This window comes from Solanum verrucosum, unplaced genomic scaffold (genome assembly GCF_900185275.1).
Source record: "Solanum verrucosum unplaced genomic scaffold, falcon-dt-bn FXZP01000060.1, whole genome shotgun sequence".
Lineage (NCBI taxonomy): Eukaryota > Viridiplantae > Streptophyta > Magnoliopsida > Solanales > Solanaceae > Solanum > Solanum verrucosum.
In genome coordinates, this window is record NW_026020129.1 from 7219934 (window position 1) to 7290546 (window position 70613).

Sequence of the window (70613 nt, forward strand, 5' to 3'; positions counted from 1 at the left end):
AATTATTTATCGTTTACAACAGTGACATATAATTAACATTATTGTCCTTTCTCTTTCGATATATGTCAATTTCATTAATTTCCTTAAGGTTCTATCAATACAAATTATTGGTTGTGTCAAGGATTAATAAAACATACCAACACTACTAAATTGATTTGCATTGATAACAGATAGTCAGATATAAACCAATATAGATTGTGAGGTAAGCTAGCAATTATATAATTTATACTAATGGTACAAAGAAAAGTATTGAAAATATCCTAAATTTGGTATGAATTGTTAGTTTTATCTCTAAATTATTGACAGTCTTAAAAATATTCGTTAAATACACTCATGATCTTGTAACATGAGTGAAATACACCCTTAACTATTTCTCGTCAAGTTTAGGGGTATTTTCAACACTTCTCTCGATTTTTTATTAAGAGTCGCATACTCCTACAAACATTTAAGATTATTTGTTATGTCATGTTGTATATCGGAGGTGTATCTAAGTTTAATTAGTCAAATAGAGGGATATTTTTAAAACTATCAATAATTCAAAAATAAAACTAATAATTCACGTTAAATTCAAGATTGTTTTCAATACTTCTCTCCTGTGTAAAATAAAAAATTAAACTAAGGTGGGCCGATGGCTTGCAACAGAAGAGAAGAGCGAGTGTGATGCTATAAAGTGATATAAGTAGCAATAAGAGACCAATCTTTGTCTTTCTTTATGACTTTTGAGTTGGAAACCCAGTCTCATTTAGTGCTTTTTTTCCTTAATCATTGAGATCTTCTTTTGCTTTTCATGCATTTTTACCACTTTGTCTTGTTTTTCATTTTTACCCCCACCCAACATACACCAAACTCCCCACATTATATACCTTAATAAGTAACTTTATTCTTACAGATGTCATGTAGTGGATGCGATTGTTCTTTTCTTAATCAGAGGTTTTGAGTTTACATTTTGGATATACATGAAAAACGTTCTTAGTATGGATTGTTTTCCCTCAAAGAGCCCTACACAGCGTGAATATGAAATAGTCGAACTCTAATATGGATACAGAACATCTGATGGAAAATCACAAGAAAAAAAATGTAACTTTAGTCTTAAAACCATCAACTAATCGTAGTTCATGAAGCGGGTGAAAATTATTTGTTATTTTTTCTAATGGTGGTGTTTTGGATCATTGAGTATCTATTACCTTTCATCAAAATAGATATCAAGTAACTTTGTTGTTAATATTAGGCAAATATAAAAAGAAATTAATTAAAATGTTTGTCTTTATTAGACGTTGAACGCAAATTTCAAGTTCTGCACTCATTCATTGATCACTAAATCACGTCATTATATTAGGCGTAAAGCAAAGTGAAAATCATAAAAGATCAAAATTAATTAAAATCATATCAGAGATTAAAAGATTTAAAATAGTCTGACACACAAAACATTGCACATTATTTCCACAACCTGGGGTAAGGTCACACTCTAAGGCAGTGTAATATAATTTGTTTACTCTAACGCAAGTGTCATCGATGCCGACTAATTTCACGGCTCAAATCATAATTTATAGTTCACAGAGATATAAATTTATCATTGCTTCAAAACGTCCTTCAAATCTTAACAAAGTAAGGGAAAAAAAGAAGGAATTGATACATCTTATCTACCTAAGTTTTGATGGGCAAAATAGAATTACTCCCTCCGTCTTAATTTATGTAGCATTTTTTAAATTTTGAGATTCAAACAAGTCTATCTTTGACCGTAAATTTATCATATATCTTTTAATTATTTTAATTGTTAATTATTGTAACTTATAGTACTTTTTACATAATTTACAAATAAATAAATTTCATTTTAAAAAATTTGAAGATTACATGCGCAAATTTCCGATCAAACTTAAATTGTTTGACTTTCAAAAAATGAAAAGTGTTATATAAATTGAGTCGGAGGAATTGTGAAAAGTAAAACTAGTTGTGCCCAGTGGAGTAGTTGAGGTGTTAGTCAGTAAAAAAAAAAAGAAGGTAAGATCCAAAGAGATGGTAATTCCTTGAAGTCAAGACATTATCCAACTTTATGCTATATTAAATCATTGTAAACTAAAACATAATTATTATTTTTTTACTCGGTGTTCGATTTTCATATTAAAACTTGATTATTTGAAATCGTATTGTGTAGGATCCCATATGGGGAACACTTTCTAACAAAGATTTCTATATCTAGGACTTAAATTCAAAACTTTTAATTAAGAAAAGAACAGTCTCATCTGCTGATATTCTGGTAAAATAATATCCTTGATAGGACTTGTTCCCCTCTAAGATCCAACCACATATTTACAGTTCTCAAATTTGACCAAAGTTCTTCATAATTATGATAACAAATATTTCATTCATCTTAATTAATTGTCAAGTGCTGTAACATCCAAAAAAAAAAAAACATAACAATATATTGTCAGAAAATAAGTTTAACTTTCATGATTAGTTTCTTAATTATTCTCTCTCTTTTTTTTCTTTTCCTTTTTGTGGGTTCATGTTAATTAGCAATTAGAGTTTGTCCATATTAATAAAATCAAATGTGCTTTTCATGGTTGAAATAAAATATAGTATCTTTACGTTAATTTAAGTAATAAATCAAAGACCCTCCAAATAGGGAAAACGTTTATGAATTTGTCTAATTAATATAACTAGAACAAGTCACCTTTACACATCCTTGTGACGTGGTTAATGCATAATTGATTTTTTTTTTATGATAGGAAAAACTCCTACTCAATCACTATCATTCGGGTGCGCATAGAGTAAATTCGTTCTGGTGTAATAATTCGTAAACCAGGAACTAGATAAGCCTTATGTGATAATCCTTGACCCAAAAAAACATGCATACAAAGAGTTTCAAATATATATGAGACCTTCCATTTGAGAAGACATCCCTGCTCAATTAACTCGATCACCATTGTGAGTTTAATGCATAATTGCATATCATAGATGTTTACTTATACAATCACATGTTTAATTAATAATTAAATTAAAGGGGTCACTTTGCCAAATTAGTAAAGAAAAAAAAGATTGTGATGTAGGAGGAATAAAGCTATACTCTGCAAAGTGATTAAGTGAAAATAAAGATATTCAAAAAATCTAAAGTGTTTTATTTTTATTTTTAAAAAATTAAATCTAAAGTGTCAAGACCATATTACAAGCATTTTTTTAATGAAAATTATAAGAAATTAAAGGAAAAGGGTGAGTTCAATTTGACTATTCTTTGAGGCTAAACGTACAAAAGAATATGATAATTAATTAATTAAAATAATCCAAAGTAGGACTAGAGTAATTTACACATCCAGGAACACACATATCTTTGTAAATTTAAAAATCAATTAACTTAAATTTTTTATTTCGTTTTTAATGAAGTTTTTATAATCACACAACTAGATGCGAAATCAAAAATTTTAATGTACGAATTATAATTGTTCTTACTCACTAGGCTTTGAATATATTATGTATACTTGTTAAACGATTTTATTCAACACAAATACAGTGTTTGAGTCTAAATTATTGAGTTTTGTCAAACTCACAATTACAATGTTGGCTCCACCCCTACGCACCAATGTTACAGCATGTTCAAAATGACAAGTTCTAAAGTCTCATAGTTCACAAATATTATGCATATTTATAATTAAAAAATTTAACTAATTAAACTATGTTATAAATTGAAATGGAGAATATAAAAAATAGGATAAATAAAAGCATGCAGATCATTTGGTGGGTTATTTGTTTAGTGCTGCAAAAAGAAAGAGAATGATTTAGGTCAATGAACAAACACTTGGATGACAAGTTAGAACCATATATATTTTAAATTAAAAATTATGATTTTGTCTCTAATTATTCTTTAAAAAATGTAAAGCATTTTTTAAGGTATATATACACAACATTTGTGTATTTACATTATTACGTTACTTTCACCGCTTCACGTATTATAATAGGTAATATATCTTATTAAAATAACAATTCCACATTTTAAGGATTATTACTGACCTACAAATATCTTTTTAACCACTAAATTAATAATCTAATAAAAAATTACATTGAAGATGCATACAACTAAAACTCTCTTCTATAAAATATCAAATTAAATTGATTGTAAGTACATCAAGAAAATCATATATTTACGGTATTACTTTACAACTATAATATGATCTCAATAGAAGATATGGCATGTGTATATGTATTTTTTTCTTTCATCGTGCATACTATATAAACTAAAGTTTATATTGATTTCAAGAAATTATAAATTGGTGATCAATTTTGATGATTCAAAGAAAACTTATCACAACAAAAATGAAGATGTCCGAGCATGATAATGAAATGTCTGTAAAATCTATAACAACATTGAATTCAATATCAATTTACTAACATCAATAAGACTTTAACATTCTTTATTAATAATAGGTATATTTATTGTCGTTAAAATTGTTATTGTTATGGTGTATTTGAGTGTACATAAAGATTATTTGCAAGGAAAAGTAGAGAATAGATTCTTTATGACACTCCAAAGAGTGGTATAGCTAGCTAAGTGTCACAATCAATTGGAGTAATAGTAACACTTTAATTTTCACCAATGAGGCAATGACAAATCAATTTGTCCTAAGGCTTATCCATATAAGTGGTGGTACAAAAAACGTCATAATTGATGTTTTATACTTGGTTTTCCCCACTTTATGGAACATGCTACTGCCCAACTATGTTGACACCACCATTGGACACTTTTGGCTTCTTGTCAATTGCACAATCCACAAGTTCAGATAAATATCTAACCAAAGGTACTATTTTTATTTTATATGAACAGTATTTGACCTAACATAGTACTCCGTATTTAGAAAGAAAAAAAATTAAAACTTGTCATCTAAAATAATTATTATAGTACATATTTATGTGATGGTAAATTATTTCATCAAAAAAGTAAAAGAAAAAATTTAAGTTATATTATTTCTAATTATAATAAATATTTTAAGGAAGCTGATAGAAAAAATGTCGCATAAAATAGGAAGGGGGAAGTACTATGGATGCCTACAAGTTACAATAGTAAGAAAAAAAAACGCATGGTTGCTAAATTGAAAGTGTAACCCTCTTTAGCACATCCTAGCTAGTACTCGATGATGTAACAATATGAGTTGTGGTGTAGTGATGGACTGTTCTGTTTTTAATTAGAGATTTTTAATTTGTGTTTTAGGTATGAAGAAAATTCCGTTGAAAGCATATGATGATGTCATGTGCAATGATAAAAAAATCTTTTGACCTAATACATCAATTTCCCTTAAATATATTAGTAAATTTTATTTAGATATTTAAATTATGGCATATTCTGTTTGAACATCTAAATATATGATATAGTTCATATTAGGTGTTTGTGCATCAAATTTTGAAAGAACTTATGTGTTTACTCAAACATCCATTACATAATCATATAATATATGTCACGTTCTTTAATTGAATACAACAACATGAGTTGGAACATGCATATTGTGATTTATTGAGGTTAATGCATATAATTTTAAAATGTCACATTTTCAAATGATTAATTTATATACGTAGTGGACACTTGAAAAATACACACATAAACTTTTTCAAAATTTAGTTGAAAGGTCTAATAAGAACACTTTATCAAGTGTTAGGTGCTCAATCAAAACCAACCACAGTTCAAGCGTTTAAAATGAAATTTATTGGAAAGTTTAAAGGTTGTGTATGTACATATTATGTGGCCTAATTACTAACTCATATTTAGTATCATGTAAGATTCGTTAAAAATGAAGCACTTTCAATCATGATCTTTTTTCATTTCAAGAGCTTCAATTCGAGACATCTGTTAATTTTATGACTATAATTATTCACTCTTAGCATATAATTTCCCCCCAACAACCTTCTAGTTTGCCACAAGACGTATTGACCAACTTAAGAAAACTAGCCATGGTAATGAATTGGACCACCCCTTATAGTACTAGACTACTAGGGGAGAAATACTATTTTTGCGTGCCTTACAAGGAGTAAAATTAGCGTGCTCTTTACATTTACTTGCTTCACACACTCTCTCTCTCCCTTCCTGTTCCAATCGTCTCGTATTTGCTCTTGATTATAACGGAGATTCAACATTTAGAGGGTCCAAATTCACCTCTCAATGTTTAATTTGACTATGTCATTTTGAATTACGCTTCACGTTGGAACTCTATTAAGGTCAAGTAAGACGATTTGCTAATGGTAATGATATGAATGACCTTAAAATATAACGAAAGATAAACTTAAAATATTTCATATAACAGAGGTTGGTTCAATACTAGGTAACCATACTGACTAACAAACCATTAGTCTAAACAGACACCACATAGAAATGAAAAGAGTGGCAATGGTTTTAATTATTGTTCATTTTAAGCATGCAGTGCCCGTGCCCGTCCTATTCAAGGTCTCTTTTTATGTTAAAAAAAAAGAATATTTACACCTTCATTGAGACCCAATATTACAAAGTTTTAATCCCTCAAACGGCTAACTCCTTCATTCTTTTTGGAACAGAGGATGCGACCATTCTAATAAAGGAAATTTTGAAAAATAAACATACGGTCGAACATAAATATTATGTGACATAACTCTTCGGGGTGGCCAGTGGTTTGGGCTTGAGACTTTCATGTTGGAGGTCTCAAGTTTGAAACCCCTTGTCAGCGAAAGAAATGGATTTTACCTTCTGAGTCGAACTCGTCGCACCGAGCTTGTCTAGTGCGGGTTACTTCTCCTATGTGGTTTGCGAGTTGAGCGGAGATTTTACCCTGTGCGCACCCAAATGATAGCAACTGGCGGTTTCCCTTGTCATAAAAAATAATAATATTATGTGACATAACCTAATATGCAATATTATAAGTACTACTGCATCTGTCCCAATTATTGTGACTTATTTTCTTTTTTAGTCAGTCCAAAAAAGAATGACACATTTCTATATTAAGCAACAATTTAACTATAAAATGTTTATTTTACCCTTAATGAAATGATTTACAGCCACACAAATTTCTATCATTTATTTTGGACCACAAGTTTTAAAAATCTTTATTTCTTTCTTAAACTATGTGGTGAGTCAAACTACCTCACATAAAATGAAACGAAAGGAGTAATTTATATTAGATTATGTGGCATAAATGTTTGGGAAAAGGCTCAAATATGCCATCGAACTTTCAGAAAAGGCTCATTTATGTCATCCGTTAAAAGTTTGGCTCATCTATGTCATTACCGTTTAAGAAAAGGCGAATTCATGCCATTATTTTTAACGGTGGTTTTGCAAAACCATTTTTTACACGTGGCCAATTATAATTCAGCCACATCATTATTATTTTTATAATAAAAAATTAAAATTCTGAACAAACATTGAATTAAAATAACACACTCAAGTAAAGACCCACCCAAATTTTAAAAACTCCCTATAACCCATTAGTAACCCAATTTTTCAATCCAAAAAGCCCTAAGATCCTTCTCAACCCTATTTCACTTCTTGGGCGATTGGATGAGTTCTAACACATTCCCTAACCCCAAACTTAATTCTTCCATTATCATCCCTTTCTCCCTTTGCCTAAGCTTGTGATTAGTATGACAATAATAATTATGATTAGAGTTTAAATGGTACTTAGATCCCTTAATCCTCATTAGATAACCCATTTTTTTCCATAAACAACGCCTTCTTATTCTTGGTGATGATAATCCAGTCACGTGACTCACGTGCCCCTTACTCTTCGTCCTTTTTACCGTTAATCCCCGTACTTCCGGTGGCCGGTAAGTTCTGATCAACGGTCATTTTATTCCGGCAAAGAATGGGTGACGTTTAATATCCGTTGCAGCCCTGGTGCATCCTAGCCTCCTCCTTGGATCCTTAACTAATAATGGAAGAATTAAGTTTGAGGGTTAGGGAATGTGTTAGAACTCATCCAATCGCCCAAGAAGTGAAAGAGGGTCGAGAAGGATTTTAGGGCCTTTTGGATTGAAAAATTGGGTTACTGATGGGTTATATGGATTTTTTAAAATTTGGGTGGGTCTTTACTTGGGTGAATTATTTTAATTCAATGTTTGTTCAAAATTTTAATTTTTTATTATAAAAATAATAATGACGTGGTCGAATTATAATTGGCCACGTATAAAAAATGATTTTGCAAAACCACCGTTAAAAAATAATAGCATGAATAAGCCTTTTCTTAAACGATAATGGTATAGATGAGCAAAACTTTTAACGGATAATATAAATGAGTCTTTTCTAAAAGTTTAATGACATATTTAAGCCTTTTCCCTAAATATTTTTTCCTCGTAGACTGGAGCATAATTTTACGTTAAAATAATCCCACATCCAAACACCTATTTTCTGGGGATGACAAAATTCAATCATTAAAGGACGAAAGAGTACAAGGCATACGTGTATGAGGTCCAAACAGATAATTTGCGTGTGCATATGATTAGTTTGAACTTTTATCATCAGTCATCACTCATCACCATTGTGTAAGTGCTTTTGGGTCCTATTACGACTCGAAATTCTATGTACTACATTGTTCTGGTGGGGAACTCCTCCTTTGATGCCCCTTATACACTTTTTCCTTGCACTTGGAGCCAAAAAAAAAGGCGAAAATTTTATAATTGACATTTATAGGATTAATAATTATAAATTATGATATTATTCTTCATCTTTTAAGTTTTAACAATAAATAATTACAGGTTATAACATTTTATTAAATTAAAAAACGTTAAATACCAATTTGTTAAAAAACAAAAATTTAAGTAACAGAAAATTTGAAAATATTAATGATAATAAATAGTAGACATAAAATTAAGAGAGATAACAAATTGGTATTTAACGTTTGTGTTACTTTCTTATTGTGGGTGGAAGATGTTGTCCATTTGGTTAGCAAATTACTTTCTTATCTTCATTTTAGCTTGGACTGAATTCTCTCCTCTTTATTTAACTAGGATGAGGAGAATCTCGATGTTGATCAGATGGAGACTTGGCAGACATTGAAGCACTTAATTATGATCATCTAGATAATGTTTCCAAGAGAGATGAAATATTCTTTTGTTATGTCTCTCTTAATTTTATGTCTACTATTAATTATCATTAATATTTTCATCAGTAAAATGTTATAACCTATAATTATTTAATGTTAAAACTTGAAAGATAAAGAATAATGTCATAACTTATAATTATTAGTCCTATAGATGTCAATTATAAAAATTTCATGTAATATAATTACAGTTGATTCTCTTTATTAATGTTATTTATCTTACCTATTAATTAAAATATAAATAGAAAATGATTTGTTGTAACTTACAATTAAAATATTAAAAGTAGTACTAATATTTAAAAAGTAGATCTAAAACATGTAATATTACCTCTTAAATAGATGTGTAAGGTGATTTTTCCAAAAAAATATAGTTACACTTGTTAGGATGAGGAACAAAGAGGTGCAACTTTTTCGATTTTTCAATTACTAGCCAAACATGACAATCATTTGGACACAAGAGTATTAGAAGTCTAGTTAACTTTGATGTACATATATGCTACGTCTGATGTATCAAACGATTAGCATAGTGTTTCTTCTATCAAAAACATGATCAAGAAAAACAAATGTTTGCATTTTACTAGAGTCTTACTGCACTGAATCGGGAAGAACCTGGACATTGGTGCCCACTAGGTCTGGTTCATGTTCTCTTAATCTTAGAAAACGTTCCAGTATCCGAGAAATAGGTGCTCTGGGTTCCACTGCCGAGCTGATTTGCAAGCGCCTGAGGATTTGATAGCTCGATTCCCTGACATTAACGTTAGCATCAGGATAACCAACACAAAAGACAGAAGTACTCAAAAGAAAAGGGGAGTTTGGGGGAGGGGTAGGCGAATAAAAGGATTGACTGAATTAGACCTATCCGACTTATCCCGGACGACAGTGAACCAAGACATGAAGAAGTGCAATGCAAAAGAAACACAATCTTAAGAAAATAACCAAATCAGAGAAACTGGCATTACAAGTGTAAAGGGGCAACCTTAAAATTTAAAAGTACATATGTAGACATGCTTATCCCCATCCACCTACATTAGATATTATTTGGCAAAAACTCAGTGGAACCACAAATTACATTGTGATTCCTGCTGCGCCTTCACGAAGATTTGGACTACGTAAATACTTTTTCCTTTAATAACAATGAAAAAAGTGTTCATGTCGTCCCAAATCATTTTGCTATTGCATAGCAAACATATTCCCGAAGAATTAAGAATTAGACTGTTGCCTAAACTGAGTACATAGTCCCGTTTGTTGTGAGGTGCCTCATACTTCTATACAGAATGGTGTTTCATAATGCGTCTTAAAACATGACATGAAACATAGGAGTGAACAACTCCGTCTTCTGACTCCACATGCATTACCTTAGAGAATCTCGTGTATGATAGTTGCGTGATAAGAATGAAACACCAATAAGTAATTAAACAACAAAAGAGAGCTTACTTGCACAGGAGTAAAGGCCAAACTTGAAGTCAAGCCTGATGTAGCACCACTGCTTCCATAACTCTTCTCCTTGAATCTGGAAAATTGTCAAGCAATAAGAAACAGTATGTGCAAAATTCACTGGTCATCAATGTTTCACAAGTGAGGCCCCTTTGCTGGGAAAAGAGAAGAGAAGAGAGACATACTTCTTTGCTACTTTGGCAGCAAGCTTGCTCTGACCAACTGATACACGCAATTTACCACTTCCAGCTTGACCAAGCATGCCATAGCCCTCTCCTAGTCCATCCCCTAGTTTCCAGGAAGATCAAATATGAAGTGAAGAACAACATCAGTCCTGATTTACACTTATAAAAGAAAATCTGAAAACAAAATCCTAAGAATCACAAAGAGTTGACCATCTCAGATTAGATTTGAGTTCTCTCATCTCACAAAATTGTGAATACTCGCAAGAAATTGTAACATGTACTAACAGACATTATATAGCTCATCATTTCACATGCATGAGTACTCGCATCAAAGATTTCATACAATATGTGTCAGCAAACAACATGGCCATCAATCAAGCATTTAATCCAAGTACAATTTTAACCAAACTTTTTCCATTTTCACTTTTTGCTCTTCTTTCTGGAACTACTATTTAATTTAGAAGGTGAGGGGTTGCATTGAGCTGGTTGGTATTACCTAAGGAGCTTTCTTCAGGTATTCCAAACTGCATCCTATTTGCTAGTTTCCGCATGTCTGTGATAGCATATCTGATGAAATACAACAAAAACATTTATGTAAATCAAAAAACATGTGCTTCACCATATATAACTCTGGAAACTGTAGTTCATATGAGATGAAGTGGAAACATCCATACCTTTCTTTCATCTTCCTCAGCCGACGGCCACCTCTCTTTTTCTTAGGCTCGGAATCAGGAACTGGAAGAGGCCTTGGCTGCTTTGCAGGAGGTGGCTCTTGCCACTTCTCTATCTTTTTACGAATCTCTTCCCTAAGAGATCTTCCAGTTTTTCCAACCGGGTCTCCATTGATCGAGTCAACACGTGCAGCTAAAGTAGATTTTGCTGCCAGCAGTCTACAGGCTCGCATCCTTAAGGAAGGAGGTGTACTCTGAAATAATTCTGTTTGCTCAATATAACCCACATGAAATTGGGATGTTGCTGTGGAGAACCCTGCTAAATTCTTCCTTTTGGCACCAAGAAGCTGGACATTACAAGCAGGCATTTTTGCCAACGATGAGAGACCACCAGCAGTACCCATAAGTTTTGCAGCAACTGCACTCCCAACTACAGCAGAAAGATTGGGAGCAATATACCCCATTCGACTCTCAACAAAATCAAGAACCTTTTTCTTTGCTGAATCAAGAGCAAGGGCTCTATCACATGCTTCCACCGTCTTCTGTAAAACATCTTCTGGCAATGGCTTGCCACTGGTAGTTGATGCCGTAACAGAGACAACCATGATAATAGCTGAGGGTAGGAGTCCTTCCAAGTCAACAAGAGTCAGATCTATTTCATTTCCAATTTTTTTAACAACCCGAGCATAATCAATCGGGTGATGAACAAGTGACTCTAACTCAGGAAATTTCAATCGATACTTGTCACGTATGAAGTTATGGATTATAACGATTTCATTCTCAATGTCAACTGATAAGGCATTACAGTCTACTATCAACTGATACTCTGGTTCATCTTCAAGAACAACACCTTTATTCGTGACATCAGACTCCTTCTCAAGTGCATCTTCAACTTTCTGCAGCATTAATAGCATATCACCATTTGAAATTACTCCTAGCACCGTAGGAAAAGCGGATAGTTTGAAGATAAGAATAAGAGGACAACAGAAAATAAAAGGCTCTAAATTTCAAACTAACACATAGGATATTTAACCTCTAATTTCAACCCATGTGTGAAAAAGGAAGCTACAGGGATTATTTCACTTACCCATCCATGTTGACATGATATAAGAAGAAGTGACGCATGATGAAAGAGAAAAGGTAATAGGAAATATTTTTTTTGATAACCGAGAAATCCGTTGTGACCCGCCCTTTTGGACCAATCACAGCCTTCTAAACTCGGTGGATAATGGGCCCGCCCCTCTACCCTTCTCCACTTAAATACCGGGCTTCGCTTTGCATGGTGTGGGGCTTGAACCTGCGACCTAAGCCACAAATCCTTCACCTTTTGCCACTTGAGCTAGGTCTTGGGGGCAAAAGGTAACAGGAATTAAAAATATACCAATCTAGACTTCAGAGATAAAAAGCATACAAGACCTTTGAATTCAAACCGAGAAGAAGGCAGCATCAATAGTTAGACAACAAAATATAATGTAAAAATACTTGTGGGCAGTCCACATTGTTTATAAGTATATCGGGGACATGATGTGATGATATTAAAGATAAGGTTGGTATAAACCTGCATTATGTCAATGTACCGACGTGATTTTTGTAGCTTGGAAACATTATCCAGATCATCATAATTAAGTGCTTCAATGTCTGCCAAGTCTCCATCTTCCTCCATCTGATCAACATCAAGATTCTCCTCGTCCTAATTAAATAAAGAGGAGAAAATTCAGTCCAAGTTAAATGAAGATAAGAAAGGAATTTGATAACCAAATGGACAACATCTTCCACCCACAATCTTCTCCCAACCCTAAACATAGAAAAACACAAAGGAAAATAGAAAATGAAGAAACGGAGATTACTAACACCTTGTTTGGATGGTTGCACCCGTTGTATTGTTTTGTTAGTTTAAATACAATGTTTTTTTTTATTATTGTATCTTGTCGTTTAAATCCATCTTTAGGTAACAACGAAAAGTCACATTTTGGTGTAATGATCGATTTTGTTTGATCGAATCGTTGCCTTAATATTTTCTTCTCATCTTGTCTTTACTTGTTATTTAATTATCCTATTTATTTGTTGATGTCTGACGTTACATAAATACGGAGAAGACACGACCTATCAAACTGTTGTATTCATTAAAACAATACAGTACAGTACAGTACGATATAAACATAATACAATACAATACAATACATAATAAAACAATACGTAACAACCATCCAAACAGGGTGTAATGAGCGGGAAAAAAAGTGAAAGAGATATACTCACAATAACATCAGCTTCATTATCGGACAACTCGTCCAGATCTGCCAGGAAAGAATCAGCAAGAGTTGCCTGAAACCAGGTAAAATCTATTAAAACCCTAAATCAATAATCAATACAAATATCCAAAACATGAAAATTGGGAAATTGGCTAATTACCATTATTCCTGCACAAAAACTCCAACAGACCAGTTGATGATTTTGCTGCAAACACTAATCTGCTGAGAAAATAACAGGAAGGGAGTACAAAAACGGAGTTTGTAAACTACAAGCAGAAGCAGAGAACAAAAATAATTAACTTTACTGACAATAGAAAAATAGGAAATTCGGACTCTGAAAGAACCGACTCTAATTAATGGGCTGGGTCCACTTATTGAAGCCCTGATAGATGTGCTAACCAGGCCCATGCTTGAAGGCCGCTATTTAAGATGTAATCAAAATTTTAGGGAAAGTTGTATAAAATAACAAACTATTAATTCAAATTAAATGTTATAACCACAGTTTAATTTAATTGTAACCCGTAGCAAATAGTTGTCATTCGCCTCTCTCCCTAGATTTTTCGCTCGCCACTCTCACCAGTCTCTCCCTCGCCTCTCTCGCTTTTATACAAACACAAATGTATAAAATGTGTTTGTGTTTGTATAAAGCGAGAGAAAACTGTATATACATATATTTTTATCATATACACTTATAATTATATAAATACAAATCCTCCTCTGCCCAGTTCTCTTTTGCCTTTCTCTCTTTCTCGCTTTATACAAACACAGATTATACAAATTACAATGTATAATTTGTGTTGTATAAAGCGAGAGAGAGATATTTGATATGCAAATGTTTTATTTCGATTCAATTGTATACAAATTCAAATTTTAAGCAAATATACAAACACATAAAATTGAATTGAGAGGCTACCAGCGATTTATACAAACGAAAGTCTGCCAACGATTTATACAAATGTACTGCCAGCGAAATTATACAAATCTGAAGCTCCTGTCAGCGAATTATACAATCTGATGCTCCATAGCAAACATAAAGTTTGTTATGGAGCGCAATTATACAAACTATAGTTATAATATACAAATATGATTTTCATGTTTGTTATATGTGAAAGTTGCTCAAAATTTCAAAATGTTTAACCATTTAGAGTTTATTTATATTTATTTGTCATATATGAAACTTTCTCCATTTGATGTCGGGTATTCATATTGGACCCCGACTATTTCAAATTCATGTCAGATGGGGACCCACTAGGGAGGTAGCGTTTTCTATCAAGGATTTTTCCATATTTAGGGCTTGAACTTGAGACTCTAGTTAAAAGGAAGCAGCCCTGATTATCCATTGCACAACATCCTTTAATTATATTTTAGAATTGAGATTTCAAGTCCCCGAAGTTTTCAAATTAGGCTTGATTAAAGGGAATGAAGAGTCAAAGCTAATAATGAATAAATTAAGGCAAATAATGATTTGTTATTAAAGGATTAAGGATGATTAATCCTTTCCTCAACACAAAAGACATAGATAATTATAACTATGAAAATGTACTTTCATTCAAGGTGTTGATCTCTACCTGAAGAGTTTTCATTAGCGTGTTGTTGGTAAGAAGGAAATTATTTTTCAAAAAATAAGTAAAAAATATATAATTATTTTATGATATTTGATACATAAGCTGAAGAAATATTTTTAAACCATATATTTATAATTTAGATAAGTTATACGGTAAATGGTAATGGTGGAGATGTGATAGGTATACGCAGGGTGTTAAAAGAATATGAAAAACCGATAGAACCTAATCAAACCGAACCGATTTATGTTAATTTTTCAATAAAAATGTGGACTTTTAATTAAGTGTATAACCGTCCAGAATAATTGAGAAGGTCTTTTTAATTTATGAAAAATCCCAAACTGAACCGAATAATCTTACATGAATGTAAATATATTCTATATATTAACAATATGTTAAAATTAATATATAAATATATTTTATAATATTTTTCAAATATAAATATAGGACAAATTACAGAAATCACATATATTTTAAGGCAAAATTATAATTTATCCCTGAAAAGTTTATAATTACAGAAATCCTTCATTTTCGCGCATAAGATTAGTGTATCAGCGGTTATATTATTGTATCTCGCGCATCAGATTAGTGTATCAGCGCTTATATTATTGTATCTCGCGCATCAGATTAATGTATCAGCGCTTATATTATTGTATCTCGCGCATCATATTAATGTATCAGCGCTTATATTATTGTATCTCGCGCATGTATCAACATTTATATAGCTCTGATACATTAATCTGATGCGCGAGATACAATAATATAAGCGCTGATACATTAATCTGATGTGCGAGATACAATAATATTAGCGCTGATACATTAATCTGATGCGCGAAAATGAGGCATTTTGGAAATTTGTAAAACTTATAGGTGATAATGGTAATAAGTAAACTAAAAGGTGAGTTTTTTGTAATTTTTCCAATAAATATAACCTAGGTCCTAGCTAGGCCTCTGGTGACTATACGACTTTGGGTTTTTGCTCATCAATTATCCTTTACCTGATTAGGTTTAAAATCAAAAGATATCGTAGTAAATACTCTATCAAACAATACAACAAAATCTATGCAAACACTCCTATTAAATGTTTAAGATCAAACAATACGGCAACAAGGTTTTAAGTTCTTGTCTTCTTGGTGAAGAATTAAAGTGTTTTTGCAAGAACATATTTGCGAAAGAAATATCTTCATAGTAGTATATTTTGAGGTGATATTTTAAAAACGAAAATTAACCGAATCATACCGATACCGAAGAAAAGCCGATATGATTGAGATGATTTAAAAAATCTAATTTTGATTATGTACTATAAAATATCCAAAAATTAAGATGGTGTAATTTTAAAAAAATAACCGATAAAACATACCATTGAACACTCCTAGGTATGTGGGAAGCTGGGAGGAGGGGTATATCATTATAGATTTTTTTTTTAAAAAAAATTATCATGAAAATTATTTTACAAAATATAATATTTTTCGAAAATCTTACACAATCAAACACAAGAAAAATTCATATTAAATCCAAGTGATATGTTTTTATTCTTTTATGTAATAAAGAAAAAAGACAATTGCCGCGTGGGAGGATATCTGTAATCCAATCATATGCTTAAATTAAAAAATAGCATACTTCCTTCACCTACAACTTTGACTACTAATAAATAAAAACAAGCTTTGGAAAAAAATTCATAATTGTTTTCTCCAATACACATCTCACACAAACTGAATGTTGCGAAGGCACGCAACTAAAGCTTGATACAATCTGTGTTATTTGAGAGGAGTCGTGATGTGATTGATAAAAGTGAAGATTTTTGAGCCGTGAAAATAATTTTTTATAAAAATATAAGATAAAATTGTGTATAATTTTTTTTATCATCTAACTAATCTCTAGATCAAGTTATGATTAAAGTATTAGAATAAAATATATTGTAACAACCAAATAGGAGTATCAATTTACATAGGGAATGCAAAAGAATAGTAAAGCATATGTATCAATCTAAGTTACGATGAGATAACTATTATTTCTCCACTTTTAATTAGGGAAAATTGTATGAAATAGTAAATTATTAATTTAAATTAAATGTTATAGTTATAGTTTATTTTATTTGTAATTCGCAGTAAATATCTCATTTTTTTGCCATCTGGTTCGGTATACAATTACTCATGCGATATACAAATGTATAAAATGCGTTTGTGTTTGTATAAAACGAGAGAAAAGTGTATATACAAATACAAATACATATATTTTCGTCCTATACACTTATAATTATACAAATACAGGTCTTATTATACAAATTATAATGTATAAATGAATTTAAACAAAACTGAACAATTTATATAAAATTAGATGTATTTAGCGAATTATACAAATAAAAGCTCCATAGCAAACATAAAATTTTCATGTTGAAAGCATTATTTCCAAAAATAAACCTTGCAATACTCAAATTTCAATTTAATCAAATTTTAATCTGAATAATAGGGACCAGACAGAAAAACTCAAAAGAAAAATATAGTTGGTAAGCAGTAATTTCATATATATATATTTGTCAAAAAAAAAACAATGTTGTTGACAAAGCTTTACAAAAACATGTAATGTCCTGTTTCCTGTCCGGCTCTGTTTGGCTATCAGAGTATTTTAATTATCAAACTACATTAATTAGAACACTCTTGAAATATTTGCATGTTAATTTAAAGATATTTCAAGTTAGCTAATAATTTTTGCTTCTAAAATTATAAACTCACAAACCTTTTTTTCTGTTAAACTTACAAAACATAATTTTGTATTTAACTCAACCAAATATTATCCAAACATGTACGTACATCTCAAAGTTCAAATTTCTTATTCCCATTGGAAAATATTTAATAATATAATTCCAAACACACAATAGTCCATTTAGCATTCAAAATCAGTCTTTTCAAACCTACGGTGGAAACACAAAAGTCCAGTGGGACCCTAAAAGAAGGAAAATCACAATTAAGGAGGTAGCAAAATCAAAACGACACGTTAGGAGCGTCATCTTCAAATGAGACTGATAATATATAATTTAAATTAATTGAAATTTTAGTGTGTTATTAAATATCAGATTTTGAAAATCTCAAAAACAAAAAACAAAAACAAAACGCCACGCATAAAGTACCATTTGGGTATAGAAGCAATGCTAGTATTTACTTTTTAGAAAATAATATTTTTTCTCTTCATTTTAAAAATAATATTCCATCATAAATAATTCAAATTCAATTTGAAGTTCATTTTAAAATTTAGAACACAGTTTATAACATATTTTTCACTCATTTTTTATTTTTAAAATTATCTTCAAATTTAAATATATTTACACACGAACATTATTTCAAATATTTTCAATAAAAAACATAACTTAACATAACACTTGCATCAACAATCTTCACCCATACTCGAAGTCCCTATTCTCACCGCCCACACCCCTACTTAACTCTTGACTTTCATAGTAATCTAAGATTATATACAAATAATTTTACTTATATAAATAACCCAAAAATAGATTTTTAAAAAAAAATTTATTATCGAAACACCCCTACTAATTAAAGAAAACCCACGGGTTTCCAGAATAATTACCCACAAATCCGCTTCTTCTCCTCTTCTCTTGTACCCATATAAAAGGCGCCATTTGCACCCCCACCCCCGTCGTTTAAAAACCCCTAAACCCTCAAATCTATCTTCACTCAAAGCTTCTTACATTGTCATGCGAAAATGATTTCTCGTGGATACGCAACGGACACTCAGTCGAAATCCTCCGATATCGCCGCCACCGTACTCGCCGCCTCGTCGCCGCTGCAGATCCTCGCTGCGTGCGACGCCATTGAGTCGTTTCTACACAAGCATACAGCTGAACAGACCCGATGGTTCTTCTCCATCACTTTCCCAACCTTAATTTGTAAAATTTTTGGCTTCGATGAATCTTCTTCTGCTTCAGCTGCTGTCAAGTCTATGTCTCCTTCTGGATGGATAGATATCGCCGCTTTATCCAATGATACTCAGCTCGCAGGTTTGCTTCTGAAACTCTGCGCGTTTTCATTTCTGAGCTGATTGCTTTGTATTTACTTCCGTTTTGTTAGATTAGACCTTACAAATAAGGTATAATTTCTTATAATCTCATGTGCTTTAGGATGCTCATTAACTGTTTATATATTTATCATCACATTGTCATGCATAGCAGTTAGAGTTCTTAGCTAATTAAGTTGTTTTTTAATGCCATTACTTGATGACTATCTAGACTACACATTTTTGAAAGCGAATTTATAAGCCGCCACATATTCTAGGATTTTCTTACAATATCCTTCGGTGTTGTGTGGCATTTTTATTTTATGTTTTATCTGCAAGTTGCTATAGTTTGCAGGTAGAATTTCAGCTAATAAATTGATCTTTTCTGCCATTATTTGGTGATTATCGTGAATTATTCATCTAGAAAGCTAATTCAAAAACCTCCACATCTTTTGGAATTTTTCAATTTTCTTGCGTATTGCAATGTTTTAGTCATTTTATTTTATGTTATTCCAATGTTCTGGTTTACAGGTTGATGTTCGCCTTATTATGTGAACTTATAATCCTTCATTGCTTCCAGAAAGTTCTTTTTTTTTTTTTACTATTTCTTATGTTTTGCAATGAATTATCTTTGTTTTTTGGTAACAAATTTTGTTGTTTACAGGTAGAATTTTCAGCTTATTATCGCCCACTGGTGTGTTACTATCTTCTATTGTAGCTGCAGATGGGCTGTCTCTGGTTAAATATGTATTTCCTGTAGAAAGGTTACCCAAATGGGTTCGTCCCCGCTGGCTGTATGGGCCTCGCTCGCTGTCTACTAAATGAGCCTTCACTGCCCGCCCGTCGGATCCTCAAAAAAAAGCTTTTCTGGGGACGCTCTTTGGTTTTGTGTGACTTGTGCCCGTTGTTCAAAAATAGGTTGAAGGAGGACTCAGTTAAGGGTTCTTCATTTCAGGTTCAGTTGAATGTGTTTGAATATTACATGTTCTGGTTTGTCTATTACCCTGTTTGTCGAGGTAACAGTGAGGGCCCTCAAACTGTAAGTGTTAGGAGAAGCAGAAGGTTTAGATTGGAGAATTGGACTTATTCGATTCCAGGTTTGTCAAGCACCAAACGCGGGATGGAGCAGAAGAATGAGGGCGATTTGTATATGCGTCTCTTGTATGCATATCTCCGTGCATATGTGCCTGTAGCTGATATGAAGGCACATCAACCATATAGGAGCTCACTGCTTCACTACTCTTTTTCCTATGGGACTCCAATTGTTGAAAAAGCAGAGTTCTTGGTTAGCACTCTCATACATTTTTGGTTAGTTGATAATGATTTCTCACCATTGCCTGTGAATTTGTGCAAATCATTTGGTGTGACATTCCCTTTTCGGTCAGTAGTGGGTGAGATTCCTCCTACTTCAGGATTAGGTGAAGTAGTAAATGTGTTTGTCAAATATCTGAATCTAAGTTCGATTGCATCAAGTGATAGAACTGACCAGGTTGACTACACTGAAAGTCCTAAGTGGAAAGTTGGGGGGACATAATGGTTCTCAGTCAAGAAATGCTGTTCCCGTCGTGGATTCTGGTAATTCTTGGAACTCGTGGATTCAGAGGCCATTGTACTGATTTATATTGAGGACATTCCTGTATTGTCCAATGGAAAGTTCTATTAAGAATGCATCTCAGGTGTTCACCTTGTGGGTTAGTTACCTGGAGCCCTGGTCTATTTCTATGGAAGAATTTGCAGAACTTAATGCGGATATGGGGAAGTCTAATAGAGGTACATTAAAGGAGGTTACCCCGTCAATGCCACATGGTTATACCTCTTCTTGGCAAGTTTTTGTATTAGCTAATTACTTATATTACAGCTCTTTGGTCATGCATTTTATTGGTTTTGCCCACAAGTTCCTTCACACAGATCCAAAAGTGATAGTCAAGATGGTTTCAAAGGTCTGTTCCATTTTCAAATCTTTCCTTTTGTTGGTTACTATTGTAGAGAAGCTTCTGGCGCATATTACTTAGGTGCTTGTTGCAATAATGAGTGGCTGAATGCATGACATGTACTGCCAGTTATGTGCATGGTCTTTGTTTGGCATGTCTGGTCATCAATTACCTTTATATGGCTACTTTTAACTTTCACTAGCTAAATGAGAACTGCTCCAGATAACACGAGTCTTGTGGTTTCAGTTTCAACAAATACTGTGGATTTTCATATTGGCAACTGTTGGTAATACTAATTACTTTTCTTTGTTCTTTGGAAGTGTTTTTGCGCTCTTTTGAAGAGTCTGATGTAATAACTCGCATGGTATTAGAGGACAGAGGACATTGGTCTTAGCTGCCTTGCCAAAAGTCAAAACCATGAATCATGGTACAATTGAACGTGGGATTGTAAGATCTAGTGGCACAGTAGCCTTGAGTTTGGCTGTCATCTCAATTTTGCTAATATTAGAAAGAAATTGTGAACAGACTGGAGCATCTCACCAGGAGCTGTTGATCAAAATATTTTGGACCAACTCCTGTAATTATGTGTCTCAGAGCATATGTTGTTAGTTTAGTGCACTTTGCTGCCCTGCCCTTTAGAGCATATGTTGTTACTCTCCAGCGTTCTTTAAAATCTGCATTGCATGTCTTTATCCTTATTGACTTTTAGATTAGTTAGGCATTCCACATGCTTTTATTTTACTATTGTTCTCCTTGTCCCTTTCTAAACTATGCTTTATTGTGCAGGTGATAACAATATTAACCTCATCTGCAGAACTGATGGACCTCATAAAAAATGTGGATATTGTATTCCATTCGAAACCAGCTGGATCATCTAAATCAATGCTTAATGCTTTGCATAAATATGTTCATGCTATTTGTGAGCAATAACAGGTACTCTAATAGCTCGTCTTACCAGTGCTTCCTTAATTCATTGTTAGCCGTTAGCACACTTCATTTTGATCTTTCCTCTTAGTGATTAAATGAAATGTACTCTCATTTTACCGTTAGAAATATCTTGTCAGCAAGCATCAAAAGTAAGTGAAGAAATGCTGACCTCTGTAATAGTAATAGTGGTTACAGTATGATACATGTAGATGATGTGTAGTTCCCTTAAAGTAATGAATGAAAATAGAAAAAAGATATGAATAACTTTATATTATTTTATCTTATGTGCCCAATCTTCACTTGCACATTTCAACCAACATCTCTGAGCCATTTGGAGAGATGAGGTTAGGGCTTGAAATTTGATTTCTGCTTTCATAAAGAGAAGAGTGATTTATGTGTATTGTGTTTACCATTATGAAACCTATCGTCTTCCTAAATTAGGTCATGTAGCTTTGGAATGGTCTTACTATATTATGAAATGTCCAAGTGTCTAATGAGCTTGCTTATGCGTAGGGCTCATCAGATTTTCAAGAAAGTATTAGCAACATTTGTGTAACCTTTCTAGTAGAGCCTTATTGCATGCATATCCATGCTAGCTCCAATAGTCATGAACTTATGTTAGGGGTGTGAATACCTTCACTTGGTATGAAGTAGTAGCAACAAATAATTATTCTTTATTTTCATGGAAATAAAAAAGCGGCAAATAACTTGTATCTAATATTGCTTTTATTTTAAATTTAAATCACTTTATGTTTTGTTTATATGTAATTTCCTATTTTATCCTGTTATAATTGAAAAATGAGATGTTTTATAACTTTGCAAAAATCTAAGAAGATAGGGTGCAAACCATTAAAAATGATAGGCTGATGTGTAAAACACATTACTCTAAAAAGTCGTATACATTTAATTCCTTGCAATATTCTACGGTCTAATTCACTAATTTCCATTGCTGTAGAGTTTCCAGGAAACTACAAACTAATTATAATACAATATGTTAGTGCTCACTTTTCAAATCTTCTGCTCTGACTGCTGCATAGTTGTATGACTTAACATAAGTTTACAAGCCAGTGTCATTTTCACTCTGTAGAAATTGGCTACACATAGTCAAAAGTCTCAATTTCAGTGTAACTCCAAATCCCACCTACTTCTTCTATAAATATATTTGCCATACTAAATAAACTTGTCATCATTCATCACAAAATTAAATATGGAGGTTTTTCTAGCCTTGGCAGGACTAGTTGTATTAGCTTTTCTCTGTAAAATTACCACTTCTCGACGCCCAGTTAACCGGAAGCTACCACCGGGTCCAAAACCATGGCCCATCATTGGCAATTTGAACCTACTTGGTCCTATCCCACATCAATCTTTTGACTTGCTTTCCAAAAAATATGGAGAGCTGATGCTACTGAAATTTGGCTCCAGGCCAGTTCTTGTGGCATCATCTGCTGAAATGGCAAAACAGTTTCTAAAAATACATGATGCAAATTTCGCCTCCCGTCCTCTGTTAGCTGGTGGAAAGTATACAAGCTATAACTATTGTGACATGACATGGGCACCGTATGGTCCCTATTGGCGCCAAGCAAGACGAATTTACCTGAACGAGATATTTACGCCAAAAAGGCTAGACTCGTTCGAGTACATCCGTGTTGAAGAAAGGCAGACCTTTATTTCCCAGCTAAATTCTCTTGCTGGGAAGCCATTTTTTCTGAAAGACCATTTGTCACGATTTAGCCTCTGTAGCATGACAAGGATGGTTTTGAGCAACAAGTACTTTGGTGAATCAACAGTTAGGGTGGAAGATTTGCAGCACCTAGTAGACCAATGGTTTTTACTTAATGGTGCTTTTAACATTGGAGACTGGATTCCATGGCTCAGTTTGTTGGACCTGCAGGGGTATGTGAAACAAATGAAGGCTTTGAAAAGAAGTTTTGATAAGTTCCACAACATTGTGCTAGATGACCACAGGGCTAAGAAGAATGCAGAGAAGGACATGGTGGATGTCTTGTTGCAGATGGCTCAAGACCCTACTTTGGAAGTCAAACTCACAGATGATTGTGTCAAAGGATTAATGCAGGTTAATTTCTTTCAATTCTAGATTTTCTCTTGTTTTAGACAAACTTTTAACCTTACTAAACTATGGCAGGATCTACTAACCGGAGGAACAGATAGCTTGACAGCAGCAGTGCAATGGGCATTTCAAGAACTTCTTAGACAGCCAAGGGTTATTGACAAGGCAATCCAAGAGCTTGACCAGGTTGTCGGAAAGGAGAGATGGGTAGAAGAGAGAGATTGTTCACAGCTATTGTACATTGAAGCAATTATCAAGGAAACACTAAGGTTACATCCTCTTGGAACTATGCTAGCACCACATTGTGCTATTGAAGATTGTAATGTGGCTGGTTATGACATAGAGAAAGGAACGACCGTTCTGGTGAATGTTTGGACCATTGGAAGGGACCCCAAGTACTGGGATAGAGCAGAAGAGTTTCTCCCAGAGAGGTTCCTAGAAAAGGGCATTGACATGGATGGACATAACTTTTCCTTCTTGCCATTTGGCTCGGGGAGAAGGAGGTGCCCTGGCTATAGTTTGGGACTTAAGGTTATCCGAGCAACTTTAGCCAACATGTTGCATGGATTCATCTGGAAATTACCTCAAGGTATGAATACAGAAAGCATAAGTGTGGAAGAACATTATGGGCTCACAACACATCCAAAGTTTCCTGTTCCTGTGATCTTGGAATCTAGACTCTCTTCACATCTCTATTCCCCTAAGTGAAGGAACTTTTGGATTACTATTAAACATGAACAACTTTTAGGTTTTTGTCTATTCTGTTTTTGGTTAAGTTTATACAAGAACAAAATAAGACATATATGAATAAAAATAGTTGTTATATCGATTATGCTTTAATATTTTTATTGGACAAGCACTTTCAATAATCCACAGCCACCACTGCACTTTCTCACTATAAAGACAGAAACAAAAATATACTACTTCTTTTCAACAAAGGTGGGCTGTCAACTGTGCAAATACAACTAGAGGAATAAAGTCATTTCAGTTTCAAAGTGGTCACTTTAACCTTCAGATTTCACTAGTTTACTCAAAATGAGGACTAAATCAATATCCTCAGCATATCGCTTTGAAACACAGTATTTTTTTGTTTTCACCCAAATTCTTCAAGTTCTAAGTCAGTTGAAACTTGAATAATCTGCTTTCTAACATTTCGCCCATGATAAATACCAACAAAAGATGATGCAGCATTTTCTAAACCCTCAGCAATGTCTTCTACAAAAAGCAATTTTTCTCTCTTATTAGCTGAATAACAAACTCGAGGTACTCTGGAACCTTGTGCCGGAAGTCAAACTCAAAAAAACCTTCCATTCGTAATCTCTTTGAGATAAGACAAAACAAATTGTGGTTTCTTTAAATTGTACTGAGAGATCATCCCAGAAATTGCAATCCTACCATAGAGGTTTATGTGCAAAAGCACCTCATCCAGCATATTTCCTCCAACGTTCTCAAAGTAAACATCAATACCCTTAGGGAAATGCCTTCATTTTGCAAACACACAGTTAGAGAAGCACATCATTCCACAGAGTACTAAATTACATGTTTCAAACTCATAAAATTGGTTAATAAATTTTAAACATTTATCAATGCGCTCTGAAGTCTGGAAAGTCCTTCATTTTGCAGTGAGAGACAGATGAAGAAACATGTCACTCCACAGAAAAATAATTTTTTTCTCAACCTAACCAAATTTAACATAGAAAAGTACTTGCTTCTGACTCATAAAATTCAATAATTAATTTCAGCATTTGTCAATACCCTCTAGTAAATGCCTTTTTGCAGACCGAAAAAAAAAAATCATTCCACAGAAAAGTAATGTTGTGAAGAGTTTATGTTACGGAAATATCGTAGCTTAACTAACACAATCACACACAAGGCAAATAAAGAAGAAAAATAACATAAAAATTTAACAAGGTTCGGCTAAGCCTAATCCACGAGACAAAAGTAGAATGTTTCCACTATGAAAGAAAAAAGATGTACAGTCATATGAATCCCCAACTACAACCCTTATATATGCATCCCAAATCTACAAAAGAAAGGTTTACTCAACCTACAAGAGCAATATGTTTTTCTTTTCCAAATCTATTAGGACAATGTATTTCCTGAACCAATAGAAATTATGAATTTTCTAAATATACAACGGAAAAATTCAATACGTCATTAACAAATCTTTCCCTCGACTTGAACTCTCTTTATCAACAGGAACAACATCTCTCTATCTTGCCCTTATCCCTCGAAAGTGCTCTACTAAGTACTGCACACACCAATCAAGTTTGCAATGCCTAATGTCATGTCCCGCCACTATCGGAGCCAAATTTTGCAGCAAAGAAGACGTAGAGGTTTCTAGAGTCAAGTAGAGAACTCTAGAATGCCTTAGAAATTTCAAGAAGGCCTTGGAGACTTCTAGGCTATGTAGAATTCTCTAGAAAAGGGGCCAATGTGTAAATACTCTAGGGACTTATCATGTAAATATTAATTGCACTTTAGTCCTTAGGAAGTAGTATAAATAGAGGTGCCATTCATTTGCAAAGGCATCACTCAAGTGAAAAGCATTCTCCAAAGCAATACAAAAGACTTCTTCCAAAAACTCTCTCCTTGTTCTTTCTAAGTCTTTCCTTAAGCATTCTCTTAGCGATCTAAGTCTTAAAGGCTTTCTTGAGTTTACAAGATCTTGAAAGAGTAGTGAGTAAATTGTCAAGGGCCACACGGAACTTTAGCCAACACTCTAAGTCCGTGACACTAAACTTGTTAATAGTGACTACCTTGGTCATCATATCAGTCGGATTATCATGTGTACACACTTTCTTTGCATCACAAACCCCTTTGCGATCTACTACCTAATTTGTCCCTTTGGCAATGAATCAAACTTCCATGTTTGATTCTTGTGAAAAGACTCAATCTCTTCGCCCATAGCACCAACCCACTACCCACTTATCTTCTTCTGAATTAGAAATAGGCAACACTACAACAAATATGATATATAGCTACGAAATTATTAGCTACGACATCCAATTCGTCACTAATTGTTCGCTTTTAGTGACAAAATTTACTTTTCGTGCTTAAATATATGAGACACATACTTTTAGTGACGAAACAAAAAAACCGTAGCAAAGTTTCATCTACTAAAGTTTCCCACCAAAAAATTAATTGGCGCCATTTGTTAAGTAGTGTTAGTCACGAATTTAAAGTTATCAGTGACACATTATTTCGTCACTAATAATGTATCTAATTCATGACAAATTATTTTGTCTTAAAATTTATTGATTTTTTTACCCAAAAAAATTTCATCTAAAAAAATATGTTGTTACAATATCGACAAATTAGAATTCGTAGTTAAATATTATAAGTTTTAGCTATAAGAATTTAACTTTAATTATGATATTTATTTTCGTCACTAATAGTATAAATAATTGGTGACAAAGATTTTATTGTCTCTAAACAATCTGTGATTCAGTGACAACAAAAAAATTGTCACAAAATATGTAAGGTGTTAAATAGCGACGACTTAAAATTTGTAGTGAATAATTCAACTATTTGCTACGAAAAAAATTCATAGCTAAATACAATTTTTTTGCTACAATTGTTCATAATTACAAGTGACAACTTACAAAAGAATAATATAAGTGCTTCATAAGAAATAGACAGAGTCCTTTCTTTAATTGGCGAGGAAAAATATTAAAACCAACGAATTCGGTCCATTTTGTAAAAATGAAAAAGTTCAATTCATGAATTTTCTTAAATTACACAATTATGCATCATTTCAAAAATACAATCCAGGTTATAAGTATCGTGAGTGGGGTACGATTCTGCCACTAGATCACTAATATTTGTTGGTTTAACACTTTTATTTTTTTATTTGATACACTTTTATCGATAAAGACGAAAGAAAAAATAATTCTCAAGTCTTGGTGCTAATTCTTGTGCGTGTCTATTGATTTGTGATTGGTAAACTGCATAGACTAAGTCGATCTATTTGCTTTTGTCTAAAAATATGTAGTTATTTAATAGTAATTCCACAAATGCACGTAGATCAACTATACAGAGATAACATCGACTTACAAACTTAGACTTTGCAAAGGTGCGAAATATTTCATGAATTTCTATTAACTTTTCCATCAGTGTAAAAATTGAAATAAACTAAAAAAATGAAAGCACAAATGAAAGAAACGAACAACCTAGGATTTCAAATATATTATGATGAAGTACTATATATAGTTATGGGTATCAATGTTTTTTTCTACAAAACAATTGATTTACTGACCGAATTGAACCGATTATTCAATTTTTTAAATAAAATTGAAAGTTTAATTTTATTTAAATTTATAATTGTACTATATAATTTTTAAAATGTATAAAAATAATTGAATAAAATAACAGAAATGTACTGAATATATTTAAAGATATGTTAAAAAATATAAAGTTTAATTAAAATATAATCTACATTTGAATGAATTGTGGGTGGTAAATTTCATGCAGTTGTGTATGTGTATAAATAATCATATAGTATATTATATCTACAAAAGTTAAATTTGAAAGAAGTGAATGAGTAGAAAATAAATTAAAAATGAGAGACAAGAGAGAGTTGATCTGACGGTAAGCACTCCTCATTTCCAACCTTAAGGTTGTGAGTTCGAATCCCCAAGAAAGCATGATGTGGGAGCTCCTAGAGAGGAGTTTAAAATAAATTTGAGATGGGGGGCGGGGAGGATAATAGGAAAATTAATCTTTTTTATAATAATAAAATTGTCCCTAATTAATACATTTAATAACAAAATAATTTTTGGTATATAAAATATAGTCATTAGCAATAACATAATTTTGTCGGTAGTAATAACCTTTTTAGTGACAAAACATACTATTATCTACAAAAAATATACTTTTTACGACAAATGAATTTGTCACAAATGTTTAAGCATTTGGGGACGATATTTCTTTATATAGTTAATATAATACTTTTAGCGACGAAGCACTAAATCGTCTTTGTATACTTTTAGAGACACACATTTAGTGACGACTGAGCGACGAATTATTTTTCGTCTCACAAGAATTTTAGTGACGAAATATGATTTATAAACGATAAAATTATTTGTCCCTGATAATCGAATTTGTTGTAGTGCAAATAGCCTATTTGTAGCTAGTAGACTCAAGCATGTCAATGGTCTATGCAACTGACAAAGCAAATTCCACAAGATTTGCATATCCAAAAAGATTTTCATCAATTACATGTGCAAACCTTTTCAGTCGGTTGATCACTCTCTTCTCGCTGCATGTTGCAATGTTATTCAGTTGTTGTTGTATAGGTGCATCAACATTATCATCTTGATTAAGGTTTTGCACCTCCTCCATTTCCTCCGCTCTTGAACTTCTGAGTTGAGCTAGTGGAAATTCAACTTTTAGCTTTACATAGTCACAGACACCACAACCTGTTTCTACTATTGCCTTTTTCCTCAAACTGTTCACTGAGATAGATTCATTACATGTCATATACCTACTGACCATTAACCTTGGAGTCTTCCAATCTATGCACCACAATCTATAACCTCTCACTCCAGTTGCATACCTTAGAAATATACACTTATTTGCTCGTGGCTCAAGTTTAGTCATCCATCATATGAAGATAAACAGGACAACCAAATATTCTTAAATTTGAATAATGCAAATCGAGCCATACCTTAGAACGAGTTTTGAACTCAATTGTTGTGGATGGAGATCTGTTAACCAAATAACAAGTTGTATTGATTGTTTCAGCCCAAAAGTACTTGCTAACACAAGTGTGAAAAGACGCTTCATGCCCTATTACGAGGTAGTTTGTTCATATGTTCTTTAACACCATTTTGTTGTGTTGTTCTAACACAAGTGTGGTATCACATTATGCCTCTCTACTATAGAAATCATTGAGCTTTGAGTTGTAAAATTCCAACCCATTGTTGGTCCGAAAATGCTTAACTTTCCTTTGTCTGTCTCTCAATCATCGTCTTCCATTTAACAAATGTTCGCAATGCCTCATTTTTTTCTTTCAAAAAATACATTCATACTATTCTTGAGTAACCGTTAATCAAAAACATAAAATACGTGGCACCACTCTTTGAGGGAATTTTGTTTGGACCCCATAAGTCTGAATGTATATGGTCTAACTTGTCTTTGGTCTTTTTTTTTTTGCCTCTTCGTTGAACTTCACCCTTATTTGCTTACAAAGATATAATGCTCAGAAAAATTCAAAGCTTGATTTTTGTAGCCACCTAACAAATTTCGCTTGCTCAACGAAAGAAAGTTGCTTGTCACTCGTACGACCATGTGCAATTGGCACAACTAAAACTGATTCAGATCACTCTTTTGAGAAGCTACATTTGCTTCCCCCGACTAATTCGGATCACTCTTTTGAGAAGCTACATTTGCTTCCCCTTCAAGTACACTGGCTTGAAGATTATTAATACTATCTAGAATGTAGCTTACTCTTAATGAGTACCATGGACCCTTTACACACACTCAGTGTCCCATTATCTCAATGAAAGTTATATATCTAATCATCCAAAGTTGAGAGAGAATCGAACTATTCTTCATTCGAGGAACATATCAACACTCAATGTTTCCGATAATATCATCAAACATTCTTAGTTACCTATCTCATCTACTGCTAATGGAGTATCATCGCCTAAGTAGACATTCTCATTCGTTTGCTTGTAAGTTGCAAATCAATTCTTGTGTGGACACATATAATAAGTTGCACCAGAATCAAAAACCAAGAAATTATGCCTATGACTAAAACTCACAACGCAAACTTCTCTTATATAGTCATTGTTATCAGAATTGGTTCTAGTGTCAACAATAGAGTTATCAACTTTCTACTTCCCTATTTTATCCTTAAGCTTAGTAAAATCTCCTATAGTGACTCTGCTCCACGCACTCATACCAATTCTGCTTCATTGCTCTAAACTTCAATATGGTGTTTTTCTACTAAGTTCTTCCCCCTACTCATAATACCCTCACCCTCAGTCCTATTATCCAGAAAGTTGTTCATAAAACTCTTTAGATTTTAGTGCATTACTAAAATACTGCCTTTCTTGTATAGCAACGTATCAACAAATGTATCATAAAATGATGGTAAGAAACATAACACGATCAAGGCCTGATCCTCACTCTCTATTTTGATATCTATGTTCTCCAGGTCCAATATCATTAAATTAAACTAATCAAGGAGAGTTTTAACCAATCTACATTTGTTCATGTGGAGATTGTACAACCTTCTTGTTGGGTAGAGACGTTTTTTAGGATAAGTTCGTTGACTTAATGAGGGGATTGTCCGTTTAGAATTTAGATTGCCTGAGATGAACAAGATGTTGATTGGATGGATGACTTGGTTTGAATAGCAAGTATCATACTTTGTATTCTGCAATACAAAAAGATAACTTAGAGTTTTAATGCATGCAGTAGTGACACTTGAAAGTGAAACATGTTTGGCATTTTCACTTGTAATCGATGAAATAGTTAGTTACGATATTGATTGACTGCTAATTGTGATTTATTGTTGTTTTAATATAGGTGTTCAATGTACTCGATAAATTGATCTCTTCTGACTCTCAACTGTTTGCCAAGATGGAGAATGAAGTAAGAATTGTTTGATGTATGATGTATGAGGTTTTCACCCGACCCTCCTCGGCAGAAAATTACACAAGGTAATTCTTTACTTTTTATGTGTACGTTTAGATTTTGAGTCACCCTGTATACAAAATTCACTTTGATGGAAATCTTAGATTCGTCATTGTTGGCAGATGTGTGATTCTGATCAAAACATTGTGTGCTTGGATTCTCATCTAAAGTTGATTGATTTTGAAGATGAAGACGACTCAGGTTTTTCCTGAAGAATGCACAAGAAGTATGTGGTTTAATGTTCATTTAAAAGTGTTAAAGAAACCATTATGATGTTTGATTTTTTTTACAGTACTATTTGTCGCTAATATCCAAACACAACTTACCAGTGCATTATTTGTATTTTAGGTCAAGCTTTAAACACTTTATTCAATCTGTGTATCAGGTGGTTTTAGAAGCATTGAAACTCCACCTTAATGAGCTATTGACTACAAAATGAGGCACTAATCAGGTAAAAACCTATCTAAGCTTCTACTACTTGGTTAATGTTGACCTCAAATAGCCATTTACTTATATGAATACAAGGTAATGTTGATGATTGTTAAAATTATTTCATCATAATTATTTTACAACTTGTGCATTGATTTCAAGTGGAACTCCATATCTAATCTAGATATTCTGTAATTTCTTAGCTCTCTTCTATTTCTATTCATTGTAAATAATGTTGTTGAAGCTTATTTTATCTTAATTTCATTGTTATCTCATATTATGTACAACATGGAGGGAACTTTTTTTTTTTTCAAGATAGATCCACTACTGCTGAAGCAATTATTCAAAAATGAAGTTCCTCCTCCTTGGATTTTGAATTCAGTTGAGTCCAGATTATTCGTCACTAAATAATGAGCGTTTTTAAAATTATGATTATTCAAAAGTATTTTGTACTACTTTGATCTCAACCATAGTTCTTACGGAAATCACATACTTTTAAGGCAAAATTACAATCTATCCCTTAAAAGTTTATAATTACATAAATTCCTCAAACAAATACAATAATATAAGCACTGATACATTAATCTGATGCGCGAGATACAATAATATAAGCGCTAATACATGCACGAGATACAATGATATAATCGATGATACATTAATCTGATGCGCGAGATACAATAATATAAGCGCTGATACACTAATTTGATGCGCGAAAATGAGAGATTTGTAAAACTTATATAGGATAATGGTAATAATTAAATTAAAATGTGAGATTTTTGTAATTTTTCCAATAAATTTACCTCAAAAATTAAAATGTTGGGCCCATGCTTAACACCGACAAGAACCATCTAGTATATATATATATATTTGTCAAAAAAAAAAAAAACAACTTTGTTTGACAAAGCTTTACAAAAACATGCAATGTCCTGTCTCCTGTCCGGCTCTGTTTGGCTATCAGAGTATTTTAATTATCAGACTACATTTATTAAAACACTCGTGAAATATTTGCATATTAATTTAAAGATATTTCAAGTAAGATAATAATTTTTGCTTCTAAAATTCTAAACTTTCACAAACCTTTTTTCAGTTAAGCTTAATGTTCAAACAAAATTTAAAGTTAAAATATTAATTTTATAACTTAACTTCAAAACATAATTTTTTTTCAACTCAACCAAATATTGTCCAAACATGTACGTACATCTCAAAGTTCAAATGTCTTATTCCCATTGGAAAATATTTAATAATATAATTCCAAACACACTTGTCCATTTAGCATTCAAAATCAGTCTTTTCAAACCTACGGTGGAAACACAAAAGGCCAGTGGGACCCTAAAAGAAGGAAAATCACAATGAAGTAGATAGCAAAATCGAAACCATCGATAAATGGCGTATCTCCAAATGAGTCTGATTGTATATAATTTAAATTAGTTGAAATTTTAGTGCGTTATTAAATATCAGATTTTGAAAATCTGAAAAACAAAAAACAAAAACAAAACGCCACGCATAGAGTACCATTTGGGTATAGAAGAAATGCTAGTATTTACTTTTTAGAAAATAATATTTTTTCACTTTATTTTAAAATTAATATTCCATCATAAAAAATTCAAATCCAATTTAAAGTTCATTTTAAAATTTAGAAAACAGTTTATAACATATTTTCACTCATTTTTTTTATTTTTAAAATTATCTTCAAATTTAAATATATTTACACATGAACATTATTTCAGATATTATCAATAAAAAACATAACATAACGCTTGGTTCAACAATCTTCACCCATACTCGAAGTCCCTATTCTCACCGCCCACACCCCTACTTAACTCTTGACTCTTGACTTTCATAGTAATCTAAGATTATATACAAATAATTTTACTTATATAAATAACCCAAAAATAGATTTTTTTAAAAAAAATTATTATCAAAACGCCCCTACTAATTAAAGAAGACCCACGGGTTTCCAGAATAATTACCCACAAATCCGCCTCTTCTCCTCTTCTCTTGTACCCCATATAAAAGGCGCCATTTGCACCCCCACCCCGATCGTTTAAAAACCCCTAAACCCTCAAATCTCTCTTCACTCAAAGCTTCTTACATTGTCATGCGAAAATGATTTCTCGTGGATACGCAACGGACACTCAGTCGAAATCCTCCGATATCGCCGCCGCCGTACTCGCCGCCTCGTCGCCGCTGCAGATCCTCGCTGCGTGCGACGCCGTTGAGTCGTTTCTACACAAGCATACAGCTGACCAGACCCGATGGTTCTTCTCCATCACTTTCCCAACCCTAATTTGTAAAATTTTCGGCTTCGATGAATCTTCTTCTGCTTCAGTTGCTGTCAAGTCTATGTCTCCTTCTGGATGGATAGATATCGCCGCTTTATCCAATGATTCTCAGCTCGCAGGTTTGCTTCTGAAACTCTGCGCGTTTCAATTTCTGAGCTGATTGCTTTGTATTTACTTCCGTTTTCTTAGATTACTCCTTAAAAATAAGGTATAATTTCTTATAATCTTATGTGTTTTAGGATGCTCTTTAACTGTTTATATATTTATCATCACATTGTCGTGAATAGCAGTTAGAGTTCTTAGCTAATTAAGTTGTTTTTAATGCCATTACTTGATGACTATCTAGACTACATATTTCTGAAAGCGAATTTATAAGCCGCCACATTTTCTAAGATTTTCTTATAATATCCTTCGGTGTTGTGTGGCATTTTTGTTGTATGTTTTATCTGCAAGTTGCTATAGTTTGCAGGTAGAATTTCAGCTAATAAATTGATCTTTTCTGCCATTATTTGGTGATTATCGTGAATTATTCATCTAGAAAGCTAATTCAGAAACCTCTACATCTTTTGGAATTTTTCAATTTTTTCGCGTATTGCAATGTTTTAGTCATTTTATTTTATGTTATCCCAAATGTTCTGGTTTACAGGTAGATGTTCAGCTTATTATGTGAATTTTATGTGAACTTATAATCCTTCTTTGCTTCCAGAAAGTTTTTTTTTTAATTTTTATTTTAAAACTATTTTTTTATGTTCTTCAATGAATTGTCTTTGTTTTTTTGGTAACATTTTATTGTTTACAGGTAGAATTTACAGCTTATTATCGCCCACTGGTGTGTTGCTATCTTCTATTGTGGCTGCGGATGGGTTGTCTCTGGTTAAATATGTATTTCCTGTAGAAAGGTTACCCGAATGGGTTCGTTATATGCTTCAAAATGAGAGAGATTCTTTGGTTTTGTCTGACTTATGCCCGTTGTTCAAAAATAGGTTGAAGGAGGACTCAGTTAAGGGTTCTTCATTTCAGGTTCAGTTGAATGTGTTTGAATATTACATGTTCTGGTTTGTCTATTACCCTGTTTGTCGAGGTAACAGTGAGGGCCCTCAAACTGTAAGTGTTAGGAGAAGCAGAAGGTTTAGATTGGAGAATTGGGCTTATTCGATTCCAGGTTTGTCAAGCACCAAACGTGGGATGGAGCAGAACAATGAGGGCGATTTGTATATGCGTCTCTTGTATGCATATCTCCGTGCATATGTGCCTGTAGCTGATATGAAGGCACATCAACCATATAGGAGCTCACTGCTTCACTACTCTTTTTCCTATGGGACTCCAATTGTTGAAAAAGCAGAGTTCTTGGTGAACACTCTCATACATTTTTGGTTAGTTGATAATGATTTCTCACCATTGCCTGTGAATTTGTGCAAATCGTTTGGTATGACATTCCCTTTCCGGTCAGTACTGGGTGAGATTCCTCCTACTTCAGGATTAGGTGAAGTAGTAAACGTGTTTGTCAAATATCTGAATCTAAGTTCGATCGCATCAAGTGATAGAACTGACCAGGTTGACTACACTGAAAGTCCTAAGTGGAAGGTTGGGGGGACATTCAATGCTTCTCAGTCAAGAAATGCTGTTCCCTTCGTGGATGCTGGTAATTCTTGGAACTCGTGGATTCAGAGGCCATTGTACCGATTTATATTGAGGACATTCCTGTATTGTCCAATGGAAAGTTCTATTAAGAATGCATCTCAGGTGTTCACCTTGTGGGTTAGTTACCTGGAGCCCTGGTCTATTTCTATGGAAGAATTTGCAAAACTTGATTCAGATCTGGGGAAGTCTAATAGAGGGACATTAAAGGAGGTTACCCCATCAATGCCACATGGTTATACCTCTTCTTGGCAAGATTTTGTATTAGCTAACTACTTATACTACAGCTCTTTGGTCATGCATTTTATTGGTTTTGCCCACAAGTTTCTTCACACAGATCCAGAAGTGATAGTCAAGATGGTTTCAAAGGTCTGTTCCATTTTCAAATCTTTCCTTTTGTTGGTTACTATTGTAGAGAGGCTTCTGGTGCATATCACTTGGGTGTTTGTTGCAATAATGAACGGCTGACTGCATGACATGTACTGCCAGTTATGTGCATGGTCGTAGTTTGGCATGTCTGGTCTCAATTAACTTTATACGACTACTTTAACTTTCACTAGCCAAATGAGAACTGCTCCAGATAACACGAGTCTTGTGGTTTCAATTTCAACAAATACTGTGGATTTTCATATTGGCAATTGTTGGTAATACTAATTACTTTTCTCTGTTCTTTGGAAGTGTTTTTGCGCACTCTTGAAGAGTCTGATGTTATAACTCGCATGGTATTAGAGGACAGAAGACAATGGTCTTAGCTGCCTTGCCAAAACCATGAATCATGGTACAATTGAATGTGGGATTGTAAGATCTAGTGGCACAGTTGCCTTGAGTATAGCTGTCATCTCAGTTTTGCTAATATTAGAAAGAAACTGTGAACAGACTGGAGCATCTCACCAGGAGCTGTTGATCAAAATATTTTGGACCAACTTCTTTAATTATGTGTCTCAGAGCATATGTTGTTAGTTTAGTGCTCTGTGCTGCCCTGCCCTTTAGACCATATGTTGTTACTCTCCAGCGTTCTTTAAAATCTGTGTTGCATGTCTTTATCCTTATTGACTTTTAGATTAGTTAGGTATTCCACATGCTTTTATTTCAGCTTTTATTTTACTATCGTTCTCCTTGTCCCTTTCTAAACTATGATTTATTGTGCAGGTGATAACAATATTAGCCTCATCTACAGAACTGATGGACCTCATAAAAAATGTGGATATTGTATTCCATTCGAAACCAGCTGGATCATCTAAATCAATGCTTAATGCTTTGCATAGATATGTTCCTGCTATTCGTGAGCAATTACAGGTACTCTAATAGCTCGTCTTACCAGTGCTTCCTTAATTCATTGTTAGCCGTTAGCACACTTCACTTTGATCTTCCCTCTTAGTGATTAAATGAAATGTATTCTCATTTTACTGATAGAAATATCTTGTCAGCAAGCATCAAAAGTAAGTGAAGAAATGCCGACCCCTGCAACAGTAATAGTGGTTACAGTATGATACATGTAGATGATGTGTTGTTCCCTTAAAGTAATGAATGAAGATAGAAAAAAGATATGAATAACTTTATATTATTTTATCTTATGTGCCCCAATCTTCACTAGCACATTTCAACCAACATCTCTGAGCCATTTGGAGAGACGAGGTTAGGGGTTGAAATTTGATTTCTGCTTTCATAAAGAGAGGAGTAATTTATGTGTATTGTGTTTACCATTATGAAACCTATAACCGTCTTCCTAAATTAGGTCATGTAGCTTTGAAATGGTCTTACTAAATTATGAAACTGTCTCTGAATGCAAGTATTCTTGGTTAATCTTTTTAATATAAATGTCCAAGTGTCTAATGAGCTTGCCCATGCGTAGGGCTCATCAGATTTTCCAGAAAGTATTAGCAACATTTGTGTAACCTTTCTAGTAGAGCCTAATTGCATGCATACCCGTGCTAGCTCCAATAGTCATGAACCTATGTTAGGGGTGTGAATACCTTCACTTGCTATGCTTCTTTCCAATTCTTATATTCATTTGCCATTGTGTCAGGACTGGGAGGATGGCTTATCTGAGACTGATGCTGATGGTTCTTTTTTACACGAGAACTGGAACAAAGATTTACGACTCTTCAGTGATGGTGAAGATGGTGGACAAAAGTTGCTTCAGGTGATCAAAATTTAGCACTCCAGATGTTCTGTGTAGTTTGCACTTGTATGTCTGTGTTACTAACTTAGGCCAAACTGTCTTTCAGCTGTTTGTATTGCGAGCAGAATCTGAACTGCAATCAATTGGCGGAGAAAATCTTTCTCAAAACCTCCAGGGTTTGGATAGACTGAAATCCGAGCTGTGCCAGTTATTTGGTGGCCCTATTATGAATCCCTTGAGTACTCCAGAGACTGTACAATGTGAGTACATGCGAGATGAAATCTTTAAGCCCAGGAGTTTTGCAAATAGAGCAATGGTCGATATTAAATACAAGGGTGATTGGATGAAGCGGCCCATCTCAGACGATGAAATTGGGTGGCTGGCAAAGGTGCTTGTAAAGTTATCAGGCTGGTTCAACGAGAGTCTTGGGTTGGGCCAAGTCGAGAGCAGCCAAGAGAGTCCTTCTTGGTCATATGTTGACGTGTCCAGTGATGCAAGGAGTGTGTGCGGACCCATGGAAGTGATTAAAGTTGTGTTGTGCTCTTTCATTTCCTGGCTTCTTATGTTACGTGGAGCTGGTGTGAGGTTCATGAGAGAGCATGGTGTCAGGGTGAATCTCAGGGTCTTAGCATCAAAGAAGGTGGTAGTGGTGTTGCTTGTCATTGCTGCTTTCAGTCTACTCAGGAGAGCTTTTTTCGGAGTTGGGTAATGTTTACATGGGAGATCAAGCAACATAACAGAATGAACTCCTCAAATATAGGTCTAGGACTGAACCAAAAAAGAACAGAAATACTCGGAGAGTGTGTGATAGAGAGAAAGAGAGAAAAAAGAAAGGAAACAAAGAAAAAGCCTGCTTGCAAGGTTTCGTTTTGTTCTGTTTGTAAATGGACTTATCTTGTGCAGGATGGAGAATTTATATAGCAACTTGTTTGTTTGTAGCCTTCAGTCCTTCCACTTGTTATAAATATTGTTCTTTCTCCTAGCTGAAGCAATAAGCTTTCTTGTGCCTTATGAAGTACAGTGCACCAAAACCGTCACGAGCTGTGTCTCCTCTAGTCACAACTAGGAATCACGAAACCTTTTCGTTGAGGATGGGATTATTACTGCTCCTTTTGATTTACTGTTAAACCGTGGTAAAGGGAAAGAACTGTTGCAGATTGTTTTATTAGATTCTTAAAGAGCTTGGAACTTGTCTGGAAAGTTTCACCTCTTTGCGTTCCTTGTTTTCTGATTATACTGCCTTCTTGGTACTACGTATTTTGGTAAACTCAAAAGTCAGCTCACAGGGATTAGTTAATTGAATGTAAATTAAACTGCCCATTTGGGGCAAAATATTTGTTTTTGTGTTCTTCAAAACATGTTTATTGAGTAAAACAAGATAATTTGGTTTTCCTTTTAAAAGAACCAGGTCTTTCCTTAACAGATCCAATACGTGAAGTCGACATGGAGAAAGAAGAATAGGTATACACCATACATATATACACATCGGAAAAGTAGATGGGAAATTCTCTCCCTGATAACAGTGATGCAATCAGTGATTTCACAAAGTAAGTTTACAATAAAAATAAGTAAACATACGAAAAAGTTAAGAGGATTCAACATCTACTATATATACATGAAAAACAATTTTAACCTTGAATATACAATGTAACTTTCCATCGAGGAAGTTTCAAAATGAACCTACTCGCTTCCCCACTCCCTAGTATACGTAAACGGCAAATATTTGACATTGTATTTAATACAACTAGCAACAAGATTAATATTCTACATTGTTACTATGACAGACGCACAAAATCAACTGCACATCTTGAACTGCCACCTTCATGTCTGAAACAGTGCCGGCTCAATGCTTATAAAAATTAGGCATATGCCTTAGCCCCCAATTTTAGGGGGCCTCTAATTTTTACCACAATAAATTATGTGTTAATTTTTTTTATAGAAAAAAAATAATTATCTAAGATAAATATATTTTTCTTAAAAAATATATATATTATTTTATTCACCTTAACCTCAATAAATAGAAGAAATCAAGAAAAAAATGTTTTGTCTTCTTACATTCTCTTCACTAACTCTCGCACTGTAATTTTCTAGACTCCTTTTATACTATAGGTAAGTTAGAGCTTTATAAAAAATATGAATAAATAGTAAAAATCATGTTTTGGATAAAGTGAATTACAAGCCTGTTTAGATTGACTTATTTTATGTGTTTTTAAATAAAAAAAAAAGAAGAAGCTTATAAGTTGTTTTGTCAACTTATTACTTATTGAATAATGTTAACAAGTTATATAATAATTGCTAGCTAAAAGATTTTAGGCCTTTAATTGAAATTTCGCTTTAGGCCTCCAAGTACGTTGAGCCGCCCCTGGTCTGAAAACATATTCAGCAATGTACATTCCTTTTCTATGTACACATTAACTCGTTTCTGTGAGCATCTTCTGGTTTAGACTGCGCGAAAATTCAACTTGCAGTGGAAAAAACTCGTGATGATAGTGAAAAACGTGTGAAATGCTGAAGGCCTGAGACAGTTATCCTTTCCCCTGCTGCTTAGTGTGCATTGCAGGATTCAGGACCTGTCAGCCTTGCAGACACGAACGGAGTGAAATAACCAATCGATGAAACCTCTGTCATCAGAAAAGAAATGTAGTTTATCAACAACTCTACATTCATTTGTATTCTTTTCTAGTGAAGTGGTAAAAGCTATGATCAGTACCTCATATCATCTCAAGCAAATGGTTCATGTTGCTGTAGGCGGGCAAGTTGAAAGCACGATGAACTCGAGTGGGGTTATGATATCTGTGATTCTTGAAACTGGTTGAGCCTTCTAGACCAAATGGAATGCAGAATCATATGGAAGAGATCAAATCTAAATGGCATTGCGTTCCAATGAAAATGCTTCTGCACCCTCTTGACGTTATTTTGCATCACCTGATAACGTCTTAAAGGTATACTTAACAAAATCTCCTTCAGCTTAGGAATATCTTCCTCAGAAACTATCAATGAGAAAGCACTCCAATCGAGCACTTCGTCAAATGGGAGGGCAAGATTATCAGCAATGATCACTGGTACACACTCGTAGTATATTGCCTCGACAATCCTTGGACTGTTCACTTCAAAACCCATTGGACAAAGACAGAACTTGCTTGATTTCATGTGGTCAGGATAAGACATTATTCTTGAGACTTTGGTAGGTAGAGGCCCGTAAATTTTCATGTCTTCATCTCGGTCACTCCAGTACTTGAGGAGTTTGGGACGGACTGGTCCGTGCATATTTCCAGCAAAAAAGGCGAGGATAGGGCGTTGTGACACTCTTTTTCCACCAACATTTACTAGAGGTTTACCGATATTTCTTATGGCGGTCTCCGGAAGGGAAACATCCTTTCCAGCTTTAAATATTCCTTCTGATATATCTGCATTGCAGAGAGCTTTTATAGTGTTTCGAATTAACTCCTCGTGATCCTTTAAAATGTAAGGCCCCTGAAAGAAAATTTATGTTGAAGATGTAAGATGGGGTCCAACACCGGGTAAACCATGTGAACTGGGATGGGTCTGACTCTGATACCATGTTGAAGTAAGTAACTATCTCATCTAAAAACTTAAACTTTAGGTTATTAAAAATCTTAGGGAGCATTCTTATAGATGCTCCCGCTCTACTTCAAGAAAGTCATGTTAAATTTTGAGACTGGTTTTTATCTTTATATAACATGCTTTTGCACTATTATATACCAGATTTCGTTGAGACAAGTCTGACTACCTAGTGTAATCCTACAAGTGATATCTGGGAGGGGAGAGTATACACAGAGCTTACCCCTACCTCGTGGAGGTAAGGAGGTCGTTTCTGAAGGATCCTCGACTCAAGTATAGCAAATCAAAGTAATTGATTGGGAAAAGGGAAAACTACAGTGAAGAAAACATGACAACTAACAAGGAAAACAGTACAGAACATTCAGAAAAGGAAGAATAACAACAACAAAATAGTCTGATAACTGAAACACAATAAACAACAGATGATAACAGATATCAAAAGCAAGAAACTGCATGAATAAAAGACGTGGATGCATACCCAATCATGGCAAGCAACTAGAAAGTGATCTGTTCCGTGTGTACGATTCCAGAAGGGATACTTTGCAGCTAGCATGTTCACATAGTCTCGTAGGAATTCTGACAACGGCCTAAGATTATGCGAGCCAGGCACATAAACTGCCATCTGCAACTGTCGTGAACTATATGGCAGATAGAATAGGTGAGCCTTCTCAGGGTCCCTAGTGACAAAGTAGGGATTTTCCTCCATCAATTTCATGAACCATCCCTCAGACGAATAAATTCCCAGAAGATGAGGTTCGTGGAAAATAGGCCTGTCTCCTTCTTTGTAAATGTAAACTTTGAGTAGAAGTTCCATCATCTCATAGCTCCTGGAATGTCAACCAAAATTTGTGTTTAAACAAAAAAAAATAATTGTGAAGTCTTCTTTACTTTCTTAAACTCCGTGTCAAGTCATAATAGGTCACTCAATTTGAAGCAGAGGGAGATCATACCTCTTAAAGTTGGAAATATTCCTAAAAAGAGGAGCAAACAAGTCTGGATCATCGGTGACTAAAGGAGCTTGCTCAATCTCCCTTCTAGCATATGCAAGTGCCTCATTTGGTGTCAACGACGCGATAAATCTCTGGAGATAACTATGTTAAAGAAGAACAAGATAGACAGAAAGAAATATGAATTCAATAATCACTTAACTTACTTGCAAGTGATCAGGCACAACAGGTGGAGGCGGATAAACAATCTTTTCTACTATACGTGCCTGCTTCTTGCGTCTCCTACGCCTCAGAAGTCTTGCTCGTCTTTCCATAACTCTCATTAATCGGTTTGCTCTGGCTGTAGAGTTGAGTGAAACAACCGCGGGCAAATGCTTACTCATTTTCAACTGGTTATCAGATGTTACTGAAAGTTCAAGTTCCCTCGATTTGTTTCCGTGATTTATTAGGCGTTGGTAAGATGAAACATCCAAGGGTGGAGAGCTAATCCATTCAGTTAAAGGATTAGGGAGGCTATAAATTTGAAAGACAACTCTAAACACTGTTAAAATAGTGCCTATAACAAAGAGTTTCTTCCAGTTAACTCTGAAGAACAGAACAACAATTATTCGCCGCAAGAATTTCCTCATCTCTTTTGGCAAATATAGTACTCCTTAGTCCTCCCTATACTACAAAAATCCAACTTTGGTAATGAAATGATATGTACATTGACGATGAACATCGGATTTCAATTCATTTGGAAGCCTAAAACAGCCACCCCATACCTCCAACATGTTCTTCAGCTCAAAGTTGAAGATCTAACAAAACAAGAGGATAAAGAAACCATTAAGTTTATTCTAACATGTAGGGTTATGATACAACATCAACATATCCAGTGAAATCCCACAGTGGGTTCTGGGGAGGGTAGAGTGTACGCAGACCTTACCACTACCTCGTGGAGGTAGAGAGGCTGTTTTACGAAAGACCATCAACTCAAGAGCAACAAATCCAAGTACAAAGAAGAAGAAAACATAGCAACTAACAAAGGAAGCAGTGCAAAGCAACATGTAGAGTTATGATACTACATAAAAAAAAAGAAGGCAATACTATGTATCCAACCATGGACACAAAAGATAATGTTGTATTCAGGTTAGCTTGTTCCCACCTCAACTATTCCACGTGATATATTATTACCTCTCACCAACACATATACCGAGTAACTCACCAACAAAATTTATCATGTGGAAAACCCTCTCAAACCCAAAACACCAGAAGAGAAACTAGGATTTCAACTTTATGAGTTCTGAATTTTAATAATGACAATTTTAAGTGATAATAATCGGATTTTCTAAATTTAATATTTATACATATTTAATTAATTTATTCGAGCAAAATCAATTAGGTTCAGCTGAACCTGCATGCAGGCTACTAGCTCCGCCCCGAAAAACACCACACCCCACCTCACAAAATTTGACAAGCATTTACATTTTGACAATAAAGCAACCAAATTGTTATTGAATATTGACATCAATTTTAAAGATTTAGTATGGATATTTTCAATGTAAGAAATGATCACAAACTAATTAAACAATATGTAAAAATAAAGTTGTTGCACATTATAATAAAACATATCCATGTATACTTGATACCTTTAGTGTACAAAGATCAAATGGAGGTCAGCAATACGACGTCGGAGAGCTGGAGAAATAGAGAGAAGGAAAGTAGAAATTGAAGAAGAAAAAATGGAGATTTGGAAAGTTGAGAAGGAGAATTAAAATAGCGAAATTGGCGCTAACTGTTTTCATATTTATTGGTCTATTCTTCGACACTTCCTTTCCTTTCAACTGCTCTTGTTTAATCCAATTTACGTGTGTCAGTGTTTGACTTGGCATAAAGTTTTTTTTTTTTTTTGGAATCTCAAATTTGATATTTTATTTTTCGAGTTCCATATTTAAGTTTTTATCTAAACTATCAACAAATATTTATCGAAATATAAATTATCAGTTGTTTGAGTTTTACATGAAATTTTCAGGTAGAAAAAATGAACAACTAATAAATCACAAATCTATTTTACCCTTATAAACTATTTATTGAAATTAATCTATTTTTTTACTTCTTTTCTTTTACCTTCATGTTTTTAGTTTATTTCATTTTTTTAACTTTAAGAAATATTTTTATCTTCTATATTTCTATACTGACGTGTGGAATTCAAATTCTATACGTTATGACTTGTGATGAATATAATTACACTTTCAACTTTTCTCTAGTCTTGTTTCTATAGAAATCTTTTGAATTAAGCCACACCACATATTCCTTTTCATTTGAAGAAAACAGACAAAGAAAATTGATATGATTCTTTATTTTTTAGGCATCCAAATCTATCCTCTTTTTAAGGAAAAAAAGAAGTTTACCAAGCATGGCTTGCTAGCTTATTGTATAAATTTTTTAAAAAGATGAAGAAGAATAATATCATTTTTTTTAACTTTTGGTTTAAATAGAAATAAACCTCGTGTGTCCCTTTTTTATTTGTCCAATTTTGACTTTTTACTTGTCATATTTGACAAATTAAAAAAAGTAAAATATTTTTTTACCTATTATACCGTCAATTTATTTAGAAAGTTAATGTTTTGAAAAAGGTACAATCTCTTTACTGAGTAAGTTGATTTTGGAATTATATCAATGAATAAAAGTAATATGGTAAGCTCACTATATCAATTGTTATTTGTTTAATAGGCGTGCGAAGTAAAAAAAAAAAAGGATATGTAAATAGGGACAGAGGTAATATCAATCCTACATTTATTGATTAAGTATGAATACATGATATAAATAGGGAAAATGGTCTGAAATATATCCGAACTTTGACCAAAATTGTTGTTATGATACCGAACTTTGGAAATGACCGTTTACCCCTCTGCACTATTTAATAGTGTATTTTAAAGGTATATATGTGCCTACGTGGACATAAAAAATATTGTATCATTATAAATAGTAATGTGTCCACGTGGGCACATATATACCTTTAAAATACACTATTAAATCGTGCAGGGGTGGAAGGTCCTCCATAAAATTTGATATCGTAACAGCAATTTCAGTCAAAGTTAGAGTATTTTTCAGACCCTTTTCCCATATAAATACTCCCTCTATTTTATATTGCTTGATTCCTATTGATTTGACAGACTCTTTTAGAAAGCTTAGATGTGTATGTGTATTTTTACTAAAATAATCTTATTAATGATGCTTAGGAACACCAAATTTGACTAGTACTTATTTAATACTTATTAAACATAGTATGTAAAAAGAAAAAAAAATCTCTTTTGAGTCATTAAAATGGACAAGTAAAATGAAATATCTATTTTTGATATAAAATGAAATAGTGAGAGCAATCAAATTCTTTTTTAATTTACTAAAATGAACAAGTAAAAATAAAATATTTATTTTTGATACTGGAGTCAAATAAAATGAAACGGACGGACTTAGAACATTTTTACTCTATTTTTCTGCTTTTTATTCTCTTTTTCTTTCGTTTTTCCCTTCCTAGTTTTCAAACAAAAATACAAAAAAATCAGTTTCCAGGAAATCCGTGAAGTAAAAGCCCAATGAATAAGGAAAAAATAGAAGAAAAAAAATTAGACTTTTTTTTTCTGCCTCTATTGTATTTGGTCGTTTTTGTGTGTCACTATTGAATATAGACGTAAAAGAGGCTAAGTACTTAGACAAGTTGTACCTATAATAGTACATTTGAATAATATCTTTAATTTTATATTCCAAAAAAAGAAAGAAAAAAGGTGCAGAGATTCCATCAACAAAAGGATATTCTAAAAAGTATTTAATACGTAACATTTATTGAACTTTGAAAAGAATTGCAACTTGCAAGAACAAGATAAATAATAAATTATGAGATTTTTCCATATTTATAAAAAAATTATGATAGGGCAATCTGATTATGCTCGTAAAGATGTGGGAATGAAATATGGAGGAGGTATTTTTCTATACATTGCTCTGTTCAAAATTTTACGGATTCATTATTCAAATTTTCATTTAGCTTGTAATCGCTTCTTAGCCTGATAAAATTTGAATGGTGTTGAAATGTGTCACTTACGAAGTATATATGTTTCTTACTAAAGAAGACTCAATTTTAAGACTTAAACCTAAAATATAAAGAAAATAAAAGAAAAAAATGGGAGAAGGGAGACGAGGTGAATTTTAAATTTGAAGTTTATAAATTCATTAAACAATCTAAGTTAATATATAAAATATTTAATTGTACGATTTATCTTTCAATTGGGTTGATCTTTGAATTTTGTCCTTAGGAATTGAAATTATGCCGCTAGGCATAAGATTTTTAAAGGCACATGGCAATTAGCATAACTTACAGAATATTATAATATAAAAATATAAATTTATGCCTCATAAATTTTTAGCCTTGAGAGACAAAAATTAAAGATCCACATAAAATGTAGAAATGGAAATGAACCATTAATATACAACAATTAAAATCACAATTAAACACTTGTAAATATTTGATAAAACTATTTCTCTTAATATCTAACAAAAACTATTAAATTCATATGATAGTTTTTCATATACATAAAATAAAATAGAAAGCGAAAAAACGAATTAATTTTTACCCAATTGATAAGTTAGGTACTTATTAATTCTTGAAGCAGGTCTTTATCGAGAGTGACACATATCCACGACTGCATCCAATATATTAGTCCATGCACTTATATCCAAAACGACCAATGTCCAAGAATTATATTATTATATAAAATAAATAGGATAAGATTTCTATTGGGATATTAATATATTGACTTCAATAATAGTAGGATCCCATCATGAGTAATTTAAAAAAATATATCATATGTGAACAATATTTTTTATTAAGAAATTTAAATTTACAGTATGCAGTCGGAGTTACTTATGGAGTTATCTGGCACAATAGTGCATGCATCATCGTTATAAACATCGAGTATAAATAAATTTTTTTGTTGCACATAATGATCGGTATTGCCTAAAAAGGAAGTCGATTTGCATTAAAAATTTACTTTTTTTGTGTTCTATATTAGTCGATCATCTTATTAAATAGTTGTTCTATATTAGTTGTCCACCTCACTAAATCAAAAAGATATTAATTAAATTTTCATATATTATCAGTGCAATTAATATTTTTTTAAAAGTGTTCACATTTATTTGTAAAATTCCTAGAAGATTTTTAAGGGGTGAATCAGTAAAATCATCTTTTTATTTATGATTTTTTAATATGCGTATAAAAAGGAAAGTGATCAACTAATATAAGACAGAGAAGGTAAACATCTTTTTATCATCCACGCTGGAACTATAATATTAAGTACAAATTGTGATAAAGCAAATACTTTTAAATTATTTTTTTTCTTGACTTCTATATTGAAAATTAATATTATTTTACTTGTCTATTTTAATAAACTAATATAAATTCCGTAAACTTCAAATTCTGACTCGAGATCTCACGGCCCTACATATACTTAGTCGCGCAGCCGCTCAAATAATAATATTCACATACCCATAATTCCTCTTTATTTTTCTTGCTAACTTCTAAAACCTTCTGCACAATCATTATTTCATTTATTATTTTTTTCCTTTTTATCAAGAAAATATACTAATTGCTAATAATATAATGCCAAATGGCCAACATCTTATTTTAGCTACATTGAAATCAAATACTATATAAATAGAGTCCCTCTTATAGATTTGTGGAGACATTGCTGCTCTGTTTATTTTATTTTTTCTCAAAAAAAAAAAAGTGATTTTTCAGCCATGGTAGCAATAGTGAAATATGGAATAATTGGTGTTGGTATGATGGGAAGAGAACATTTAATCAATCTTTATCATCTTAAATCTGAAGGAGTTTCTGTTGTTGCCATTGCTGATCCACATCTTCCTTCACAAAAATATGCACAAAAATTAGCAGATTCATTTGATTGGCCTCTCCAGGTATGAATTATATCACTTGTCACATTTATGGTTTTCTTAGTTTATGTGGTCTTCGAGTCAGCTTGCATTATGTATACGAGATTCCTCATGTTATTCTGCCCTCCAAGGCAGGACCGGAACCATTGTATTTAATATGTATGAGAAGAAGTCATTTGCATTTTTTCCTATGTGATTTGTGACTATTGAATAGGAGCGGGGTTTTACTGTTAAGCAACCAAAAGATAGCCGTTGCGGATTTGAACTCTATTTCCCATGATTTCTGCCAAGTTCATTATTGTTACACTATTAGCATAACATGTCTAGATACAGTGAATGCTCTGGCTTTTGAATTTTTACTAAGGGGTAGTTTGGTAATTAACCCGTAAGATAAAGTGAAATATTTGAAATTAAATTTATATTATATTTGATTGACAACCTAGTATAAATCTAATCTCAAAATTTAATAAGTACCGGATATCTTACCTTATCCTATCAAACTAAAAATTATTTTATTTTATCCCATAGGATAAATTAATACTAATTCGGGGATAATTTATTCTTCGTACCAAATAACTCCTAAAAAGTTTGGAAGTATAAAAGGGAACTGTTACATTTTGTTTTAAGGGTTCTGTTACATTGTTAACTGTATGATGTTTTAATAATCTCCACTGTCTTTTGTAACTTTTACAGTTTGTTTAATGGAAGTTTTGAATGGTTAAAAATGCTTATTTTGGAGAATGGACGGGGCAGTACTAGGGGTGGGCATGGTGGTACAGTATTTGAAAGTTTTGATACCATAATTTCGATATTCGGTTCTTAAAACATCTCAAACTGTTATGGAATTATAAAAATTTGTTACTGTTTTATGAATATTCCTTGTTTTTTGCATAAAGGTTTATGCAGGGCACAAACAGTTGTTAGAAAGTGGGCTATGTGATGTGGTGGTAGTTTCAACTCCAAACATGACTCACTATGAAATTCTCATGGATATCATCAATCACCCAAAACCCCATCATGTTTTGGTGGAGAAGCCTTTGTGCACAAATGTTTCGGACTGCAAAAAGGTCAGTAGCGGAATCAAGATTTTCACTAACAGGTTCAAAATATGAAGAAGTAAACACACGAGTCAGTATCTACTATGAACGCATAAAAAATAATTTTAACCATGTATAAACATTGTAATTTTCAGCCGAAGGGGATTCAGATGATGAACCTCTTGGTCCTACCTGGCTCTGCCTCTGCTCAGGGCAGAGGTAGAGCTCAAATATGTGTTTGGCCATTCAAACACTGTATTTGTGTTAAGAAATTCGTTATTTATGTACGCATGTTAAATTTAGAACTCAATTATTATCACTTGAACTCAAAATCAGGTCATAAATGCTGCCAAAACGAGATCCGATATGCTGGTACAAGTTGGGCTAGAGTACAGATACATGCCTCCTGTTGCTAAACTGATAGACATAGTTAAAGAAGGAGCTTTAGGACAAGTGAAGATGGTTTCAATTCGAGAACATCGATTTCCATTTCTTGTTAAGGTAATTCATAATTGAGTGAAACAAATTTTGTTTCCATCCTAGTCAGAAATGCTAATGCCTTATGCTTCTTATACAGGTCGATAATTGGAATCGTTTCAACTGCAACACTGGAGGTACTCTGGTGGAGAAATGCTGTCATTTCTTTGATCTCATGAGGCTTTTCATTGGAGCTAATCCTGTTCGTGTTATGGCTTCTGGAGCAATGGATTTGAATCACAAAGATGAAGTGTATGATGGACGGGTAACTTAATTTCTGTAGCTGCAGAAGCTGAATTGGATATAAACTGCTTGTGTATCATGGTTTTAACTGCTTCTCTTTTCGATATTCAGGTGCCTGATATAATTGACAATGCGTATGTAATTGTGGAATTCGACAATGGTTGTCGTGGTATGCTTGATTTATGTATGTTTGCTGAAGGAAGTAAAAATGAACAAGAAATATCTGTAGTAGGTGATACTGGAAAGGTAAATCTCCCGCTTATAAGTATCTATCAACTTGCTATTATACCTGAGTTACTAGTTCACGTGAACACAGTAGCGTTGCTCTCCTTTGATGTTCTTTATCACACTTTTAACAGGGCGAAGCCCTTGTGCCTGAGAGCATTGTGCGTTGGGGCACACGAGCTGAAGGAAGAAACGGTGTACAGACATTGCTAGCTGAAGATAAGCGAATAAAGTAATTCATTTGCTTTATCTTGAGCTACTGAGTCTGTAATATCGCGATGATTTCTTGATGTCATTGATCAATTTTTATTTGACAGATATGATGGGCTACATCATGGTTCAAGCTACTTGGAGCACCTCCAGTTTTTGTCAGCAGTAAGAGCAAAAGGAGAACAAGCTCCTGCTGTTGATTTACATGATGGATTGGTTTCAGTAGCCATTGGAGTTGCTGCACAGCTTTCGATTCAGAAAGGACGATCTGTTACGATTGAGGAAGTCATGCATGAACAGCTTCTTCAATCCACCAAGTCTTGATTTTCAGCCTTTATAATTAGAAAACATGTAGTAGTAGCAACACAAATAACAAGGGTCTCCAGATCTTGAAATACTCTTAGTTGTCTAGTATTCATCATACTATTATTGAAGAAATCATTTCACAAAGTAGAGAGACTTTAAATGCACCCTGATGCATTTGATCAATCTGGTAGCCAATGAATAAGTTAATGAAGCAAGTGGTGGGAGGGTTTATGATCGTTTTAGTTTTTTGATAAACGTCCGTGTACCTCGACTAATTTTATGGGTACCTTTGCTACCTTCCATTTGCGCAGGCACTAGGTAACTCTATCCAGAAAGTCTTGGACAGACGGATAGAAATCACCTAGTAATTTTTTTGCCTCCTCCGCTGGGATTTGAACTGAGACCTCATCATTCTCAACCCATTTGATTGACCATTAGGTCACACCCTTGAGTAGAGTCTGTTCGTTTTGCTTCTTTTTTTTTTGTTTCCCATCCGGTGTCCGGTACCTACATTGGAGCCCGACTAAATCCAGATTCGCACCCGGAAAATCCCACATTGGGGTAAAGCGCTCCCTAACAAAGGCGACTTTGTACCCAAGGGGACTCAAACCCGAGACCTCTTGGTTAAGGATAGAGGAGTACTTACCACTCCGCCACAACAATAGGCGTCTGTGATATGCTTTTGTCATGTTCCATTCACATGTATATGGTTAATCTTACAAGTGTGCGCAAAGTTGTGCCCAACTAAAGCAGTAGAAATTATTTAAGAAAGCTGATAAAACTCGAAACTGCATTATCAACACTGAAGATAAATCTTCTTAGAACGAGTGGTATGCCCAACTAAAAACACTCAAGCATTAATAGTTATGTTACAAACTGCAGCTCAATGTCGAAGTTGAGAAATATGCAACAAAGACTAAAATCAAGGTCAGCCTAACTAATATTAGTATCAGAAGCCTTAGCCTAGGTGTACTTTCATCTGCCAGAGCATGCACAAATATAACATTCTGCTCCCTTCACTTTGTAGGACAAACTTCATTCTTTAGGCATAACGAGCTTGCTCCTCACGGCTGCCAATTTCTCTTTGATATTGAATATCATCTGTTAAATCAGCTTCTAACCTTTACGTTGTTGAATCTCAGGCTCCGTCCAATGGAAACTTTTTGTCCTAAAGAGATCCTCTTCTGCATGACATCCGTTCATTGAGGAAAGTGATTTCACTTGATCATAATTATGTGGAACATCCTAATTTAGAGCGAATATTATCCTGTAGAATTAATAGTGGCACTTTTTCTTTAATAAACCACAGAACTGTACGAACAGCGAATGCTACTTCCACAAGGATCAATAGCCAGACAAAAAGCAAAAAGAAGCTCGAACCCCAACTGAATATGTTAACAGATGCCTACTGTAGTCTGAATCTCAGATACTTAGTCTAAAAAGGGTACTTTATCCTCAGAGGATGCCACCAATCTCAGTTGTTTGTGTCAACACGACCTCTTTTCTGGAAATAGCAAAGAAAACCTACAGTTTCAGGGAACAAACTGATATATAAATGGTATGGGTACTAGAAAATAGAACTTCACAACATGTAATACTAATCTGGAATGCATGTAAGAGAAGTAGAGAAAGAAGGAGAAACAGAGATATTAACTAGTGGTAGCTAATAAGATAATCCATTTTTTATTCGGTAAATGATATTATTAACAATGGGAATGAAATCTCCCGTATAGCCATATACAAGAGGTAAACCAAAAAGTAGAGAATCTACATCAAATCATGATTCTCACTCATTCTCTACAAAAGACATCCAATCTATACATGAAGGAATTTACCAAAAAGCAATCAAAGAAAAAAGGTTATTTCTTAAATGTGCAAACTCATTTTCGATTCCTTCAAAAGCTCTCCTATTTCTCTCTTTCCATACAACCCACCATAAGAGCTAATGGGGCAACCCTCCATGTAAAATAATCTGTCACGGTATCTTTCATGCATTAAAAGATGTAGCAAACAGAAAACCTGATGTATCTTTTCTTTTTTCATTTTTTGACTAATGGTGGTGTCCAGCCAGCTTGCGCGATCTTACCAATCTTGATTGATGTATCCTTCTACAGCCTATCATTAGAAACTCCCCGCCATAATTCTTGACCATATAATATTTTACTTAAGCTTACAGTATGGAAGTAAAACCTATTCCGCAATCTAGTCCTGAAAGTAAAAACTAATACTTATGCAGTTACTGCAGGTGCTAATGCAACAACCCATAACTAGGGAATTTTATCTTCAGAGGATGCCCCCTTTATCAGTTGTTTGAGTCAACAACCCAATTTTTCTTGACATAGCAATAAAAGCCTACAGTTCCAGAGAACAAACTATATGATAAATGGCTGGTACATAAACTAAATGACAGGCATACATAAATGCAGCAAACAACAATCTCAATGTATCCTTCTAAAGCTCTTATCTAGAAATTTCTGCTAAAGTCTTGACCATATAATATACTTAAGCTTATTGTATAGTAGTAAAACATGTTCCACACTTCCACTTCCACCATCTAGTCTGAATGTTACAACTAATATGCAGTTACTAACTGCAAATGCTAATGCCTGTCTATTCTGTATTATATTAGAATTGGAAATAACAGGTCAGTATCCCACTTTTGGTTCCCCACAAGACATTGTTTTGAACTTTTGTGGTCTACCAAACTGTATTAATATAACTCCAGTGATAAGTATCCTTGCTTTAGACTTGAGAAGTCATTGAGCATCGGACTAAATCTCTGGACATTGGGCATATATATGAATCAGATTCATCACTGACAATCTAACATTACAGAATAAGTGTTCTGTTATCAACATCTTAGATTATTTCAACTAAATGAGAATCTTTCAGTTGTCGTATGTAAACAAGGGCCCACTGTACACAGATACAATAGAGTAGCATTTATTCAAATAAGAAGCTCAAGTATGTCTAAAAAATGAGTAACCCTGATACAAAAAGCAATGCAAAAGAAAACTACCTAAGAATGTAACCTCATACTGAGTCAGTCTAACCCTTCGATATTCCATTACAATCCTTTGCATTCTTCTGCTGCAACATGAACTCCTGATATTTCTCTGTTTTCTGTTTCATACCTAAAATCATCTCCTTAGTCGCATCAATTATTTGTTTTGGCAAATAAATCTCCAAATAATCCAACCACTCTCCAAGTGTCATTTTCTCTAAATCCACCTCCTCCTCCATTTGGACTTCACTCATGTTTGCGGCAACATTACTACCTAACCCCTCGCAACCATCCCTTCGAAGTTCTGCTTCAACCACCTCGGGCATATTTCTTTCTACTCCCACATTGGCATTGCTCTCAACAGCTTCTTCACAATCTTTTTGGTCTCTTTCCAACTTCTCCATCACCTCATCTTCCTCCGAGTGCACTATTCTTGCAGTGCTTCCCTTCCCCTTCCCAAGTTGCTTCAATTCCATGTCTACATTTGCTTTTTGATGGAGATTTTCCACGTCTTCCTCCTTCCTTGAACCCCTAGTCCTCCTTGAACACACTTTCTTCTCTTTATCTACATCAATTGCTACAGAATTCGTAGCTTCCTCCACACTATCCATCCATTTAACATTCTGTGCTTTCTTAGAACCCCTAGTCCTCCTAGGACTCGGTTTCCTCTCTCTATCTCCACCAGCTATAGCAAGACTGTCAGTTTCCTCAGCATCATTCCCCATTTTCCTATAACCCCTAGTCCTCCTCGGACTAGGTTTCCTCTGTAGCTCTGCTTCAACTACAGCAAGACTTTCAGTTTCCTCCACAGCATCATCCCCGTCTTTAACACTGTCAGCTTTCTTAGAACCCCTAGGCCTCCCCGCACACCATTTAGTCTCCCTTTCAACATCAACTAAATCAATATTCTCAGCTTCCTTCACACTATCAACCCCAGTTTTCACACTCTCCACTTTCCTAGAACCCCGAGTCCTCCTCGGTTTCCCTTTCCTCTCGTTCTCAGCTTCAATTGCAGTAAAGTTCTCAACTTCCTCTACATTTCCAGCTTCATTTTTCACATTCTTAGAACTCCTCGTCGCTCTTTTGGAACCCACACCCACATTTCCTATTCCCCCATTTCCAAGCCCTAATTCGCGATTTTCATCAATCACCCCCAATCCCTTAACACGCCTCGTGTTCCGTCGGGTATTTTTACCCTTAGCCTCGATTTCATCCACCGGATGAACTTCCATTGCTTCAATTTTGACCTTAATGGACGTTTCTTCGCCAATTTTTATAATATCGCCGTCGGTAAGTTTAGTGGGTCGAGATGGGTCAATTGCAATAGTGTTGAGAAACGTACCGTTAGATGATCCGAGGTCATTGATAACCCAGAACCCGGATTCAAACTGAATACGGAGGTGTTTAGAAGAGATGCCTTCGTCTTTGATAGGAAGTGTGTTGCCACGGACACCCCGACCAATCTGGATCTTTGAACCGGGTTTATACACCAGATTTTGACCCGAAAGAGGACCTTTCTCCATAATTAAGTGTAGCAGTGTCCCTTCTGGTACTTCCATTTCTGTGCTACGGGCGAATTGGAGGTGGGAGGAAGGGAAGAAGAGAGCTTGATAGTTTGTTGCAGAACTGAAGGATTTCAAATTCTGCTTTAAGAGGGAAATAAAATATTGGGATGAAAATGAAAAGAAAATGAATTGGGGGTGAAAAAGAGAAGTATACCCCTAACAAACGTAGTCTTTTTGGAACTTTCACCGCCAATGGATGTGGTGCAGTTAGGTTGTGTATCGACCCATTCGCTTATTGGTTGTCGGTTTTTATTATACTAAACCAATATAGAGTTATTAAGATATCAGTTTATTGATTATTGATTTATTGACGTTATCAGTTCAGTTATCGATTTAATCGTTAAGATTTCACCTACAAAAGAATTATTAAAGATCACTTAAAAACAAGATGATAAACCAAATGAATCATGCACATGTTGAAGATTGCATCTTTCTCAAAAGCATACACTAACGCCTTGTAGAATAACCGAAAGTTTGAGACAATTAGAAATGAAATTATAAAACTAAATCCTGACTTTATATACCGAATGATATAAATATAGTTTTTTAATTTACTATCGATTAATCTATTAAAAAAAAACCTCAAACCATGAGAAATCGATAACTCAATATAAATAAATTAAAACTGTTTACCGAAATTGCTAAATCAATAACCATTATCAATAATACAAAAACTTGTTTTGGTTCAAATTATTGAGTTCAATTCATTTTGAACAACCTTAGGTGTAATGGAGAGAGTTATTTCTTCCATAATTAGATCTGGGGTTCAAACTCTAGCCTCTATGTATGAAAAATCATTGATATAGAGTGCTTTCCCAGAATGAGACCCTACGCGACACAAATTCAAATTAATTAAACTTCAATGCTGATAGTAAACACCAAGTGAAAAAACAAAAATCAAAATAAAATAAAAATTGAACTTTCATATCACTCTCAAATTTCCAAATATTGTGCTCTCAACGTCAACTTTTAATACCTTATTTTTAAATTTATAACTAAATAATATCGATGTCTATCTGAAAAATACAATTCAAATTATCATTTAAAATCTGGATGGATCTTAAAAATTTTAAAAGTTAGGAGACCAACTTGATACTTGAAAATCATATAGGTTTAAAACTCTCATTATGACAAAACATAGGGGCAAGAAGTGTAATTAACGCAAAAAGAGATAAAAGGGCAAAATTTTCTCCAGATCAAATCTTCAGTAGTCTAGAACCTCTACAGAAGTTCGATCTGATCGTATTTTTGCTGCATAAACCCCAATCAACAATGCCCGTAAGTACATTTTTTCCGATTCTGCTTTCTCAATTCTGTGTTTTGATCCGATTAGTAAATGTATGGAACAATTTGAAGCTATGATTTTGAAATGTGTTGATGATTGATTGTTTCTGTGATTGAATTTTGTGCAGATGACAGTGATAGAAGTGGCAGCGCCGAGCCCAATGAGGTACATGATGGGAGCAGCTGTAATGATGATCGGTGTTGTATTGCCTCTTGCTTATATGATGTTTAGGAACAAGCGTGTTCCTTCCTCTTCTTCTTACTCTAAACAGACGTAGGTATCTGCCTTTCTCTTTTCCTTTACAGTGATTTATTAATTATTTATTTCTGATAATCATCACGAGTTGAGTTTAATTGGAGGAGAAGTGAGGATTCATTCCGACTTGTTTGGGACTGAGGCGTAGTTGTTGTTGTTTTTAATCTGAGTTTCTAGTTTCTCATTGTTTTTAGTGTTTTTAATTAAGCACATAAATGGAACTTGTATATAGATGAATCACATTATATGGTGTGTGCACTTAAAATTCTCCATGATTTAGAGAAGTGCCCAAGGTGTGGTCAATGAAGTGGTTGAGAATCATGAGATCTCAGGTTAGAGACAAAAGCTCAAGGCAATTCTTCCCATCTGTACTAGCGTTAGTGTTGCTGGTGGGAGGTGGCAGGACTAGTCAAGGCTAGCTAAAGCTGGCCCAGACACCACATCATAAAAAAAGGAGAAGAAGACAGTCTATAATCTGAAAGTTAGATGGACCTGAGTTTAGAGAATTTATATGATCTACCTGATTAGTTTGCAATTGACGTAGAGTTAATTGATTGAAACGATTGGTTTAATCAATGTGAGGGAAATATTTGTTCTTTAATGATGTTTGTTTGGATTATATGGTGTTTCAATTGGCTGATGCTTAGATGAAATTATGGTTTTTATTTTCAGGAATAAGGTTCTTATATAGATTATGGAGGCATACTCAGAATGAGCTTTTGGAAAAGAGAAACAAGGAGAAGAGCAGAGGTGGCAACTCAGCAATTGTTGTAAATGCATTAACTTTCTTATTTGGATTGAGATCTCTTGAACTATATTGTTAATTTTTACTAAACTTTAGGATTTTTGATTCCCAGAGATTAGACCGTGCTCTCCTTTCAAGGATATAGTTTAGCTTGGTAATCACAAGTTGAATAGAAAGAAAACCCACTACCGCTGTATTATTATTATTATTATTATTTCATATATGGTTGATTTTTTTTCTTGAATTTCCTTGCCTAGAATGCAAGCTATGTTGTCAGCAATCTGTTGACTCTTGTTGTGCTTATGTAGAAGTATATTTGTTGATCAAATAGTACGGTATAAGCTTGCACTGATATATTTCATGAGAATTATTGTTTTTCTTGATGTGGCTGTATGATCAAGAGGATGCAGACATGCCCAAGTTGTGGGATGTGGATTAATTAGAATTGATGTGGTACTGACAAATTGCAGTAAATATTTTCATGTCTTGTCTCTTTTTCAATATTTAGCATCTGTGTTTTCTTGATTGTTCTTTTTGAGCAGAAGACTTCATTTGGCAGCGTGATCTGCATCTTGGGAAATGCGTTTCTAACTAATGGGACTTATGGTGTAGACTCGATTTCTAATTCACTTCGCTTTACTGATAAGTGGTTCGTGGATCTTGTGATTCTGACGATTTCTATGAATTGGATTTACAGCATAGGTCTCATAGCCAATTTACTTAGCTTTGCTAATATTTTCGTCGTTCATCGTGTTATTGTGATGTTTTTTTAGCTTCAAGAAGGGTTATTAGCTGTGTTGATAGGTTCCTATCCTTCCTCATCTCCCACGTGAGGATGATACTGCAATTGGGTTTACTTTCCACAGAACTTTTTCTTTTACCACCAACCTTGAGTAATCACAATAATAGATTACCAAGTCTTTTGGGTACAATTGCTAGGAAGAAGTATGGTTGACATTGTACTTGGTGTTTCACTAGTCATGTTACTGTTAATGAAATGTTGTAGTTTCTTAAATGAGCTGGTAAAACTTTTATTGAACTGTAGTTTCCTTAGGATAGAAGTTCATAATTCTGATAACTAGTTCATTACTTTCCTTAATAGAAAAACAAACAAAATAGTTCATTACTTTGTTGCTTAAATTGCTATCTTCAATACAAGAGATGGATTTTTACAGTTTGTTCCCAAGTGATTATGTTCCTGGGGAACGTCTCCTTCTGATTGGTTGTACTAGCAATTCCTCAGGAGTTTTTGTAGGTATTGAACATCTTCTCTAGAGAAATCACTATTTATTATGCCCCTATATGAGCCCGCCAACATTGTGACTTAGCCAACCACCTCAGATCCTGCGATTACAACTAAGCACATGGTGGTGGGCAAGTCAGTTTCTACGCCCTATGGTATCAAAAGAACTCAAGATTGTGCGCATGAAACCAATTACTTTCTCCAGGCTTAATCTGATGAAGCTAACTGCTATAGTGTAGATGTGCTTCTGTGCTGGTGTCATGTTGTAACTTGTTGATAGATAATAATTTGTTCATCTTTGTCAAAAAGGTAAACATATTTGGCTTGAAAAGGCGAGGAGTGGATAGGACATGTCTATTGTTCATGTCTTGTGTATTACATATTTACATTTAGTGCCTCTTTTAGTCCATGCATGACTTTGAACTCACTAATGGAGCAACTACTAACTAGATAAGCAAGAATATCTTGTTAGAATCGATGTGGTACTGACAAATTGCAGTTAATTTTTCCATGCCGTCTCTTTTTCATAACTTAGCATCTGTAGTATCTTGATTCTTCTTTTTGAACAGTAGACTTCATTAGGCACTGTGATCTGTGTCCTGGGCAATGCATTATTAACTAATGAGATTTATGGTATATACTTGATTGCTTATTCACTTAGCTTTATTGGTAGGTGTGTGTCCTCTTGTGATTCTGTTGATTTCTAACAAATAGGATTTACAGCATTTGTCTCGTAGCTAAATTTACTACTTTTGCTGATTTTTTCCTCGTTCCTCATGTAATAGTATATATTTTGATTTCAAGACGGATTGTTCGCTGTGCTTACCGGCTCCTCATTTCCCAATGTGATTGTGATGATATTGTAATTGGGTTCAGTTTCCCCAAAATTTATGGTTTACCTAAACATTTGAGTAATTGTTATAGATATAGTTGCTAGGAACAAGTGTTATCGAAATTGTGCTTGGTGAACAAAAAGTTGTATTTTGAACTGGTAAAACTGTAGGTAGTATCTTTAAGAAAGAAGGTCATAACCTTTATAACTAGTTCATTATGTTAGTTGCTTAAATTTGCTCTTTGGTAATCAAATTACTATTTCTTGAGAGATACAAGAAATGCAGCACCTCTACATGCTTCTTTTGAAAATGATAAAGAATCTTCCCTAGTATTCGATTATGTTGTTCAGGGACACTTCTGCCTGCTGATTGGTTGTAGTAGTAACTTTTAAGCTTTCTTGGCGGAATTTTCAGTACAGAACTTCTATCTTTGTGAAATCAATATTTATTAGGTGAGGACATGAACCAACCAACATCAGGGGCATAGGCGGATACCACCTTCAGATCTTGCAAAGACAACGAAGCACATTGGTGTGGATATATCAGTTTCTCCACCCGATGGTACAAAAGAACTCAAGAATCTTCAATTCGAGGGACAATGTAGTGTATTCCTTGAAAGAAACGAGTTCTTTGTGATGTGTTGAATCTTCAATGAAGTGACTATGAAAGTTGAAACCAAGCTAATTTCTCATGGCTTAATCTGTTGAAGCTTACTGCTAGAATGTCGATGTGCTTCAGTGCTTGTGTCATGCCTTTACTTAATAGGCATTTGTTGCTCATTTTTTCCAGAAAGGTAAGCTTGAAAAAGAGAGTGGTGATGGATACAACATGTCTGTTGTTCATTCCTTGCTTATTATGAGTATATATTTACATGAACGGAAGGTTTAGCGCCTTTTTTAGCCTTTACATGAGTCTGAACTTCCTGATGGAGCAACTAGATAGGCAAAGAGTTGCTAGCAGGGCTGCTGGAAACTTGAACTTGTTATCCACTATATACAAGTATGCAAAATCCAAGAAGTTTTGGTTATGTGATAACTGATAATGTGGAGATCTTTACTTATTTATTTGGCATTTTCTAGACTGTCCCAACAAATAAACACATTTGATTACACAGAAGTGATCTTCCATTAACAAAGGCACTAAAGTTATTTGGACTTTGTGGTTGGAGGACTAACCTATCCTGCTAGTTTAATTTACTAGTTGCAAATGGCAATAAAGTTTTTGATAATCAGCGGAGGGAAAGGAGGATCTCCATTCTCCACTCACTTAATATAAAAAGACAATTTATTCATAAATTATTTTTTGCATAAGTTATACGACATTTAGTAGTTAGTTAGGAAGTAAATTATTCCTAATGTATAAAATTAAATAATATTTAATTTTTAATATAGAAAATCGAACTCTTCTAAGTTATTTATGTATAAAATTAAATAATATTTAAATTACAATTTAGAAATCCGTATAACTAATGTAAGTATAAATTATGAGGTAATTTCTTATACAACAAGCATGGGTTAAAAGTTGAGAGAAAATTGAAAACCCCTTGAACTTGACACAAATTATTAGTTTCACCGTTTTAAAAACACTCATCAAAATGACTAACTAAATTTAGATACCCTTTGATCTACCACATGATATAACAAGTGGTTTCTAACTCTGGTAGGAGCATGAGATTCTTGATAAAAAAGTGGAGAGAAGCGTTGAAAACACTCTTAAATTTGGTGAGAATTTAGGGGTGTATTTCATTTATGTTACAAGATGAGGAGTGTATTTTATTTGAGTTAACCAAGCTAATGAGTATTTTTAAAACGGTTAATAATTTGGGATTATTTATTTTTAAACTCACCTCACCTTTATGCCAAAACAGAAAGTGATAATTTGCGGAATATATATATACTATTTTTAGTTTTGAAGGCACAGAGATTTGGTTGGCAAACCAAAAACAAAAAGGAGGAAAAACACCGAAAGGAGTTGGGGGAGAGGAAGATGAACTTCCTCCGTAGAGTAATTTCCCCAAGCTCTCGTTTTCAAGTTTCTCAATTTGCGAATAGGTCCTTCAAAATTACACAAAATCATTATGGGTCCATTTCTCAACCCACCTCAAGCTCCTTGGTTCATGGCATTCATCAATTTCATTGCCCAGTAAGTCAATTTTTTGTACATTTGAATGAGATTATTGAGATCGAGTTATCAGTTTTTAATCTCGTTTATGGAAAATGAAATGCGACTAAATTATGAATAGGATGTGGTTGGAATCCTTGCAAAACTATCGGATTGCATAGCATCAAGGGAAGGAAATATTCTCGGTGCTGATATTTTTGTTCCAGATGACAATCATGTTTTTTACTCCAGAAGGTTATTTTATTTATTTATTATTTTTAATTTTTAATTTTTAAAGTTGTGTTGGTAGTTTTTATTTTTATAATTGTGGTGTACGAGCCAGTTTGCGTGTACATTAGATATGAAATGAGTTTGAATAGAATGGAAGGATATAGGAGATTTGTATAGTTGAGCTCAACTAGTTAGGAGTTGATACATAATTAATTGATGGATATCTCATGAATTGTTGATAGAATCTGTTGCAATGACTATGACATTTCTTTCATAGGAGAGATTAAATTTGCTTGAGAGCATTAGAAAGTTTTAAGTGTCAAAGAGTTGAAACCTATTGCCCTGGTTTAATAAAGGGGTGAAAATCTTGGAGCCCTTAGTTGAAATCTTAGTAGAGACAAATAATGTTAGGTGATTTGTTCTCATTTGTGTAAGCTGTTGTGGGGAGAGTTATCTGGTACTCGTGCTGGTAGGCAGTAGCAGGTACCTGATAGAATGATTGATGTGCCTTTTTGAATCATTCCTTCTTTAGGTAAGTTGAAAAACAATATTGTGCCTTTAGGACAAGAGATAGCTAGCCTAGTGTTAAAAATCCTCCTCCTCCAACCATAAAGTTTGGAACAAACCACCAAGGAAACAAAATGGGAAGGAACACACGTGAGCTTGTGGGTATGTGTGGGGATGGAGTTTTAAAAGGCTAACGTGTATGCTAAGTATTGGTGGTTAGATTATTTGCTGAAGTGCACCATATCTGCAAAAAGCATATAAATTGCATTGATAATTGTTTACTCCTTCGATTTACAAGGCAATTGCTCGTTTCCCAACGATATTATGAACATATATTTTCTGTTCTGATGTAATTAGTCGGTTGTCTCCACCCTTGTTTTCCTTCTTTTTTCTGGAAGTAAGTACAACAATTAGATTCTTGGTGCAAATTACAGCGAGTTTCTCTTTGACCCTGCTAAATGGCCACGAGAGCAAATGGATGCAGACTTCTCTAATCTATCTAAAAAGTTCAATGCAATGAAGTCTGTCGTTCGGGTGCCTGATATTGATCCCAAATATAAGATTTCAATTCTAGCTTCAAAGCAGGTATTGATTTTTAAACTTCTCAGAGCTGTTTAAACTGTAATCAAGTTGAATTATTTAGACCTTTTTGATAGTACTCACACAAATAGTCACAATTTTGGTGCAGGAGCACTGTCTTGTGGACTTGTTGCATGGTTGGCAGGATGGGCGGTTTCCTATTCACATAACTTCTGTAATAAGGTAAAGTATGAAATTTCTTCATTTTAGTGATTCATTGTCATTGTAAGGATTGTTTATGCTTTCATATGCTTTTCCATCAGCAACCATGAACGAGGTCCAAACACTCATGTGATCCGGTTTCTTGAGAGGCATGGGATTCCATACTATTATTTGCCAACGACTAAGGAGAATAAAAGAGAAGAAGAAATCTTGGATATAGTTGGGGATACTGACTTTTTGGTTCTTGCTAGATACATGCAGGTATTGAACGCACGAGACATAACTGTTAATCTTGTTTTCTCTTACATTGAAATAAATGTTGATCTGGTCAAATGGGAAAGTTCTTTATCATGAAATATGTTCTGGATCATTTTTCTATTGTCCAAACTAATTGATTTTAAGTAGTCCTTTGTCTGATTTGCCATGACATGCACCTCTCTTACAGAGAAACAACTGTTTATCATGCAGCATGTTCTAGATTGCCTTTTTTATGGTCTAAACAATTTTTGTTATCTGATTTTTTTATTACATGCACTATTAGACCTTGTACTTGGACCCTTAAGTTGCGTCTGTATAATACAAATCTGCAGTGATTTTATGCAGGTATTATCTGGAGACTTCTTAAAAAGCTATAAGAAAGATATCATTAATATTCACCATGGCTTGTTGCCATCGTTCAAGGGTAGTAATCCATCTAAGCAGGTTCCTTTCCTGTCTCCATTTCTTCAAGTTGCCATTTTCCTGTTTCCCTCTATGGAATTATAGCTTTATAAGATGTATTTATCTGTTGCTAGGCTTTTGATGCTGGCGTTAAGTTGATTGGGGCGACAACTCACTTCGTTAGTGAAGAACTAGATTCAGGTCCAATCATTGAGCAACTGGTAATAGTTTTCATGTTTGAATCATGGTATTTATGTCATTTTTAAAGCGTCTTGTGTTTGTTTTACAAATTGAACTGCTTGGTAATAATCCTTAAAAGTGGTGATGATTTTAATCTTTATTACCTTTTCAGTGCTTTTACTTGTGAAGCTAAAGGTATTCTGCCTCCTTCCAACATTCTCTGATAGAAGTATTTTGCAAAATATTTGACATATTCTTGTAGTTGTGAGGTTGTACGTACAAATATTTAGTTTGACATAAGAATTGGTTTTCCAATAGGCTGGTTTTACTGGACCAGCATTCCCCACCAAATATTATAAGCTATCATTTACCAAAGAATTGTACCTCAGTTCACGTTCCCAAGTTAAACGTGGTCATTTATTAATTCTTTAATTTCCAATCCAATTGCACCGACAAGGTTTAGAAGCCCTATGTCAAAAACTGTTTTAATAGGGCAGATGGTGTAACCTGCACCAAGACACAAGTATGCATTGTAAAATATATGGTAGTCCATTTCCACAAAGAAATGATTTCTTATCTCGTGCAATGATATTATGCATAACTTAGTGGTTTTACTAGGTTAAATTGCGATCTGAAGGCAACATGTTATTCCTGTCAACACCAACAAGTTCTAGGCCTCAGGCCCAAACAACATGTCATTCCTGTTGATTGATTCTATTCTTGTTATTTTGATCCTTTGCTTTTCCTCTCTTGTTTATGCATGGCTTTATTCCTCCAGTTTTTGTTTCTCCATGTTATTTTATAATTCCTTACATGTACTTAATTGTTTCCTTCTTCATGCAAGTTTTCACCATCTCACCTTGTATATATAGTTTCAACCTTCTAATTTATTCTTCAAATGTACAATCACTAGCCTTGAAGTATCTTTGGGAGACTGGCTATCTTTCTAGTAGGTTCTGACTATCATCAAGAATTTGCACTCCCAGATGTTACTGTTGCAAGCTTTTGATCTTGCAGGTTGAAAGAGTTTCTCATAGAGATAATTTGCGGACTTTTATACAAAAGTCTGAGGATGTTGAGAAAAGGTGTCTAGCAAAAGCAATCAAATCATACTGTGAGCTGCGTATTTTTCCATATGAGGCGAACAAGACTGTTGTTTTTAGGTCCTGATTAGAAAGGAAGCTGTGATAGCTGCATCAATCTCTTTCTATTCTGTCCATCATTCGGTGATAATGGATATCATCGTTATCACTCAATTATCCAAGTAAAACTTCCACACAGGCCACTCTGAGAAGTAAAAACAGAGAAGGTGACTTGTTCTTAGTAAAACTACCAGACAAAGGAAATTGTGGAAAAAATGAAAGAGAAATAAAGAGGTTTCATCTGAATTCATGTTGTAAAATTCGAAGATTTAAGACGCTGTCTTGATATCTTTTTCCCTCTTATCACATGCAGCAGATATTTGTACAAGTTCCAAATTCTGTTCTTTAATATCAAAAGTGCCTCAAAGCTGCTTTCAATGGTTATAGAACTTTTAAACCTTTTGTCATTTGAATAATGTTTTTGGGTACTAATCATCAGGTGGTATCTGATGCCCACTGACTCAATTAATCCGATTTCTCCATTTCCAGGGCTCGAACTATATTAGTGTATGCCATTTGAATTATGTTAGTGTATGACTCTAAGATGATGAATTTCCAACTCCTTTTAAGGTCAAATTTTCACCTTGTTTTTAAGGTGGATTTAGATTACACCTCAGATGGTTGTCCTTGTTTGTTCTTGTTTCAACACACTTTTACTACAGTGTCCAAGTAGATACTGTTACGAACTATAGTACTATTATTTAATTAGATAAGGAGGGGGGGGGGGGGGGGGGGGGGGAATGAAATATAAACAAGAAAATGTCCAGGAGAATGAGTTCTTTCTTACAAAATTCCATTATATTTAGCTAGTTGGGAATAATGAGTTCTTAGGTGAATTTACAAAATTCTTACAAACAAGATCTGTCTCACACTGCCAATATTTTAGATACTAAGTTCTTATTGAAGATTTTAGTCTCTCCAATTAGTAAGTACAACTTACATCTGAGGTATCATAAAACAGACAAACCAAGAACTATCTCAAACATTTTTATACATAAAAATAACACAAAAAATGAAAAACTAAGTTAGTCTAAAAGCTCTTGTTTATTTTCAACATTGTCATTGACCCCTCAGTATCTTCATATAAACTGGTTTTATCTAGAAGCTTCTGAATTCCATCAACCCATTTTTGCTTATGGCTTTTGTTCTTGCACTTGAACTCTAGAAGACCCTGAGCTGTCTTTACTCTAAGGTACAAATCTAGGCTTTCAATCTCTTTGTTGAATAGCCATGGTTCACTTTCATCACATACTTCATATACAACACCTGTTGCACAATGAATGGCGTTAGAGGCGGATGCAACACGAGTTCAATTGAACCCGATATTTTTGTTGATAAGGGAGAGAGCATAAATACATATAGTCAGACTTCTCTATAACAATCATCTTTCACTTCACTATAACGGACAAGTTTTCTTGGCAACCGACTTTCTTATTATGTTATATTATATATTCTCTAAAATAGCATCTCGCTATAGTAGTTAAAAAATATCTGGACTAATGACGTTGTTATAGAGAGGGTTGAATGTATGTGAAAAGTCACTTAAGTGTCTTAAATGTTGAACTCATCAAGTTAAAATTCTGGATTTGCCTCTGAATGAAGTACATCGCTTATTGAACAAATCTATCAAGGGAAATGAAAAAATTGAAAACAATGATACTATAGGGGAGAGCTTACATTTGTTATTCTTAGAAAAAGCTCCACCAACATGTTTACTCTTCAACTTGATCACAACCTGTAAATTGATCCACAGAAGTTAGTACTTCCATTTCTGTTTGTGAATTTTATGGTATCTCAAGATCTTGAAAGCCTATTAACAGACCTGAGATTTCTTGTTTATATAAACAGAAACGCGCTTCCATCGTTGCAGACCTAAGAATCCAGAATAAACAACAGCAAGTAGAATCAGCAACAGAAGAAAATCGAATGAACTTTTGTTGAACATAGTGTAATAACAAAATGTATACTAAAAATAGTTCTTGCATATAAATCAGTATTCACCTTTTCTTGTGAGATGCAGCAATTCACCCGCAAACGGAGAATCGTGTTCATCCATGTCATTAGGGAAAACAGCAGCAAAACTTTGAGCTTCCACCATGCTTCTGTCACAAGGACTTATTGATGCATTCCTCTTTGCTTCTTTTGGTAATCTTGACTTAAGAGCTGCTTCTCCTCTCAAAGCTTTTCATTAATAGCAAAATGGCAACTGTTAGTAATCATGTAAATAAGTATCTCAAATCCATTTGCCAGAACACAATACCACAACAACAACTATGTCTCAGTTCTAAACAAGTTGGGGCCGACTATATAAATCCTAATGGTCATGTCACTCATTTAAGACCGTCTCATTTCAATATTATAAAAACTTTTAGGGCCGTTTGGACATGATTTCAAATCACTGATTTGAAGTCAAAACTTGAAATCAGACTCCCAAATCCTATGCCAGACGCCTATTTAGTTTCTGTAGCACTAGAAGTTTTCTATAGTTTCTACTGATATATAAATATTTAACATAGTACAGTCAAATCTCTCTATAATAACATTTCACAATAACATCCAAGTGTTCTTTAGAACCGATTTTCATGTTATGTTATATTATATCCGTTCTCTATAACAACAATTTGCTATAGCAGCCAAAAAATATTCATACAACGACGTTGTTATGACAGTAAGTGACTAAATAAGTACCTGTGGCAGCTGCAGCTGTTAGTGTGACAAGATCACTAGCACTATGTATGTCTACAGCTGATCTAACAACTGAGGCTACACGATCATGATCCGCCCCGGCTGATTCAGCCATTTCAAGGCAATGTGAGGCCAAGAGTTCAGTAGCTGATGCTAAAGCCATGCTCATCTTTGAACTCGAACCGTTTGAGTTCTCTGTTGCTGCTGCAGCAGCCATTGCTGCAGCTAGTCCTGCTATGGACAGGACTGTGTGCATATGCGCGTTTTCTAGGCGCGCCTTTTCTTTCTTCTTGACTGAGCTATTGTTAGAATCCTTATGATGGAACCACCTTCCAATCCCTCCAGGCTTTCGCCCGTTTTGTGAATTCAACATCTTGGTCTCTGGCTGCAAGAAAATCTATCACTCAGAAAAATAATTGACAGGTTGAATTTTTTTCAACTCCTTTGAATTGGAATATTGTGGATGGAAACTTAACTATATATTTTATTACAATAGAGAAAAATGATAATCTGAGCTTCAAATATTTTCAAGTAACAGGTCTGAGCAAGTTTTGGAGTTTTTCAGACTTCCACTCACAAAACTTCAAATTTCTTTCAAGTAAGATGCATGTCCAAACACAAATTCTAATTCCAAAAATCACAACTTCAAAAACTCAAATTTTCAAGTTTCAACTACAAAATCTATGACCAAATTCAAAAGAAAGGGAGCTTTGGAGCATAGCTAAAGTTGTCTTCATATGACCTATAGGTCATTAGTTCGAGCCATAGAAGCAACTACTAATATTTGTGTCGGGGTAGACTATCTACCCCTTTTTATTCTTAACTTCCAAAACTTAAAAGGCCTCAAACATCTCTAATATCTTCACCAAGTTCAAGACTCAAGAAATTCAAAAAATTGTAAACCATGAAAACAAAATGATTTTAAGGAAAACTTACTAGTTGTGGAGGTGGAGAAACTGATTCATTAATCACACTAAATTTCCTTTCAAAACTATAGTGTTTCTGATTTTTAGCAAGAGCTTTTGATAATTCAGAAGCAGAGAGACTCCATGATCTTGACAAAAAATCCATTGGTTCCATTGGTGTTTGTGGTTGATGAACAGAAGGTAATTCTACATCCATTTCTTCATCTTCTTCAACACTCATAAGCCAATTATCTGAATCATTATTCTTCTTCCATCCCAAAAGATAGTTTTCCTCCATAGCAACTCTGTTTTTCACCTCTTAATATTCCACCCTTTGAATAACTTTGCCTGTTAATTAATTAACCAAAAAAAGAAAAAAGTGTAAGGCAATAGTCAAGTGTATATATATGCATTGTGGTTTTTTTTTTTTTTCTGAGAGGCGGATTCAACTGAATACATTACTTTCGGCTCAAATCACTAGTACATAGGAGGAAAAAACATTCATTTTGACTGTGTTGACTTTATGAGTGTGTTTAGTAAAATGGAGGTCATTTTTCGTGAAAAATATATTTTCACCAAAAAAAAAAAAACTATATATAAAAAATTAATGATACTATTAGCAAAATCGGAGAGTGTTTTGATGAAATTTTTGAGTTTGAAGATTAATAAGAACGTACAAAGTGTTAGCAAATTAAAACGGAAAAGGAAGATCGAGTAGGATCAATGAATCTAGCAGATTGATCACTATATAAATACAAATAAGTACATATTTTGACATTATCATAAAAAAAAACTTGATTCTTTTGCTCCTTAGCGGCGGAGAAGAACGTAGTGTTAACAACATTAGGTACAGCTAGGCCGTAAACAACCAACCAACTATAATACTGTAAAAATTAGATAAGTTCGATCTATAATCACATTTTCTTGAAAAAATAATTTTTATTTTACCAAACAAACTATATATCTTAAATCGTCCTCTCGGTTTTCGCAAAGTGAAGAAAGGGAAGAAAATGACTTACCTTAACAAATCTGAGGACTGTATAGACACACTAATATTAGAAGAAAAAAGAACATAAAAACTTTGGTCTCAGCTTTAGTAGTAGATTGAGTTTATATATAGGAGAGACAACAAAGCAAACATCAGAGGTACATGATAGCTAACATAGGCACACTTGGTCTCGTGAGGACAGAAAAAATAAAAAATAAAAAAACTATTTATTTACGTATTCCAACACAATATTCGTTAAATAAAAAAACTATATAATAAAATAACATTAATTTGACTAAATCAAAGAAAACATTGTCCAGACTGAACGGACGTTTGTTTCCTAACGTTAAAACAGTTGTTACAAAAGGTTGGATTAATTTATACACAAGCACACGAGCTAT

At 33.9% G+C, this 70613-nt stretch overlaps 10 protein-coding genes across 12 annotated transcripts; 6 read left to right on the plus strand and 4 right to left on the minus strand.

Annotated features, from left to right (window-relative positions):
* Positions 1-9438: 9438 nt before the first annotated feature.
* LOC125826510 (U4/U6 small nuclear ribonucleoprotein Prp31 homolog) lies at positions 9439-13845 on the minus strand. Its single transcript, XM_049505858.1, has 8 exons — positions 13741-13845; positions 13588-13653; positions 12890-13021; positions 11335-12227; positions 11157-11227; positions 10661-10763; positions 10476-10551; positions 9439-9786 (listed from the first exon to the last, which is right to left on the minus strand). Exons 1-8 carry the CDS (start codon positions 13741-13743, stop codon positions 9679-9681), a joined length of 1452 nt encoding a protein of 483 aa, XP_049361815.1. The 5' UTR covers positions 13744-13845; the 3' UTR covers positions 9439-9678.
* Positions 13846-18839: 4994 nt separating this feature from the next.
* Positions 18840-22389, plus strand: LOC125826653 (uncharacterized). The gene is given in 5 exon segments (XM_049506013.1): positions 18840-19154; positions 19815-19959; positions 20027-20680; positions 20682-21090; positions 21868-22389. Coding segments are annotated over 5 exon segments (1647 nt in total). The 5' UTR covers positions 18840-18859; the 3' UTR covers positions 22012-22389.
* An 826-nt stretch (positions 22390-23215) lies between these two features.
* LOC125826636 (trimethyltridecatetraene synthase-like) lies at positions 23216-24802 on the plus strand. The gene is made up of 2 exons (XM_049505990.1): positions 23216-24082; positions 24152-24802. The coding sequence occupies exons 1-2, from the start codon at positions 23216-23218 to the stop codon at positions 24782-24784; spliced, it is 1500 nt and encodes a 499-aa protein (XP_049361947.1). The 3' UTR covers positions 24785-24802.
* Positions 24803-34159: 9357 nt separating this feature from the next.
* On the plus strand, positions 34160-39004 carry LOC125826626 (uncharacterized). Its single transcript, XM_049505979.1, has 5 exons — positions 34160-34550; positions 35231-36438; positions 37219-37365; positions 38096-38212; positions 38298-39004. Exons 1-5 carry the CDS (start codon positions 34256-34258, stop codon positions 38898-38900), a joined length of 2370 nt encoding a protein of 789 aa, XP_049361936.1. The 5' UTR covers positions 34160-34255; the 3' UTR covers positions 38901-39004.
* A 1937-nt stretch (positions 39005-40941) lies between these two features.
* On the minus strand, positions 40942-44420 carry LOC125826633 (probable glycosyltransferase At5g03795). The gene is made up of 5 exons (XM_049505987.1): positions 44349-44420; positions 42927-43517; positions 42724-42854; positions 42252-42600; positions 40942-41665 (listed from the first exon to the last, which is right to left on the minus strand). Exons 2-5 carry the CDS (start codon positions 43347-43349, stop codon positions 40976-40978), a joined length of 1593 nt encoding a protein of 530 aa, XP_049361944.1. The 5' UTR covers positions 43350-43517; positions 44349-44420; the 3' UTR covers positions 40942-40975.
* A 3994-nt stretch (positions 44421-48414) lies between these two features.
* LOC125826642 (uncharacterized) lies at positions 48415-51378 on the plus strand. The gene is made up of 7 exons (XM_049505997.1): positions 48415-48669; positions 49542-49712; positions 50019-50183; positions 50260-50424; positions 50514-50648; positions 50762-50859; positions 50945-51378. The coding sequence occupies exons 1-7, from the start codon at positions 48493-48495 to the stop codon at positions 51159-51161; spliced, it is 1128 nt and encodes a 375-aa protein (XP_049361954.1). The 5' UTR covers positions 48415-48492; the 3' UTR covers positions 51162-51378.
* A 742-nt stretch (positions 51379-52120) lies between these two features.
* On the minus strand, positions 52121-55792 carry LOC125826635 (FHA domain-containing protein At4g14490-like). Of its 2 annotated transcripts, none has more exons than XM_049505989.1 (2): positions 54176-55792; positions 52121-52647 (listed from the first exon to the last, which is right to left on the minus strand). In XM_049505989.1, exon 1 carries the CDS (start codon positions 55704-55706, stop codon positions 54192-54194), a length of 1515 nt encoding a protein of 504 aa, XP_049361946.1. In that variant the 5' UTR covers positions 55707-55792; the 3' UTR covers positions 52121-52647; positions 54176-54191. The 2 variants fall into 2 exon arrangements, with proteins under 2 accessions (XP_049361946.1, XP_049361945.1); XM_049505988.1 differs by having other exon boundaries at positions 52350-52647; positions 54163-55792.
* Positions 55793-56837: 1045 nt separating this feature from the next.
* On the plus strand, positions 56838-58207 carry LOC125826652 (uncharacterized). Of its 2 annotated transcripts, none has more exons than XM_049506012.1 (3): positions 56838-56990; positions 57125-57274; positions 57925-58207. In XM_049506012.1, exons 1-2 carry the CDS (start codon positions 56985-56987, stop codon positions 57272-57274), a joined length of 156 nt encoding a protein of 51 aa, XP_049361969.1. In that variant the 5' UTR covers positions 56838-56984; the 3' UTR covers positions 57925-58207. The 2 variants fall into 2 exon arrangements, with proteins under 2 accessions (XP_049361969.1, XP_049361967.1); XM_049506010.1 differs by having other exon boundaries at positions 57125-57270.
* Positions 58208-61979: 3772 nt separating this feature from the next.
* LOC125826646 (formyltetrahydrofolate deformylase 2, mitochondrial) lies at positions 61980-66031 on the plus strand. Its single transcript, XM_049506001.1, has 8 exons — positions 61980-62215; positions 62316-62428; positions 63346-63496; positions 63600-63673; positions 63754-63913; positions 64256-64354; positions 64447-64533; positions 65510-66031. The coding sequence occupies exons 1-8, from the start codon at positions 62060-62062 to the stop codon at positions 65660-65662; spliced, it is 993 nt and encodes a 330-aa protein (XP_049361958.1). The 5' UTR covers positions 61980-62059; the 3' UTR covers positions 65663-66031.
* Positions 66032-66419: 388 nt separating this feature from the next.
* On the minus strand, positions 66420-69556 carry LOC125826640 (VAN3-binding protein-like). Its single transcript, XM_049505996.1, has 6 exons — positions 69256-69556; positions 68323-68704; positions 67636-67815; positions 67457-67506; positions 67312-67369; positions 66420-66900 (listed from the first exon to the last, which is right to left on the minus strand). The coding sequence occupies exons 1-6, from the start codon at positions 69520-69522 to the stop codon at positions 66665-66667; spliced, it is 1173 nt and encodes a 390-aa protein (XP_049361953.1). The 5' UTR covers positions 69523-69556; the 3' UTR covers positions 66420-66664.
* Between the last annotated feature and the right edge of the window lie 1057 nt (positions 69557-70613).

Bases quoted from the DNA above. Each gene is read 5' to 3' on its own strand.
- LOC125826510 (XM_049505858.1), bottom strand. The intron at 13,022-13,587 runs GTGAGTATATCT...TTATTTAATTAG, and splicing joins ATAATGAAGCTGATGTTATT to GACGAGGAGAATCTTGATGT. The intron at 10,552-10,660 runs GTATGTCTCTCT...ACAATTTTCCAG, and splicing joins GCTGCCAAAGTAGCAAAGAA to ATTCAAGGAGAAGAGTTATG.
- LOC125826636 (XM_049505990.1), top strand. From the start codon at position 23,216: ATGGAGGTTTTTCTAGCCTTGGCAGGACTAGTTGTATTAGCTTTTCTC. The intron at 24,083-24,151 runs GTTAATTTCTTT...AAACTATGGCAG, and splicing joins GTGTCAAAGGATTAATGCAG to GATCTACTAACCGGAGGAAC.
- LOC125826626 (XM_049505979.1), top strand. From the start codon at position 34,256: ATGATTTCTCGTGGATACGCAACGGACACTCAGTCGAAATCCTCCGAT. The intron at 34,551-35,230 runs GTTTGCTTCTGA...TATTGTTTACAG, and splicing joins CAATGATTCTCAGCTCGCAG to GTAGAATTTACAGCTTATTA. The intron at 37,366-38,095 runs GTACTCTAATAG...CCATTGTGTCAG, and splicing joins CTATTCGTGAGCAATTACAG to GACTGGGAGGATGGCTTATC.
- LOC125826633 (XM_049505987.1), bottom strand. From the start codon at position 43,349: ATGAGGAAATTCTTGCGGCGAATAATTGTTGTTCTGTTCTTCAGAGTT. The intron at 42,601-42,723 runs GTATGATCTCCC...TTGACATTCCAG, and splicing joins AATATTTCCAACTTTAAGAG to GAGCTATGAGATGATGGAAC. The intron at 41,666-42,251 runs GTATGCATCCAC...ATTTTCTTTCAG, and splicing joins TAGTTGCTTGCCATGATTGG to GGGCCTTACATTTTAAAGGA.
- LOC125826642 (XM_049505997.1), top strand. From the start codon at position 48,493: ATGGTAGCAATAGTGAAATATGGAATAATTGGTGTTGGTATGATGGGA. The intron at 48,670-49,541 runs GTATGAATTATA...TTTTGCATAAAG, and splicing joins CATTTGATTGGCCTCTCCAG to GTTTATGCAGGGCACAAACA. The intron at 49,713-50,018 runs GTCAGTAGCGGA...ACTCAAAATCAG, and splicing joins ATGTTTCGGACTGCAAAAAG to GTCATAAATGCTGCCAAAAC.
- LOC125826635 (XM_049505989.1), bottom strand. From the start codon at position 55,706: ATGGAAGTACCAGAAGGGACACTGCTACACTTAATTATGGAGAAAGGT.
- LOC125826646 (XM_049506001.1), top strand. From the start codon at position 62,060: ATGAACTTCCTCCGTAGAGTAATTTCCCCAAGCTCTCGTTTTCAAGTT. The intron at 63,674-63,753 runs GTAAAGTATGAA...CTTTTCCATCAG, and splicing joins CACATAACTTCTGTAATAAG to CAACCATGAACGAGGTCCAA. The intron at 64,355-64,446 runs GTTCCTTTCCTG...ATCTGTTGCTAG, and splicing joins GTAGTAATCCATCTAAGCAG to GCTTTTGATGCTGGCGTTAA.
- LOC125826640 (XM_049505996.1), bottom strand. From the start codon at position 69,522: ATGGAGGAAAACTATCTTTTGGGATGGAAGAAGAATAATGATTCAGAT. The intron at 67,816-68,322 runs GTACTTATTTAG...ATTAATGAAAAG, and splicing joins AACAGCTGCAGCTGCCACAG to CTTTGAGAGGAGAAGCAGCT. The intron at 66,901-67,311 runs GTAAGCTCTCCC...ATTGTGCAACAG, and splicing joins TTTTTCTAAGAATAACAAAT to GTGTTGTATATGAAGTATGT.